Source organism: Lathyrus oleraceus, chromosome 3 (genome assembly GCF_024323335.1).
Source record: "Lathyrus oleraceus cultivar Zhongwan6 chromosome 3, CAAS_Psat_ZW6_1.0, whole genome shotgun sequence".
In the NCBI taxonomy this organism is placed as follows: domain Eukaryota; kingdom Viridiplantae; phylum Streptophyta; class Magnoliopsida; order Fabales; family Fabaceae; genus Lathyrus; species Lathyrus oleraceus.
The window spans coordinates 235,556,012-235,628,100 of record NC_066581.1 but is presented as its reverse complement, the minus strand read 5'-3'; the positions used below and the strand labels follow the sequence as shown (position 1 = coordinate 235,628,100).

The window sequence follows — 72,089 nt, the reverse complement described above, 5'->3', positions numbered from 1 at the left end:
AAGTTTGGCCTAGAAAGTGCTAGTCACAAAAGGACACCTGCAACAACTCACTTGAAATTAACTAAGGATTAAAGAGGTGTTGATGTGGATCGAAGTTTTTACATGGGTGTGATTGGTAGTCTTTTGTATCTTACAATTAGCAGTCCAGACATCACTTTTGTTGTAGGAGTATATGCTAGATATCAGGCTGAGCCTAAAATCAGTCACATTACTCAAGTGAAGATGATCTTGAAATACATCAATGGTACTAGTGAGTATGGCATGTTGTATTCTCATAGTTCTAATTCCATGCTTGTAGGGTATTGTGATGCAGACTAGGCATGTAATGCTGATGATAGAAAAATTACTTCTAGAGGATGCTTCTTCTTGGGAAATAATATTATATCTTGGTTTAACAAGAAGCAAAACTGTGTGTTCCTGTCTACAACTGATGCTAAGTATATTGCAACAGGAAGCAATTTCTCTCAATTAATTTGGATGAAACAAATGCTAAAGGAATATAATGTCAAGCAGGATGTCATGAAATTATATTGTGACAATCTGAGTGCAATAAATATATCTAAGAATCCCATTCAATATAGCAAAACAAAGCATATTGATATTTGTCATCATTTTATTAGGGATCTTATTGAGGACAAAATTGTTACTCTTGAGCATGTGGCCATTGAGAAGCAACTGGTACATATATTTACTAAAGCTTTGGATGCAAATCAATTTGAGAAGTTAAGGGTCGGGTTTGGAATTTGCATGTTTGAAGAGTTATAGCAATTACTGATGTGGAGGCATGCAAATAATACTTTATCTTCCCTCCATTTAGTAGTGCACAAACTCTAGTTGATAGTATGAAAGATGACTCTGATGATAAAAGTATGTCTGTTGAGGAGGGGAAAAATCTATCTGAAGAAGAAGAAATTACTAGTGTGAAGAAGGATAAGATTACAAATATTGTAAATGTTGATGATCTAGATTCTGATGATGAGCCTATTGGAAAGAGATTGACTTTGAGTATTGCTAAAAGATTAAGGATTAAAATAGTGAAGGATGTTGCATCTGCAAGAAAGCCATCTAAGGATCCCAAGAAAAGTGATGTTGTTGGACATGCTAAAGGTTGTAGCAAGTTTATGGCTCCTACTAAGAAAAGGAAGGAAACACCTTCAAGTTACTCTGAGTATGATGTCGAACAGAATGTTCAAGACATCATGCCTCTAAACAAAGCTATTGGGAAAAAGGTCCCTGCTAATGTGCCTGAAGTTCCCATTAATAACATCTCTTTTTACTCTGTTAGGAATGTTGAAAAATGGAAGTTTGTGTGCCAAAGGAGGTTAGCTTTGGAAAGAGAACTTGGGAAGGATGCCTTGAATGTAAGGAAGTAGTAATTCTTATTGAGAATGTAGGATTAATTAAGAGTGTTGTTGGGTTTGGTAAGTGTTATGAAATGCTAGTAAATGAGTTCATTGTGAACATTCATACGGATTGTGACAATAAAAAGAGTAAGGAGTACAAAAAGGTGTATGTGAGAGGTAGATGTGTGGATTTTTCTCCTGAGGTGATTAACAGGTTTATAGGAAGGTGTGAGGATGAGCAGGCTGAAGTAGAAGTAACTGATAACATTGTTTGCAAAGAAATCACTGCCAAACAGGTGTCACAATTTCCAAGAAACAGCAAGCTATCAACTAGCAAGTTGAGTGTGAAGTATGATGTGCTTCATAGGATAGGAGCTTCCATTTGGGTTCCTACAAATCATACATCAACCATAAATACAGGTTTGGGTAAGTTAATTTACATTGTTGGAACCAAAACCAAGTTTGATTTTGGGGTCCTATGTTTTTTACCAAGCCATGAAGCATGCCACCTCTTTTGCTATGAAGATGCCTATAGTATTTCCCTCTTAATTTGTGGTGTGATTCTTAGTCAACACCCTAGCATTTTGATCAGTTTAGATGCTGCATGCAAGAGATAATCTCCTTTTTCTTTGCATTATAGGCTATTTACAAGGAAACATGTCCCATACATTGTCATGACATTTGGCAAGAAATCTACCAGCTCTACTTCTAGGACATGAATCATTGTTGAATTAAAGGACATATGCAAAACTTTGGATGAAACCATCAAAGCTTGTACTGAAAAGAAGAGCAGGCTTGAGATCCTGATAAAATGCTTTGTCTGAAGAAGATGATGAGGGAAACTTGGATGGTGATAAGGAGGAGTATAATGAGATTGAAGAAGATGTTGATGCAAGTGGTGATGATGTTGAAGAGACAGCCAACAGTAATGATGACTGATGTGATCTATTCTCTTTGTGATTTTTCTTTATGTTTCTACTTCATTTGTGGGTTATGCCTTGGAAAATTTGTGCACCATGTGTGCCTTTTTGGAATGTAATATGATATGATACATCTGATATTTTTTCTGCTCCTAATGAATGTTTTTCCTGTTTTTGTCAATTTTTGGCTAAAAAGGGGGAGTAGTGGTATTAGTATACAAAATTTCTTTTTGCCTTAAGTACTACTTAAGGGGGAGTAATAGTTTTTGCTCCTGATCTGGTGTTTATGGGGAGCATAATGTTTTGATGTTGTCATGACTGTGATATGCTTGAGGTAATAACTGATGTCTTGACATCCAGACTGGAGATGATTATGTGCTTGATGTCATACTTGATGTCTTGACATCCTGTTTGGGAGAATTTGTTTTTCTCTGCAGAAAGTTTGTGTTGTAAGAACTTACTTCTCTCTGATGTGACATTCTATGTGAGTTTGGTTTTATCTTGTTCAGCTGCGTATGCCTCTGATGTATCTTGGAGAAGTTCCAAGTTTGTTTATTGTGTTTTTTCTTTGAAGAAGTTCTCTTGAGTTTATTGGTTTTTACAAGATATGTTTTGCAAAGGTTGTTTTAGCCAAAATTTGCCAAAGGGGGAGATTGTTAGGTTGTTTGTATTGTGATTGGTAGAATTTTGTTAAAACAAGTGAAATAGCAAGATGTTGGGACAAGATGTCTTGACATGCTTGTACGACATCGTGGCGTGCCTTGGTTTTACATTCTCAGAAGATTTGTTTTTTAGCATGAGATTAGTGAAGATTCATTGAAGATTTGACTCACGTATTTTATGGTCTAAGAAGCATTTGTTTTAGAAGCAAATGTCGGTTTAAGATTTGCCTTGTTTCCTAAGAAAGGATGTCAAAATATTTAAGGAGACATCAGATTTGATTTGATTTGGTTTGATTTTGTAGAAGATTGTGCAACAGTCTGTTTTGGATCTGCTGATTATTTAGCCCGAAGCCCATTCTATTATGGGGCTATTTAAAGGATGACTCTAAATCTAAGAAAAAAATTATGATGCGTATGTGATAGGTTATGTTAGGGTTTAGTTTGTTCAATATTATTTATGAGCCTTTCTCGTATCACTTAGATGCTTGAATTGGACTGAGTTTTTGAGTTATAATTGTGAATCACTAATGAGCTTTCAAGCAAGAGTGGATTATGTTTCATTGGAAGTGTGTCTTCTATTTACCATTGGAAGTTGTTATCATTATTGTGTGATTGAAGGGAACTGAGAAGGGTCTCATATCTAGGAGAGTCTTAGGTATAAATTCTAAGGGTAGTGATTAGGTGAGAAGTTTATAAAACCAGAGGTTGTTTTGGAAAGAGAACTTGGGAAGGATTACTTTGAATGTAAGGAGGTAGTAAGTCTTATTGAGAATGCATTATTAATGAAGATGATCTAGACTTTGATGATCATCCCATCGGTAAGAGATTGGCTCCAGGGATAACTAAGAGGTTAAAGAGTAGAAAAGGGAAAGTTATTGAGTCTACAAGCAAGCCTCCCAAGGCTCCCAAGAAAAGTACAAGTGTTGGTCCTGCTAAAGGGTGGAGCAAGGTTGTAACTCCTGCCACCAAGAAAAGATATCTGAAGAGGAAGGGAGTCCCCTTTAGTTCTGGTGATTCTGACTTTGGTGTCGAACATGATATTTTAGACATCGTACCTTCAGTAAGGAAGAAAGCTTATGGGAAGAAAATTCTAGACAGTATAGCTAAAGTTCTAATTGACAACATCTCTTTTCACTCTGAAGAAAATGTTGAGAAGTGGAATTTTGTTTACCAAAGAAGAATGGCTTTGGAAAGGGAACTTGGCAAGGATGCCTTTGAGTGCAAAACAAGTGATGGATATGATTAAAGAAGCTGGGTTGATGAAAAATGTGGCTGGGTTTGGCAAGTGTTACGAGATGCTTGTAAAAGACTTCATTGTGAATATTTCTAGGGATTGTGATAACAAGAGGAGTAAGGAGTTCAGAAAGGTGTATGCAAGAGGAAAGTGTGTGGAATTTTCTCCAGAAATCATTAGCAGGTTCATGGGCAGAAGTGAAGAGGAACAAGTTGAAGCGGAGGTATCTAATAATATCATTTTTAGGGAAATCACTGCAAAACAGGTAAATGAATGACCAAGAAAAGGGAAGTTGTCAACTAGTTGCTTGAGTGTGAAGTATGCAGTACTTCATAGAATTGGAGTTGCTAACTGGATTCCAACAAATCATTCTTCCAACATTTCTAGAGGGTTGGGTAAATTCATTTACATTATAGGGACCAAAACCAAGTTTGACTTTGGGTCCTATGTTTTTGACCAAACCATGAAGCATGCTACCTCTATTGTTGTGAAGATGCCTATAACATTTCCCTCCTTAATTTGTGGTGTGATTCTGAGTCAACACCCTGGTATTTTTATCAGTTCAGATGATTCATGCAAGAGATAATCTCCTTTTTCTTTGCATTATAGGTTGTTTACATGGAAATATGCCCCAAACATTGTCATGACATTTGGCAAGAAATCTACTAGCTCTACTTCTAGGACATGAATCATTGCTGAATTAAAGGACACATTCAAAACTTTGGATGAAACCATCAAAGCTTATACTAAAAAGAAGAGCAGGCTTGCGATCCTGATAAATGCTTTGTCTGAAGAAATGATGAGGGAAACCTGGATGGTGATAAGGAGGAGTATAATGAGGTTGAAGAATATAATGATACAAGTGGTGATGATGTTGAAGAGACATCCAACAATAATAATGACTGATATGATTTGTTCACTTTGTGATATTTATTTATGTTTTTGCTTCATTTGTGGGTGGTGCCCTAGAAAATTTATGCATCATGTGTGCCTTTTTGGATTGTAATATGATTTGCTACATCTATATTTTTTCTGCTCATAATGAATGTTTTTCCAATTTTTTGGCTAGGGGGGGGGTAGTATTAGTATATAGAATTTATTAAGTACTACTTGAGGGGGGAGTAGTAGTTTTTGCTCCTGATCAAGTGTTTAGGGGGAGCATGATGTTTTTATGTTGTCATGACCATGAGATGCTTGAGGTAATAACTAATGTCTTGACATCCTGACTGGAGATGATTATGTGCTTGATGGCATACCTGATGTCTTGACATCCTGTCTGGGAGAATTTATTTTTCTCTGCAAAATGTTTGTGTTGTGAGAGTTTAGTTCTCTCTAATGTGACATTTTATGTGAGGCTGGTTTTATCTTGTTTTGTTGCGTATGCCTCTGATGTATCTTGGAGAAGTTTCAAGTTTGTTTATTGTGCTTTTTTTGTGAAGAAGTTCTCTTGAGTTTATTGGTTTTTACAAGATATGTTTTGCAATGATTGTTTTAGCCAAAATTTGCCAAAGGGGGAGATTGTTAGGTTGTTTGTATTGTGATTGACAATATTTTGTTAAAATAAGTGAAATAGCAAGATGTTGGACAAGATGTCTTGACATGCTTGTATGACAACCTGGCATGTTGTGGTTTTAAATTCTTGGAAGATTTGTTTTTTAGCATAAGATTAGTGAAGATTCTTTGAATATTTGATTCACGTATTTTATGGGTCAATAAGCGTTTGTTTTAGAAGCAAAGGTCAGTTTAAGCTTTACATTATTTACTAAGAAAGGATGTCAAAACATTTAAGGAGACATCAAATTTGATTTGATTCTGCAGAAGATTGTGCAACAGTCTGATTTGGATCTGCTGATTATTTAGCCTGAAGCCCATGTTATTCTGGGGCTATTTAAAGGACGATTTTAAACCTAAGAAAACAACTAAGTTGCATATATGATAGTCTTTGTTAGGGTTTAGTTTGTTCATTGTTATTTGTGAGACATTCTCGTATCACTTAGATGCTTTAATTGGACTGAGTTTTTGAGTTGTAATTGTGAATCACTCATGAGCTTTTAAGCAAGAGTGAGTTATGTTTCATTGTAAGTGTGTATTCTATTTATTGTAGGAAGTTCTTATTGTTGGTGTAAGCCCTAGAGGCCAATACTGTTGGTACTTGTATCGAATTATTTATTAATAATAAAAATGCTTTTTTATTTATTATGTTTGTTTAATAAAGTCCCTAGAATAGCTAGTCCGTTTAATGTATCAAGTGTAACTTAATCATGAGATCCCATTAAACATAAGGACACTATTCTTAAAGTATCTGTAGTCAAGCTTTGTTGTGAAGTGGGATAACATTAAAGCATTAAGACTATTATGTATATAGACCGATGATCACATCTCATGGATCATGGATAAGGATTTATCAAGTCTTAAACATATGTATGAATATTAGAAGTAATATTTATACTGGATTGACCCGCTATGAGAATACTATATAGAATGTTATGCAAAATTTCATAAGTTATTCTCATGGTGATAGTGGTGTATACTACCCTTCGACCTAAAACCATTATGGATCCTAGATGTAGAGTCGAGTGTTTTATTGTTGATCAAACATTGTCCGTAACTAGATGACCATAAAGACAGTTGATGGGTACTCCACGAAGCATGATGTAGGACATGAGTGACCTAGATGGAATTAGCCCAACCTGCGTAACAGGATGAATGTCTAAGGGTCCAATATTGAACTGGACAAGGATGACACGGTTCATGCCTTGTGTTCAATATAAACATAAGGGAAAAAGGGTAATTGTACACATAAGTATTATCACAAAAGGATTTGTCAAATCATATGACATTTTCGTGTCTTGGGTAGCAGTGATGTGTTGCTAGATACCGCTTACTGTTTATCATGTTAAATACACAATTTAATATAATTGCCAATGTCACAAAAACCGACAGGGTCACATACAAATGGACGGATTGATGAGAGATATAGTAAATAAGGAACACCATAAGGTACGGTGCACTTAAGTGAATTGTAGAACATCGTAAGGTACGATGCACTTAAGTAGAATACGAAATATGATAAGGTACCACACGCTTAAGTAATTTTGGTATATCATAAGATATGGGTCACATACACTTAAGTGGGCTTTTTAGCTTGCAGCCCATACAAGTGGTTCTAAAAATAGAACCCTTGTGTAGAAGCATTTGATTAGATGAAATTTTGTTTCTCTCTCTCTCTCTCACTCAAAGCCTTCATTCGTAGCAGCTAGCACTGAGACTGGAGGAATCAATTCGTATGGACTGAGTATAGGCGTTTTCACCATTTAATGTTTGTGATCACTCCTTAGATATGCATCAAAGGTTTCAATTGCCACAAGAGGTAACGATTTCTATCACTGATCATGCCCATTCGTAAGGATCACTAAAGGAGAAAAATTTTAATTTTCGCTTCGTTTTGGATCACTATTCTTCTTCAGTTATCACTGTTGTGTGATTGAAGGGAAGTGAAAATGGGTCTCATATCTAAGAGAGTATTAGATAGAAATTCCAAGGGTAGTGATTAGGTGAGAAGATTGTAAAACCAGAGGTTGTTTAGAACTTAAAATTAATACTATTATAATGGATTTCCTTACTTGCTTGGATGCCCCCAGATGTATGTGACGTTGCACCGAACTGGGTTAACAATTGACCTGTGTTATTTACTTCCTGCTATTTACTTTAACACTGTAATTACTTATGTTATGACAATGTCAAGATCCTGATGTCATGACATTGTATACGACATTTGTTATCTGTGTACCAGAATTTCAAAACACAAAACAATGGTAATCACTAAGTAAGACTTTAAATGAAAATGGTCAAAAAAAGTCAACCTTCCATAATTGACTTCTTTTGACCAAAGTAACACTTGAGAATGTCCTTCAAATCTCAATGCCATGATGCCAACCAACATAACCAAAGACCAAAAACCAAGGATTAGTGTCCCATATAGACTTGATCCATAACTAATGAATTAACCAAAATTTGTTGTGCAAAAATAGTCAAGACATAGCATAATGAGACCCACAGGCTTGTTCCACATCTTTGTGTCATAAATAGCAAAACCCTTGAATAAATGATGCTTATATGAAAAATTAATATGAATGATCTTATGATAGATGACAAGGGTATGAGTATGCAGATGAACCATGGTCTAGATGAAAAATGGGAAAAGGTATGGCAAATTTTGGGGTATGACAGTTGCCCCTATTTAATCATCATAGACCTGAATTTATGAATGGAGACAGCCTTTCGTGCATTCAAGGTAGAAGAGGATTAAATGTTAAAATATCCAAAAATTTACACCCGGAAGAGAAGAGATATGTATAAGTGTTTATGATTTTTTTTGTTGCCTACACTAATGAGCTTTAGCAGGCATTGGTAGCTGAGACATTCCCACAAGGTTCCACAATGGTAAGAGGATTGATTGTGTACTTGCGAAAGGCGGACATAAAAGGGTGTAGAGATAATTGGTAAGAGGAGAATACATATAACCTTATCGTGAAGAATGCATAGACGGTCTTGCAAAAGGTGAATGAAGAATTTATTTCCAGACGCGATCTGACTTTGAAAGTAGACTAGCAGACAAGAAGTGCCTACTAGACGAGAACTAAGGAGAGAGATTAATTTCCATATGGAAATTGGGCCTTGACATGATTTTTCAGAAGGGAACTGGGTTTTGACATGATTTTCTAGACAGGGACTGGGCTTTGATATGATTTTCCAAACAGGAAATGGGCTTTTGGAATTTGAAATAATTTGCCAGACGGAAACTGGGCTTTGAAATGATTTTCCATACAGGAACTAGGCTTTGAAATCATTTTCCAGATTAAATTGGACTTTGAAATGATTTTCCAGACGGGAACTGAGCTTCAAAATTATTTTCCAAATAGGAACTGAGCTTCAAAATGATTTGCCATACGGAAACTAGACTTTGAAATGATTTGTCAGATGAGAACTAGGCTTTGAAATGATTTATTAGATGAGAACTAGGATTTGAAAGGTTTACCATATGGGAACTGGGCTGGAAAGGATTCCAACCAAAGTTGGATTTTGATAGTGCCAATCAAAGCTGGACTTTGACCGGGTGCCAACCGAAGTTGGACTTTTACAGGGTGCCAACCGAAGCTGGGATTTGCTTGAAGGTGAGGTTTCATGGGGAATTTGATGGGAATATCAATTGGGAATTTATGCGGGTAATATGCTCTTCAGAGGTACATTATTGTTTTAATCGGGGATTGATTTGGGTCTTTCGTGCAAGGTACCAAGTCCGACCTATGCTTTGTAGGCATGTTTGAGTCTGTATGGCGTAATGCTCCACCTTGATGGATATGCTACACTTTTTTTAAAGATGCAATGCTATGAAATGATGATTACTATGTGCGAAATGCCAACATAGTTGGGCTTTGATTTTTCTTGAAGTGCCAATAAAGATAAGGCTTTGGCTTTTCTAGTTTGCTTTACAAGGCTTCACGTTATGCCAGGTGAAGCATATCCATGAGCAAAGCGACATGATTAATGCATGGTGATTATTTGTATAATGGTTTTAAAGGTTTAGCAAGTGCCCCTGAGGTGGGTCATTATGGTCGAAATCGGGAAGTGTCTTACTTGGCTACAAGAGTTTTTGTTAAAAAGTTGTGGTATGTGCTTAGCATGACTTATATGATGCATGAGATAAGGCATATTATGCAGTGACGTGGGTTGTTAGGTGAAAGGAGTGATTGGCATTGACAGAGGTGAGCTCTAGTTCTGGTTTTTGGTATGGTGATGAACTTTGATCCTCTGACACTCGACAACTGAATTGAGGAACTCTCAAGTTGATTAAGAGAGTTTCAGAATGCCACTGTTGCTAGAGGTTTCAATATGATTCTTTATGGGAAAGAATGAAAGTATTATGAACGGACCAGAGATGCTGAAAAGATTATCAAATGAATGACCATGTTATGGTGGTGATACAACAAAAATACGATTTCCACATAGTAGCTGGGAAGTATCCTAAACGAGGATACACTGGAGAGGAACCTGCCAAGGAAAAACTTCAAAAAAAAGAAAACCCTTTAGGGATGCCAGCTAGAAGTTCCACGAGGATAATATTCTTTTCAAAGAAATACCACCGTTTTAACTGAGGATTAATCTGTCAGAAGTATACCAGTCACAAGGTAGATATTTATGGTGATAGTTTTTTTGGAAAAGATTGCTTGGGTTACAAGGATTTATGATGATGTTAGGCGAATGCAATGATATGTGAGTGAAGTGACTTGATTAATGCATGACAATAATCTGTGAGATGATGATATGCATGCTTTGTTGTTAAAATGAAGTGGCATGATTTATGCATGATAATGATTTATGCATCGTTCACCAAATGTTCATGTTGCGGGAGATGGAACATTTGAGGCTAGGATAAGTGTTATAAAGACATAATTCCTCGACGCCTGCTTCAGGCTCAACGGTTGTTGATGCACTTTTTCTCTTGACTTGAAACATGGGGAGATCTTGCACCTTCATAGCCTATCTTCGCCTCAATCTGTTGGGTATTTGGATGGGTTTCCCCAATCACAAGTTATGAAATAGTCTTGTTATAGGACGATCTTGATCTAACTTACCCCAACATCTTAAAATTGTATGCCCCTAATTAACCGTCTCCTGGAGCGGTTGACTTCTATTGCTCTTGAGGTGACCTCCCCTAGTATGAGCCTTGAAGTAATTTTTCCCCTGACTGGATGATCTTTGAGGGATTCCCCTGGTAGGACCATATGCTATAGCTCTTCATTGCAACTTCCTTGATGTTAGGTGCTAATATGCGAATTACATTTTTTTACTAAAAATTGGTAATTTTAATGCAACGCTCATGCAAGTTTTGAGATCAAAATCATTATTTAATGTGTGAAAGACGATGTTGGAATTTGATATTAATACAAATGTTTTTAGAAAATCTATAGGAGTCAGGTTTACGCAACCTTGCTGTAGAATGCCTTAAGAATACCTTTGCTTCAATTAGGTCTTTTAAAGGTTGTAACATGGTCTGGTTCACGGTTTGAGAAATAAAGGATATAAGGCTCAAAAATTGATTTTAGCCCACCCCATTCTACTTGATGTTCTTCAGTCCTACGTTCATCTAACTCGGCAGGTGCATTCAGTTTCCAAAAGATTTTTTTGTGATTTTTGGAATAAATTAGGTTTTTCTTTCACTCGCTTGAGTGGCAGTCACCCTTTTTATTAGTAGCCACTGTGTTTTGCTCTTGTCACAACATTTTTCTCTTGCTTTTCTTTCTTTGCTGAAGATTATTTTTATTCTTTTGGTATCCCTAATTTTTGTTGGTACTAATTTTTTTTCAAGTTTGCAGTCCATCGGGATGCATTATTTTTGTCTAAGTCACTTGTTTTCAAGTTATCGACTTAGCGAGGTTTTTTTTGTTTTGAATTTCTCATTTTTATTTTTTGAAATATCGTGACTACCGTGATATTGGTTATTGGGAGACAACCATTGTGAACTTTTGGATTTTCAACCTATTTGAAATCGAATAATGCATAAGATGTGATTGATCCCCTGATGTGATGTTCTTTTTTGGAAGTTGAATGCATAATCAAATTAACTAACGACTACCCTACCCCTAGTTTAGATTAAAAGGTTTTTTTTACAGAAAGAAACACCAACTTCTAGGCTCAAGAGGGTTGATGAGGGATTATCTTCCTTATATCTATGGTGTTTAGGAGGTGAAGCAATGCCTTACATTGTCATAAAAGTTTTATTCGAAAGCATATTGTCATCAATTTTGGATATTTGTTCTTCATCATTCTCCATTTGATCCTTGCTTAAGTGAAATGGAGAAGTATTGATATCGTTTTTCCATTTTTTATATGAAAAATAGAAAATGGTGAATTAAGTGTGGAATGAATACGAATGGACTGACTCAAAAAATACATGCTCATTTTATTGATATCATCATTGTGAGTAACAATGTTAAAAGCAAACAATACTTTTACAAGAAGAAAATGCAAATGAAAAAGCTAAAGATGGCCTAAGGATGAACAATCTTGAGGATGATTTGGCAAGGCTTCTCTGTAAAGCATAACAACTTCTGATCAACGAGCTCTTGAACTTTAGACTTGAAAATGTAATAAGTTTTTATAGAGTGCCCTATGTAACCTGCATGGTATCCGCAAGTGGCATTAGGATTATGCTTAGGACAATAGGGAAACCTGACAGACTTGATCTCCTTGGGCACAATTGCCCTTAGCATGAATCATGATAGGAAGTAGATGCGTATAAGACATTGGAATCAAATCATAGCGGGGACGTATCCTCTCTTGATCATTGTTCCCTTGGTTGTTTTACTTCTGCTTCTGTTCCTGGTTGCCTTAAGTGGGATTCTAATTCAGTAGGAGATATTACTCATAGGGATAAACCGGCAGACTACTTGCAGTTGCATTCTGAATTTTACCCGCCTTTAGTCCGTTCTCAATTCGTTCACCAATCAAAACTCGATTTGAGAAGTCTATTATCATATTGTCCATGAATAGTTCTAAGATCACGTCAACCTTTCCTTGGGCGTGATCCAAGCTTTCCCTGCATGTTGTGTTCTAATGCTCAACATTTTCCATGATTCTTTGGTGATTGGCTTTTAGTCAAATATCGTTGTCAGGGAATTGTCGTCTTCTGGACTGGAAAGGATAAGGTGAGCTTTTTTTGGTTTATACGCATGAAATGCAAATGCATGAATGTATAAATATTTTTTTAGTTTCTAGGGAATCCAGAAATTATCGTCAATTGTAGAGTATGGAAGTAAAGACAGAAGAGGAAAATAGTATAGGAAAAGGAGAATTCTTTTAATCTATTTATTAATTGGTATGTATCTCTTTTGTATGGTTTTGTCATTTTTGAATGTTCAATAATGGCTGGCAATTTGGGATTCCCTGGTGAAGCTAGCGAAAATATACCCGAACGCATCACACGCTCGAATATACAACAAAGTTGCCATCAAACTTTATTTATTCATGAAGAAAGGGAAAATATCGATAAAACCCGGGGAAAGAGATATATGGGTAAGGAAGTCGGTTATGCAAGGGGAAGATATTAGCACCCCTAACATCCGTTGTACTCAACGGGAATCGTTTTGATTGTTCTTTCTCGAATGAGTGTAATATCTAAAGATTACTCGCGAAAGAAATAAGGGAAAAAGAAAAGAAATAGATAAAGTGCTCAGAGAGGATTAAGGCCCTCATGCCTACGTATCCTCATAGTGCAATAAGGAATTCAGAGCTTCGTAGTTCATAAAACTAATGGTGGGAGGTGAAAGAAGTGTGATAACAAGTATGGTTTGAACTAAAGGGTAATATGATTTGAACTCCAAAAAGGGATGAAATATGAACTCAAGAGTAAAACTGGTATGAACCAACAAGTGAGGGGCCTAAGGCAGGTATCACTGTATTGGAATAACCGAAAACAAAGGGAATTAAATGTCTGGTTTCACAGCCAAACAACTCTTGGTTCACAAGAAGGCACAAGATGAAGCTCAAAGGGATAATGTATTTGGCTCAAAGATATATGTATATCACATGGAGTAAATGATTCAATGATTGAAGGTTGATGATGGTTCATGAAAGATATGAACGATGCCCTAAGGTAGGGGAATAATTATGATTGTGCTTGCCAAGGATTTGCATCCTCGTGCCTATGTATTCTCACTGTGCTATAAGAAAGTCAGAGCGCTCGTAGTTCGTGGAACCACGAAAACAAAGAGATGAGACAAAGAAGTGTTTGTCTAAGCAACAAGGAATGACAAGACAAACACAACTAAAAGGGTATGATTTAAATGATGAACAATAACTTGTACCAAAAGACAATGTTAGCATGGGAAACCATAAAGGTAGATGAACTTTGAACCAAAGAGTAAACAGATAAACCAACAAGTGAGAGACCAAAAACACGGTATCACTGTATTGGGATGACCAGAAACAAAGAGAACTAAATGTTTGGTTTTATAGCACAAACAACTCTTGATACAAAAGTGGACAATTGTTCTAAAAGGTTAAGTATGGAACCCAAAGGAAAGTGTTGATTAGTACAAAGAACAATATATCACTGTAGGGAACAAATAATTTGAAATCAAAGAAGAATGGTATATTGGATCCATGAAGGAATAAACTCTAAACTGAAGAGTAAAGGTAAACTAACGAGTGAGGGGCATAAGGCATGGTATCACTGTATTAGAATAACCAAAAACCAAGGAATTAAGTGTCTGGCCATAAGCCAAACAACTCTCGGTTCACAAGGTGGACTCCAATTAAATCGTCCCAAAAGGATGTGAATAGAATCCAAGGAAAAATGATATTTGATCTAAAAAAGATGGTATTGATTAATGAATGGAGAAATAATAAGTAAGGTATGATTAATAAATAGGGTAGCTAGCGGAGAATATGAATTGTCATGCCTACGTATTCTCACCGTGCAATGAGAAAGTCAGAGCTTTCGTAGTTCAACCCATTACGAGCGGAGAGAAGGAGATATTTGAGTGATAAAGAGTTAATAAATAAGATACCTCGTGGAGAATCTGAATCCCCATGCCTACTTATTCTCATTGTACAATGAGAAAGTCAGAGCTTTCGTAGTTCAACCTACTATGGCTGACAACAAGAGACTGAGGCAAGAGAAATGATGTATTGGTTTCCAGGGTACACAATCGTTCTAGGCAGAAAAAGGAGCGCCAAGGTTCATAACCTGCTAGGCGAGGAATCACCACTAGAGTCCATAACTTCTAATGGCAAGAAACTAAACTTCCAAGGTCTATAACCTAAAAGGAAAAAAGATCAGGATGCCAGACTCCATAACTCTCAAGGCAAAGGAAATCACTGCCAAGGTCCATAACCTGATAGGCAAGGGGATTCCCAAGAGTCCATAACTCTACAAGGATACTCAAAGGGATTGTCAAGGTCTATAACCAATGCCAAAGTTTATAACTCCATAGGCACAAAAAGAGTTTTCCAAGGTCCACCACCTCATGGGGAAAAGAAATGTTGCCAAGGTATACCACCTTGAAGGCAAGAAATAATGAATTACCTGGGTCCATAACCCTACAAGGTAAATGGAATGCTAAGGTTTATCACCTCATAGTCAAGAAAAGGTTGCAAAGGTCCACAACCTAACAAGCAGGAAAGATTGAATTGATTGAAAAATGGTGTACAACCACAAAGTGCTGACATCAATAGTGTTTCACTATTGAAGTGTTTAATGATTGATGCTCGCTTGAAGAAAACTTGTCAATTGTATGATTCAAATTGCATTAAAGTCTATGAACAAAGGCGAATACATTGAGCAACTTGATCATTCATCCTGTACCCAAGGATACCCTAGACAAGGATAGGAATTCTCCACTCTCATTATTCTTTGTTACTTAAGGCTCATGACATACAACTTGAATCAGAATTGACAAGTCGCTGATAGGAGATCCCGAGTGTTGATCTTGTGTAGAAGAAGACTTAACAATCACATAATTCGAATTATGCTAAAGTCTATGAATAGAAGTGAATACGATGAGCAACCGGGTCAATCGTCCTGTACCCAAAGAAATTCAGAATGAGTTAATGGGATTCTCCACTCTCATTCATTCTATATTTCTTAAGGCTCGTGTCACACAATTTGAATTATGATTGACAAGTTTGACCTTTGTTGTGCTTGAGAAGTAGTCCACTTTGTTAACTGTGCTTGACTTGTATTGACTTGAAGTCTGAAGTCTTGACCTTGAATTTGAACCTTGAGGTTTTGCGCTCATGAGATCCAGCATATCCAATATAGATTGAGCACAATGGACTTGCCATATCAAGTGATCAAAGGTATTTTGATCATTTGACTAGGCTTGGGGGATTACAACACGATACAAAGGATTTGGTTGACCAAAGTGACCTTTGATCAACACTAATCAGTGAGATTCATAGAAATTACCTAGGCTATGTACAATCCTAAATGAATTGATCCATTAATTGAATCAAATGGTTCTAAGTAAATCTAAGCTAAGGGGTCATGCAAAAATCAAGATTTCTAAGCCCTAAGGACAAAATAGTTAATATGTGCAAAAATAAATTAATTAGGAAAATAATTTTCTAAAAACAATTTCTAATCAATAACTAATAACCTAATTATATCTAATTATGTAAAAACCTAAGTATTCTAATTATTCTAATATAACCTAATTAAAAATTAACTAAATTCTAAAAACCTAATTAATATTTATTTTAAAAGAAAATTATAATTAAATTAATTAAGGTTCTAATTAACCTAAAAATCTTAATTAATCTCATCCTCTAATTCTCCTAATTAATCCGAATCCTTAATTAAGGTCTAATTAATCATGAGAAACAAAACCTAAAAAGAATATGGATAAAAAATAAAATGAAATAAGAGGTTGTTATGGGGGTGCAGGCCCATATAATGGTGGTAAAGAGCAAGGGCAGTTCTGTCTAATGCCTTGGGCCCAGACACTCCATTGATTGAACAAAGGGGGGGTGCAATGGCTAATAATTGAAATAATTTGTTTAACACAAAATGTATAGCTCTAGAAAGAACGAGTGGGAGAGCGCTTTATGTTTAATAAAGCAAAACAAATTAAAAACCGTGGTCGGCAGGATTCGAACCTGCGCGGGCAAAGCCCACATGATTTCTAGTCATGCCCGATAACCACTCCGGCACGACCACTTTTATGTCTCGTTAATGATATAACTCCTTAACTAGTTTATAAACATAAGACATATTTACTTCGTATTCATGTGATGTAATGTACTGCGTAAACAAAATTAATAATAATAGCATAACAGTATACAATCTTATTTTAAATATAATACTACTTGTTAAGATAATGGATAGTTATATTGATTTTAAAATATAACAAATAAAATATATTTAGGGGATAACACTAATAAATATTAATTTGATATTTAAATAAACAAACAATTTGAGACATGAAAATATTATAAAAAACTATTATAATAAAATGGAAAATTTTGTTTAAAAATAAGTGATTTTGATTTTGAAACTAAGTTGATAGGGTTTGTCATATTTCTTTATTCAATCCACTCAATTTTCAATAAATTGGATTTATCATATTTTAATATCAAAATCGATTCGAATCAACTCAATTATTCACGGATTCAATTGGATTCGGGGATTATGCATAAAATAAAATAAAAAGACTTATACCACAACTTAATATAGGGAAAAAAAGACTATGCACCGACACTGTAAATTATTTTTACACTTTCAATCAATCAGAGACGTGCATCTCGCCAAATCACACATTTAATTTTAAAATAGTGGTATGATATGACAGAATGTTATAATTCTATTTGATGATGGTGTAAAGAAAGTTTACACTGACAGTGCAGTATCTTTAATCTCTTCAATATAATGTCATTTCAAATAATTAAATGAGATGAAATCCAACAAAAATTGTGAAAGGTTCTAACATCGGTTTTTTTACAAAAATAATCCACCTTTTCAAGGAAATTCCCAAAATACCCCTGGTTTCAAAAAAAATCCCAAAATACCCCACTTTTAGGAGGAGTCTCCAATTGAATTGGCGACTCCTCTTAAAACTTGAATGGAGGCGCCAATTGGATTGGCTAGGGTAGGTGCCCTAGCCAATCCAATCGGCGCCCCTGTGTAGGTTTTAAGAGGAGTCGCCAATTCAATTGGAGACTCCTCCTAAAATGCATTTTTTGTCTTATAAATAGATGCGTTGTGTGACTAATTGTTCCACATCTCATATAATCATTTGGCTATCATGTTTGGTGTTCGTCGCCGATACGGAAAGGTGATTTACGCGAGAGACAAACCTCAGATGCTGATGCCGTTTTGGAACATCACCACGTTCGATCAACTGAAGAGGGAGCTGGTTCGTTGGTTAGATGGAAAAATACCAGAAGGGGAAAAAATCAGAAGTATTGAGAGACTTGACAGTATCTTTGGTTGGGTGCGAATGAAGACTGATAAGGATGTTAGGGAAATGATGTTCGGTCGAGGCGACACCAATTTGATTGTTGTAATCAGTTAGAAATATATATGTTTTCAGATGTTTTGTACTGATGTTTGTTGTGAACCTCGTTGTAACAAGAACTTAATGATATATAATGATTGAATGTTACAGAAATACAATGTTACAAAAAGCTTAAGACCTAGATGATGCTCCTCGATTGGGACAGCTGTTCTTGTTGTGTCCTGGTTGACGACAGATACTACATAATCTTATCATTTTATCTGTGGAATCCATCTCTGTTCTGATACGTGTGCTGTTTGGCCTTCCTTTCTTCTTTCTACGCATCTCGTCATTGTGCCAAACAATATCACCTTCATATGGAGGCCAGTAATCCTCCATTGGTAGTACTGAGAAGCTTTGAGTATATACATTCATGATGGTATTGGCCTTGTACACATCAGACAAATGGTTGTAAGCGTCTTGACGAGTATAAGCACATGCTGCTATGACATGGGAGCAAGATATGCGGAAGGCCTGAAATTTTCCACAATCGCACTAACTTCTGTTTAGTCTAACAACGTAGGCTAAATTTGGTATCCCCTCATTGTGGTCCATTGTTTCCTGGACGCTGAAATTTTGTCTATGACAGTCAAAGACTGTTACAGCGTGTGTGTTAGCTTTGATGCTCTCCTCTTTCATGACCTCCATGCAACACTCACTGAATACTTGCCCGGACATTAACACTGCACTCCATCTTTCACCTCTGGTTGCGAACATAGAAGCCAACCTATAATAGGTTGATCTTACCAAGGCGGTTATCGGTAAATTTCGAATTCCTTTGAATACCCCGTTCATGCATTCCACAATGTTTGTTGTCATGTAGCCCCATCGACAACCTCTGTCAAATGCCTTTGTCCACTTCTCTACTGGTATGTTATTTAGCCATCTCCCTGCGTCTTCATTAGACAGTCTAATTTCATCACGATAATATTGAAATGACGGCTGAGTTAAAGCATACCCAGCATTCACCACCTTCTTGCGAAGATTCTTATCTTTTATAGCACGCATGAAGTTTTGTGCAATGTGTCTGATACAGTAGACATGTGTAGAAGGAGGATCATGCCATTCGTTGTCATAGTTGTTGTAGGCACTCTCAATGGCAGCATGTCTATCAGAAATCAAACAGAGATTGACTTGTGGAGCCACATGCGTTCTGAGATGTCGAAGAAAGAAACCCCATCCACCAGCCGTTTCACCTTCAATAAGAGCAAAGGCAATGGGAAAGACATTGTTGTTGCCGTCTTGTGCAACCGCCATGAGCAAAGTACCCTTGTATTTTCCGTATAACCAAGTGCCATCAATTTGAATAATAGGTTTGCAGAATGCGAAATCTTTGATGCACTGGTCAAATGCCCAAAAGAGACGGTGAAATATTCTATTACCTGTAGCACAGGTTCCGTCTGGCATCATCGTTGACAATATCTCCATAATTGCCACAGTTCCTGGGACATATGTTTTTAGTGCCCATAAAAACCGTGGCAATTCCTTGTATGAATCCTCCCAGTTGCCGAAAACTTGTTCAACAGCCTTTGTCCTTGCAATCCAGGCTTTCTTGTAAGATGGAGTATAATTATATGTTGTTCTGATATGGGATATAATTATACTCACCTTCACTGATGAGTTTTATTAACCAACGGTAGAATGTCTTGACATATCAAAGTTGCGCTTAGTTTACGGTGATCTTGTTCAACGTTAGTTGCAATGCAACTGTGCGGTGGGTCTATTGAAGCGATCTCCCAAGAGTCATTTTTCTTCTTGTAAGACGCAGCCAAACGAAACTTACAAAGCATGTTACGACATTCAATAACATACCTTCTAGAATCAGTGCGTTTCACTGTAAAGTCAGCAGAGTTGTTCATTTGGAATTTTTTGATTGCCAGAACACATTCTTCTTTGGTACGAAACATGTCTCCCACCTTTAATTCGCCTTCTGATCTCGCATACGGATTATAGAAAACATTGTTGGATGTTTCATCGTCGTGAAGATCCATATTTGTCATATGTTGAGGCGGATTATAGACATGACTAGGAGGTATTGGTGGTGGTTGATCATCATCTTCATCGTCGTTGTTCAGCATGTGATCAACCTGTATCTCGGTCTCCTCTTCTTCTACATCAACGACGTTCATTTCTGCTTCTGCTTCTGGGTTGACGTCATCTGACCATTGTCGATCATCTTCACCAGATTCATCATGACCGGTTAGTTGAGACTGTTGAGATGGTATACATTGGTGAAGAGTAATGTACAACTCAATACATTTGTAGCCTGAATGTTCATGACTAACAAACATGTATTCAACATCTTCATCGTCTCGTACCTTAAGGAGGAAATACTTGCATTGACCATTCTCAAAAAATATTGGATTTTGATATGTGATCTTTGACACAATACCCGATCCTATAAAGGATTGTATTCTTTTTTCAAATGCAAGAAGGTTGCATTTCTCTTGATCGTGGGTCTAATGGTATCGGTGTTTTGAAAACATAAACCATGTAGCTCAGACTCGTATGTTTCACCGTTGCAGTGAACGTTGACACTGTATAATGATGAAGTTGACATTGTGCAGATGAAAACTATTTTCTTACTGCAGATGAATGTGAGTGAAGTGTCTTGGATGTTGATAGTAAGACACTTAAATAGATGAGTGAAGTGTCTCACATGCTAGCTAGTTCGGAGTGACGTGTCGCACATGCAAGCTACTCCGAAATGACGTGTCGCACATGTAAGATACTCCGAAATGATGTGTCAACCATGCAAGCTACCAAGAAGTGACATGTGCAGCATGCAAGAGACAAGACAGCCACGTGTCAGACATGCAGACACACACTCCAAATGGATTGGCGCCTCCACTTATTCCTTGCACATGGGCGCCAATTCAAGTGGAGACACCATGCATTCAAACCTCGAAACCAAGAAATCAGACCTAGGTCTTGCATGCATGTCCCTATGGAGGCACCAATTTGAATGGCGACCCCTCTTAAAGGTTGTACATGGTCGCCAATTCAAATGGAGACACCATGCAAGCACAACTTTTCATGCTCCCATCCATTTTCCTATAAATACATCCACTCCATCAACACTTCTACCACACCATCACTCTCACTACTTCTTCTACAATACTTCTTCTACAATTTCATCTGCAACAACTTCTTGTAGTTTCATCTACACCAACCCCCCGACAAAATGTTTATCCTCACAATGGGCGAAGCACATAGAGGAACGGTTGCAAACATCGCAACATATGTAAGTTTTTTCTTTTGTTAACTTTTTATCTTTCATCTTCACCAACCCCCTTTTATTTTGACATACCAACTTAGTCAAGTTTTTTATTCTTTCTTTTATAGGATGTATCAAGGTTCCGAACTCGGGTCCACGAACATGTCCATATGGACCCGATGATTCAACCTTATGTTGAAGTCGCCGGTTTTGGTCATATTAGCAAGATTTTGTCTTGGTCCATAGATAACAAATTCATTCTAGCTTTATACGAAAGATGGAGACCAGAAACGCACACATTTTGGTTCCCAACCGGTGAGTGTACCGTGACGTTAGAAGACGTCTACATGCTTTTAGGACTACCCATTAAAGGTAAGGTTGTTAATGGTAAGACCAACTATGCAAATTCAATTTGCATGGAGCTCTTAGAGACTGATTTGTTAGATGATAATGCAAGAGGTCAAGGTATACTACTCTCACGCCTTAAGTTGTACTATAATAGTTTATACTTAGATGAGCATTCTACCGAAGATGCTTGAATAATAAAAACTAGGTGTTACATTATGCTGTTAATTGGCTCATTTTTATTTCCCGAAGATAGTGGTTCTAGCATGCATATTATGTACTTACCTCTACTTAGACATGTAGATAGAATAGGAAGTTATAGTTGGGGATCTGCTTGTCTAGCCTATCTATATAGCTCCTTGTGCAAAAACTCACACAAAGACAGATCTACATTTTCTGGATGTGCTGTTTTGCTACAAGCATGGGATTGGTCAAGACTACCGTCTCTAGCACCGGTCAATAACAACCCTTTCACATTTCCGTATGCACAAAAGTAAGTTGTTTAAATTGCTATATCTTTACTTACTTCTTTAAAGTTTATTACCCCTAACTAAATTTTTTTGACTTTTTGGTGTAGATGATCTGCACGTGGTATGAGTTACAACAGATGTCCAAGACATTGTATTACTCAGTATCGCAACCTGTTGGATCACCTTCGACCGACAGACGTAAGCAAAATAACTTAATTATTTCATTATATTTTGTTAACTTTTTCTACATTGATTATAATCCTATCTTCTTTCACATTTCAGTTCATTTGGCGTCCATACCTTAATTTGGATCATGACCATGAGGCCAACGTTGAAGACGCAGCTGTATGGACTGCATGCACACCGATAATATGGTTCATAACTGTGAAGATGCACAACAGTGATCGTGTGAAGCTGCAGTTCGGTATGCTCCAGAATATCCCAGATCCCCCAGCTAGCCTAGGAAAATGGCATCTGCGTAAAGTTAACGACCAATGGAACTTCAATCCATAGCAAAGCTTCGCAAGATCGGAGTGTCGCAAATGGAAGCACCGTCATGACCATGTGTTAACTGACGCAGTCGTGCCAACTGAAGAAAAACCAAGTCGTACTTATATGGCATGGTACAAATATGTTGGTTTTCAGTTCATCGCCGAGGATATGTACCTATACGACCCACGTCAGGCAACTTACGCACCAGAAGGATCAACATCTAACCCCCAACAACATTGTCAGCCCGGTTACTCACAACCCCCTATCCGTCAAACTTTCTGTTCCACAAACACACAAACATACAACCAAAACATGCCATTCACCCAACCCCTATACCAAGAGCATACCCCATACCATCACCAACAAATTGACCATCAACCTGAGACCTAACATCGCTTCGCACCCACCCCATCACCCTACCAAAGTCGCCTTAGCCAAAACACCAACCGCCCCTCCTCCTACCGTAGCCAAGAAGCCCAAACATCACAAAACCAAAACATCCAACAACCCTATCTCTACCAAATACCCCAACAACCTTTCCAACCTTTCCTCGACGCATCGTTCACACCCATGTCTCCCTTCAACCGTCCCGGTCGCCCATCCATGAGTCAACCAAATCCCAACTTCTCTGGCATGGGTCATGAGCTCAGCTACGGCGGTACACCATCGATGCATACTGAAGACTATGCCGACTTGTCTGAATACCTCAACGGACCTTCTCTTGTAGTTGGTAGTGACGCTCTTGGCCCCTCAGATGATCAAACACCAGTGCAAAATCGTCAACGTGGGTTAGGGCCAAGGGTTAAGGTAGCTAGAGGATGTGGGACCGGAGGTCGGTTAGGTGATCTCGGTCATCACCATTAGATTTCTTTGTGTAAACGCTAAACTTTATTAATATCAAGTGGTCTTATATCAAATTTATCTTTCACTTATACCATAAAACACAAAAAAAATGCATTTTAGGAGGAGTCTCCAATTGAATTGGCGACTCCTCTTAAAAACCTACACAGGGGTGCCAATTGGATTGGCTAGTGCACCTGCCCTAGCCAATCCAATTGGCGCCTCCATTCAAGTTTTAAGAGGAGTCTCCAATTCAATTGGCGACTCCTCCTAAAAGTGGGGAATTTTGGGAATTTTTTTGAAACCAGAGGTATTTTGGGAATTTCCTTGAAAAATAGGGTTATTTTTGTAAAAAAAAACCTCTAACATCAGCCGCAATAAAAAGTTTCGAACAAGAACAACAGTTAAAGGTTCCGGCAGTAGTAGGAAAAAGTTCCACCAACAACAATAGTTAAAGAAAAACTAAGATACCTTCAGTTTTTTTCTAAAAACACATAAGATACGTTCATTATTTTTTAAAAGAAAAATATATATTTAGTTAATTATTATAAATGACTGAAAAATATAATAATAATAATAATAATAATAATAATAATAATAATAATAATAATAGGTTCTGAGGTTTAAAAATTAAAATTCAATACTCCTAATCAAATCTATGTGAGTTGTTACAAATTGGATTGAATATACATGTAAATGAACGAGTCTAGATAATTAATGAATTGATTTAATTTGAATAGACGGATTAAAATATCAACTCGTATCTATAAACATTTCTAATTATTGATCTTAAATAATTTTTAATTTGAATAATATAATTTTTAAGTATAATAATTTTGATTCGAAACAATAATGCAAACTAAAAGTGAAAACAAGTTCGCAACATATACCTTACTAATACTATTAATTATTATTATATAAATAATTAAGTTGTTATTGACAAATTTAAAATTTGTTGAAGAAGTTCAAATTCCACACAAAATTAACATTACTTGATAATTTGACAAAATCAAAAAAATTATGAATCTTCCAAAACACGGAAGACCGACAAAGATCATAAGATAATGGGATAAGATTGCCTATTAAAGTATAAGAAACCGAAAGACATTTGAATAAATTGTGTGTTTAAAAAGTACTATTATATATAAAGAGTGATTACAGCTAAATATATGTTATAGTCGATGTGAGACAATTTTATATACAAATACTTTTAACACTTCCCCTCAAACTGTATCATATATGTTGTATGAGTCGAGCTTGTTACAAATATAATCCACTCGAGAACCCCTAAGAGACTTTGTAAATATATCAACTAATTGATCTTCGGATTTTACAAAATATGTGGTGATTTCTCCTGATAGTATATTGCCATTTACATAATGACAGCCTATTTCTATGTGCTTGGTTCGTTCATGGAAAACTGGACTAAATATAATGTGGAGTGTTGTTTGATTATTGCATATGAGTTTTGTTTTATGAAGATCTCCTATCCTAAGTTCTGAGAGTAAAATTTTCAGCCATGCAAGTTCCTTTGAGGTTGTTGTCATAAACATGTTGATATTGGGATTTCTCTGGAATTTGGTTATTGCCTTGCTTATGTTGTTGCACCATTTTTCTTTGACATGGTCGCTTGCTTGCAGGTACCCATTAGTGAACAGTTTGGAAACTAGTTCGAAATGCCCGATGGATTGTTTGCTACAGGTGATAACTTGCTGCAAAATTGATGGTTTGTGACACTTCTTGACATGGTTTCTGCAGGGTCATTTGGTAGCTAGTGTTGCAGTCGCCTGGCTTGGTTATGCATTCTGCAGTTGGGTTCTCACTTGCTTATGGTTTTGACTTATGTCATACCTTGGCTAGGTTTGAACAAGCTTCTGACTTAGCTCATGTTTTGATGGTGCAACTTTGATGTGTATTCTGCAGGTATGGTTCTGACTTGTTTATGTCCATTATTATGCCTTGCTTTCTGAATTTGCTTCTAGTTCATGTAGGTCATGGTTTGATGCCTTTCTTGTAGGTCATATGCACATGGAGGGCGGTTGGACAAGGCAACATGATATCAAAATTGGAATTTTGAAGCAACATGTACAAATGGTCAACCAAAGGATCGAGGTGAATTTTGAAGATAGGATTAGAATTAAGATTGGGGATTTAGGATGAAAGAAGGTTGGGTTGACTTTGGTCAAAGTTGGCAAAAAATTCAACTATTGACCAAAGTCAACACTTCGTCAAAGTTGCCAAATTTTGTAGTTTTTCATGTAATGGACATTTTATGATTATGTAATGAATGACATTTGCTTATTTGAATGAAATTGGATTGGTATTTGAATTGATCTTGATTCTTGAAATGAATGAATTTGATGCTTGTACATGAACATTGAATCTTGTATGACCATGATACTTGTAATGGATTGAAATGGATGAATAGGTGAACTAAATGATGAACTTGAACATGTATGACTTGAACATGAATTGAATTAACCATGATCATGACTTGTAATTTGAATGGAATCAAGACTTGTAATTTGAATGGAATCAAAACAAAGATCCATGAATGAACCATGAAAGGATGACATATGACAAATCTTGAATGAATCCCTTTAGGCCAAAAATGGACAATGACATGATCTAACCAGAGATCCATGGACACAACACCAAGCAATGACAATGGAATGAAGTGAGCTTGAACAACATTGACCATATGAAATAGCAAGGCATATACTAGGACTAGGCATGAGGATGATCTAGATTAAATGATATGGAATGAATGGAAGCGGATGAAAGTTGTGGAGCCATGTACTTAGGCGTAAACCAATGGACATAAGCACAAGATGGATGGAATTAACACCACGAAACCAACATGAATGAGCCATGAACAAGAGACTATTGAATGAATCTTAACCAAGCAAATGAAATCAAGCACCATGAATGATGAAGAGTCAAATGAAATTAGGTTTAGGAGCCCATATAATGAGTGTTAGACACAATTAGGGTTTATGAGGCCATGATCAAGTGGGAACCACCAAATTAGGGTTTTTACTTCACAAAGAAGCCACATTTGAATCATCAATGATAAGCACATACACAAACCTCAAGAGCTACCTCCAATTAGGGTTTGGTTGATTGAGCCACCTCAAATTACTGAAAACCCTAATTTCCATTAGGTACAAGCACCAAGCTTTGAACCCAAGATACATGTTCTCTTGTATTGAACCATGCTTATGTTGGTGTAAGCCTTAGAGGCCAATACTTTTGGTACTTGTATCGAACTATTTATTAATAATAAAAGGCTTGTTCTTTATTATGTTTGTCTAATAAAGTCCCTAGGATAGATAGTCCGTTTAATGTATCAAGTGTGACTTAATCATGAGATCACATTAAACATAAGGACACTATTCTTAAAGTATCCATAGTCGAGCTTTATTGTGAAGTGGGATAACATTAAAGCATTAAGACTATTATGTATATAGACTGATGATCACATCTCATGGATCATGGATAAGGAGTTATCAAGTCTTAAACATAGGTATGAATATTAAGAGTAATATTTATACTGGATTGACCCGCTATGAGAATACTATATAGAATGTTATGCAAAGTGTCATAAATTATTCTCATGGTGATAATGGTGTATACCACCCTTATGTAACACCCCTTTTTCTACCCCAAATTATTTAACATATAATCAGAGTAAATAAGCACGCATATAAAGAAAAGGGCGTCACATCGACGTTTTCGAAACTTAAAACTTTCAAAAACCAACAATACACCTGGTCATTCAAAATAACACATTTCATTCAACATGAATATTCAAGCAATATGCGTTCGCAACGGAAATTAAAGAATACTCATGTATTTCATAATATGATCCATGTCCCATACCATGATCATCTCTCAATAATCACTTCAAATAAAATAAACCAATTAATGACATAAAGCATATCAAAATAAGATACAAGTTCAATACCACTAATCTACCCAGTGTTACATGACCAGAGCATTGACTCAATACCTAATTTCAAACTAAATACGGAACTCTTCAGCTAATCTTGAGCGAGCTACCGTCCACCTACTCCAGCAATACTACTCTGTAGTATCTGCACGATACCCATGTAAAGGTAACATTCAAACAGAAAGGGTGAGAATTCCAAATCATTATGAAATAGTATAATAAGGCACTATGAATCAAAACAACAATTCAAGAATTCATCACACTTTGTATTATTATATCACGGATATTAACAAACAATCATCTCACATATGTCAAACGTACATCGCATTCACATCAATACATGCATTCAATGATCACATAACTATAAACGACTCAATGCAAGACAAGGTGACTCCATGCATGCGATACCTCAATGTGAACTCAAAGTTTCACCGCTTTCCGATTCAATATCTAGAATCCAAGCCACGCTTCCGATCCGGACAAGACCAAAGCCCTACGTCTGTTTCCAATGAAGGATCACCGCTTAAATACTACGCCTAATCCCAATTAAGGATTAACGTCTGCTACGTCTGTTTCTAATGAAGGATCACCGCTTAAATATTACGCCTAATCCCACTTAAGGATTAACGTCTGCTACGTCTGTTTCCAATGAAGGATCACCGCTTAACCACTTCCACAATGAAGCCAACCATGCTATGAATGAATGCACACATACCAACACACATGCAATTAAGACCATCTATATACCGTCTTAACATCCCACATATCACCATGACTCACAATTGGTACATATACACATTCATCACAACACATCAATTACGATTACATATACACATCCATAACCATAAATCATTCACAATTCAATAATGGTATACATACACATTCATACAATATATTATTCACCAATATAGGCCAATCATCAAATATGTACACATAGATTTCATTCCAAAACGCACACAACATTTAAATATCAATTTTTCACTTTTCAAACAGTGTTAACCGGTTAACGCAAAACAGAATGCGCTTCTTGGCAATTTTTAACAGTGTTAACCGGTTAACGCCCTGGGTTAACCGGTTAACGCAAGACAGAATGTAATTTTTTTAATATCGTAACAGTGTTAACCGGTTAACACCCTGGGTTAACCGGTTAACGCAAAACAGAATGCTGTTCCTGCGCTAACAACGAACAGAATGCAGATTTCTCCGCATTTTTCATCGTTGGAGGACTTCCGGACCTCCGATTTTGATTCCGTAAAAAGCTACACGTTCAGAAAATTATGACTCATCCAATTATATATTCATTCACAATTTTAGCATAATTTAATCATCACAATTCAAGAGTATTTATCAATACTTAATAATTCCAAAACCATGCCAATTAAGGATTTCAACCTAAATCATGTTCCTACCCATTGACCCAATTATACCAACCCATAATAATAAGGAGTCCCCCCCTTACCTTGTCAATTTGATGGAAACATTGACTCCTCTCGTTTTTCCTCTCCTCTTTCTCTATTGCTTTCAGTGCTCAAGTGAATTATCATTCTCACTTCCTTCACTCTTACTATTTATAATAGTATTCTAGTTGGGCTTAAATCATCTGATTTAATCACTAGGCCCAATAATACCTAATATTTAAATACCTCTATTTAACTTCAAATAATTAACCACTCACTATACAATTAGGTTAATAATTAATTATTTAATTATATCTCATATCAACTAAATAATTAATTACCACACTAATTAAATTAATTAAATCCATTATTATACTACCTCACAACCACTTAATTACTTAACACTCCAAATAATTAAATATAATATAATAAAAATAATATAATAATTAATTCCTAAAAATTGGGCTGTTACACCTTCGACCTGAAACCACTATGGACCCTAGATGTAGAATCGAGAGCCTTATTGCTGATCAAATATTGTCCGTAACTGGATGACCATAAAGACAGTTGATGGGTACTCCACGAAGCATGCTAAGGGACATGAGTGACCTAGATGGAATTTGTCCATCCTGCGTAACAAGATAAATGTCTATGGCCCAATATTGAACTAGACAAGGATGACACGGTTTATGCCTTGTGTTCAATATAGACATAAGGGCAAAAGGGTAATTGTACACATAAGTATTATCACAAAAGGATTTGTCAAATCACATGACATTTTCGTGTCTTGAGTAGCAGTGATGTGTTGCTAGATACCTCTCACTGTTTATTATGTTAAATACGTGATTTGATATAATTGCCAATGCCGCGAAAACCTACAAGGTCACACACAAAAGGACGGATTGATGAAAGATAGAGTAACTAAGGAATACCGTAATGTACGGTGCCCTTAAGTGAATTGTAAAACATCGTAAGGTACGGTGTACTTAAGTAGAATACGAAATATGGTAAGGTACCACGCGCTTAAGTGATTTTGGCATATTATAAGATATGGGTCACATACATTTGAGTGGGTCTTTTAGCTTGCAGCCCACACAAGTGGTTCTATAAATAGAACCCTTGTGTAGAAGCATTAGTGCAGTTGCAATTTCGTGTCTCTCTCTCTCTCACTCAAAGCCTTCATTCGTAGCAGCTAGCATTGAGATTGAAGGAATCCGTTCGTGTGGACTGAGTAGAGGCGTTGTCATTGCTCAACGTTCGTGATTGCTCCGTAGATCTGCATCAAAGGTTACAATCGCCATAAGAGGTAACGATTCTATCACTGATCATGCCCATTCGTAAGGATCACTAAAGGAGAAATTTTAAATTTTGTTGCGTTTTGAATCGCTCTTCTCCTTCAGCTTATGCAAATGGAATGAATGATCATAAGGATATGCAGATGATTAGAGTTAGTAGACCTAGATGAACATTGTGAAGGATATGGTGAATTTTGGTGTATGACAATGAGAACAAATATGCATTTTAAACCAAAACATTAAAATACTTTAATACAATGGTCATTTTTTAATTTCATCATTTTGATACGCCTTTCTACTTTTCCTCTCTAACAAGACACCGTTTTTTTTAACTTTCTATCCTTTGTGCTTCTTTTCCTTTGTCTTTCAACTATAACAAACAAATTGTTAAGGTGATGTGCCTTGTTATTCTTATTTTTCTGTCTGTCTTCAATAATTTGACTTCTCTACATAAATATTTAAAAGAAATTGTCATTAGTTACCGAAATGCTTGGAACCATAGTTGGGATACTGATCGAATAGGGTATGTGTGGTTCTTAAACCAATCTAAATTAATTCATATATTATATATTTGTGGTTCTTAAAATCATTTTTATAAAATTGATTTATTATTGTAAAACCGAATTTATATCGGTTCAGTTTAAAACCAATTCTTAACAAAAACTGATTTCCTATATAAACCAAATTTAAAATCGTTTTTTTTCAAAACCAATAATATAAAAGTATTTTTTTTTCTTTAATCATTTATTATTGCTTTAATCAATTTTTTTAATAAGTGTGCATGGTTAACCACAGATTTGGTATGATAACCTAGACCTTTTACACTAGTTACAATGTAATACTCAGGCATATAGTACGTCATTCAGCTCCGTCATATTTCACATGAATTTAATGGAAAAAGATACATGGAAAAAATATAACAGTGATGCTCAATATTTAAATAATTTAATATTTTCTTTTTTGAAAACAAATCTAAATTTTATAACTTTCAAATTTTTAAAATGTTAAACATTTTAAACACTTTTTATTCCGTATTTATCACATTTAAAAAAAATGTTACATACTAATTTTATTTTTAATTATTTATTTTTAAATTGTACTATTTAAATATTGTTATATTTATTAATTTTAAATTTTGATTTTTTATTTCACATTTATGACAATAAATGGATACCAAAAAAATTATTTATTGCAATTTAGACTGCAATATAAAATTTACTATGTTAAGTTAGATTGAGATTGGACTGTGGTTGAATGAGTTATAAATCATAATTATTTTTTTATTTATATAGGAATAATAATGCACAAGATTCCTCTAAACCTATGTTTTTTTTAACCGATTTTTCGATTTAAATTTTGATTTTTCTACAATCTAGTTTTCAGATCCAAACATATCAACTAGAATTTCAGTTCCTATCCAACCAATTGAATTGTACAGAATCTTTAATATTATTATGACTATGAGTATTATTTAAAATTGTTATAATTAATAAATAATTAAATAAAATTTAACTATTTTTTATTTTATTTTTTATTACTATATATATGAGATAATTAAATATAATAAATATTATGAGATAGAGTCTCATTTATGTTAACCAAATACCTAAAGAAGAGAATTTATATAGTATATATTAAGATGGCTTGTGATCATATTTGGTGGCTCATATTTGGTGGCCAACCTAAGAGAAGAGTGAAAAGAAGAAAGAGTGAGAAGGACCAATGGTTCAACCATGAATCAAATGATACAAATGTCATAGTTTTCTTCATGATATTAAAGCGACTATCTCAACTTCAAAGGGCAGTATGAAAATGTTGCTCCCAATCTCAACCTTGAAAATGTAAGAGTTAAATATAAAAATGCCTAGTTTTCCTTCTGTTTCTTAGAGTTGTACCAGCTGGCATGGCTGTTTAGTAAGGGTGTATGTTAACTCTTGGTGAGTGTAGGTTAAAAAACTCTATATAACTCTTGTATCAAAACAGAATTTCAAAACTAGTCTAGAATGCAATGCAATTCTGCAACACATTTATCAGCAAAACAACCATTATCAGGAATTTGATAGTTATGAATTATACTATCTTCCTTAGTTACAGGCACAACATTCACATATATTTCCACAATTACATGAACATTAACAACAGCACTGTTGGTGTTTGGTGTTCTCTCTACACTTATTTTCTTTTCTTGATTTTCCCATTTATAGAGGTAACCTTGTGGAACATGAATTCCTCCCCATTTAAGACAATTTCAAATGAACAATTTCTATCCCATTTTGTCGGTTTGGTTGCTTCAACAATGAAGTTGTGAGATTCAAAGAGAATTCCAAGTGCTCAAATCCATGTATAATCTCTTGGTCTACCTAAGGGAAGGGAGGCTTGACTTAGAAAAGTGAGCCAAAGGTCAACAATTTATTTGTACTTAGTGTTTTCTTTCAATGACATCATTTTGGTGGTGAGTTTGGAGACAATTAAGTCTATGAGTGATTCCTAGGTTTTTCTTAAGGTACTAAGGAGATCTTATAGGGAATGTATTGGGTTTGCCTATAAAAGCTAAATCTGATGCCTTCCTTATTTTTAAACAATTTAAAGTTTTGACTGAGTTGTAACTAGGTCACCCGCTCAGGACATGTCCAGGTAGGTGTTGGAGTGACCATAACTAAAGGGATAACCACTAGCATTTGGACCATTGTTGGGAGTTCCATGTGAGAATGGAATATAAGAGTTGGTGTAATTTGCAGAAAAACTCCTGATAATTCAAAGGAATTGTGGCCCAGAAAATCTGAATAAAACAATTCCAGCAAGAAAAGGCTAGATGACCAAATTTAAAACAAATCTTACATTGAATATAAGAGAAATAATCCCCCTTATCATGTCATGACCTCTTCCATTTCTTCCTCCACGGCCACAATTAGAGCCAATTTGAGACGTATCGGGACTAGTGGATGGTGGTGCAGAGGATTGAGGTGCAAGTTGATCGCTACTAGGTTGGGAAGGAGATGCATGAACAAGGTTTAAGAGATGCAACCTCTTCAACAATTATGTTCTTGAACTTGTCAAGACGAATTTCATGAACAAGTAAAAGTGCCACAAAATCATCAATATCAATAGTTTCAAACTCACGACAACATAAATAACAGAAATAACAGAAACAACTTGTTGATTAATAGGTTCAGGATCTCCAATTGATACTCTAGGTTATCAATGAGAAGATGAATATGTAGTAGGTATTCTTGAACAATACGATTTTCAAGAAACGTGAACCGTAATTCAACATGTAATTGTTGTGCCATAGCACGCATTTGTTTTTGAAAAAAGTCAAGAAGTTTACCGCATAGTTCATAAGAATGAGCACATACAAGAACACGGCCAAAAATCTAACTAGAATGCATTGGATTGAAGCCACAAGAAGCGTTTGATCAAAAATCTCACTAGAGAGCATGGGTTGAAGCCACAAAATAAACATTTGAGCACTTTTCCATTCCTATGGAAACTTGCAGGTCTGGAATATTCCATCCATTGATATGCAAGTTTCCCTAAGGAATTTACACCTAAGGGTAAGAACATAGGCCGTTCAAATGTTCTAATGCCTAGGAAAGGGCATATCGAGCAGTTGAACGAAATTCTTAATCACTTATGTCTTGGCAGAGAGAAGCATACACGCATGTCTAGATACAATTATTTACATGTAATGTATGCCATGAGTCAATCCAAATTTTCAAATCAAGTGTTAAACAAATAATAACAAAAGGAACAAAAGGGGACAGGGTGCAACAAGAGTTATACTAGAAAATTTTATATCCAATTACAAAATTGCAAGGAAACGTCATCAGAATGTAACGTAGGGATCAACAAACAAATGAATTATTCGTTTAACAAGCCAGAATCAATTGGAAAGAATATATGGAAAAAAAAAATAAAACAATCATATGAACAATTTTAAACACCATTTATTAAAACTAAAATTCATTACATTTCATCAACAATCTCCAGATAAACCCTAATTTAACAAAAAAAAAAACAAATTAAACCTAACAGGGAGGTACCATATCACATAATTCAAGAACTGGTGAATTTGGTGACGGCCTTTGTACCCTCGGAAACGGCGTGTTTGGCCAATTCACCAGGAAGTACCAATCTAACAGCGGTTTGAATCTCCCTTGAAGTAATAGTTGGCTTCTTGTTATACCTAGCCAAACGAGAGGATTCTTGAGCTAGTTTCTCGAAGATGTCGTTGATGAAACTATTCATGATTCCCATAGCCTTGCTGGAGACTCCGATATCAGGATGAACCTGTTTCAAAACCTTGAAGATGTAGATCTTGTAGGTCTCAACGCTCTTCTTGGATTTCTTCTTCTTCTTGTCGCTTCCTCCTTCCTTCGAGATCTTCTTCTCAGCCTTAGGTTTCTTCTCTGCAGGGGATTTCTCTGCTGCGGGTTTCTTCTCGGCTGGCTTCTTCTCGGCCTTTGTTGGAGCCATTGGTGATGTTGGTTGAATTGATGGGTTGGTCGTAGGAAGAAAAGAGAGGTTGATACAGAGATGGAGTGTTGAATGATTTGTGAGGAATGAAGAGAATATATATATAGGATTATGAGAAGAGTTCTGATTGGAATAAACTGCACTGTGCGGATCGATGACGTGTCGTATTTATATTTCGTTGATTGATATTGCTCTTACTGACCGTGGAGATTGCATTTTATTCGTTGATAAAATACTACGAGATTGCCACTTATTTGAGAATTTTACCTTCTGCTGCAACGTCTACTACACCTTCGCCCCTACATATTTTCGATAATTCAAGTTTACTCTTCTCATAATTTATATTTTTGAAATTTTTGCAGTTTTTTTAAAAAAATATTATTAATTAATCATTATCAACTTATCATTCAAGAGAAAAAAAAGTAAATATGGAGTGCATTATAAATAATACATCAAATATTTATATTAAATGTGGTATATATTGTGTATATATAAATTATGGTATTTTATATATGGTCTTATTCTATTAAATGAGATATATTATACAAAATGAAATACGTTGTCTATTGGATTGACATGCCTTTTCACCCCTTAAAAATTAGTAGGTTAAAAATGTTTTGTTAGTAGAAAAAAAAACTAATGTAGATGGAAATAAAAGGATGAAAGATCCTTTTAAGCTTAAATATGTTCCTAGTGGTCGTAGTTGGCATTAGGGTTATATTTGGTATTCATTATCATGATCTAACAACAAAATTAGGTGGTTCTGATATTGTTGGTCACTTAATCATGTGAAAGATTGATTGTGAATGATATGACGAAACACCACATGGCACCGAGGTTTATAATTGGTGTATTGAAATATCATAATCCATAATGCAGAAGAATGTCACGCAAGCGTACAGAGCACAAGATACACATCATTTTACTACGAGAGATCCATACACCAAAATGCAACCCCCTTGAGTTTAATTCACAGTGGGAAACATGTGTATTGGACAAGAATTACGGAAGGTTCTGATGTTCAGGGGGATGTATTTTGGACACGTCGTGATTCAGTGAAACTTTTGAATATGTTTCATTTGATGCTAATGTTCGACTCCATGAACAAAACCAATAGATATCAACTCCCACTACTTGAAATTTTAGGTGTTACATCAACAAAGTTGACCTTATGTGTTAGGTTTGCTTAGTCGGAACCTGAATGGGAAACTATGTTGACCTTCTGTGCTACATCAACTAGAGATTCTTATGGAGTTATTTAGCTCGAAGATGTTGATTTTCAAGGTTACGATAATTGATTGACAACTTACTTTGATGAATGCAATTGAAATTCTTTTTCCAACATCATTTAACATGTTATGTATACTTCACATTGTTTAAAATGTTTGGGCAAAATGCAAGTTGCTCGATGAGGATAAGAGACAAGAGTCAATGACAGGTTTATGGAGTAAGATTATGTATTCTAAGCGGGTGGTGGAATATGAGCAACACTTGCAACATTTTAAGCTAGTATGCGTTGACATCCCATATTATGTCGATTATATTAATCAAGCATGGTTGTTTATCTACAAGAAAATTTTAACTTTTCGAAACAAAATTTAGAACTAGAATATTATTTTAATATTAAAAATAAGTGATATTTTATTTTACCGAGTTCTGTCAGAACAACGGTCCTCACATCCCGAAATCTAAGAGTTTAGCCGAACATAATTATTAGAATTGACATACTACTACTGAATTGTAAATAAACCAATCTGAACATAAAATTTATTTGATTTTAGAATAAAAACAGTGGTTTTATATATATATATATATATATATATATATAATATATATATATAATATATATATATATATATATATATATATATATATATATATATATATGGTATTGAGCAGTACGAAGAACAAAAATAAAAAGTAGTAACAATATTAATAATAATAATAGTGCAGAATGAAGACAAATATTAAAAATTGATAAATAAATTGGAACCTGCAAATAAAATCTGGAAGCAATAAAATTCTGTAATTGAATTTTGAAAATAATTCCGACAAAATTATCTTACTATCGATCCAAGTGCGTACCAAAACTTCCTAGATTAAGATGCTAAAGTGTAGTAATTCCTCAATGTGAGAAAAAACTACTTTACAATGGTGGATTTTCTGCTTAAAATTAATTATCTAATCATGAAAAACTAAATCCTAAGGCTATTTATAGAGCTAGAAACTGGTGAAATCGTCTCAAAATCGTGTTGGAATTGTGGGAGAAAAATGTGATGAAGTGGGAGAGAGCTTGGTCTTTATGTTGTTATTTTTCTGGCCTCAAAGTCCATGGTGAATGTCGTGAGTTCAAAATGGAAATAACATGACTTTTGAAGTCTATGACGAACACCATGGTCTTATGGCGAACGCCATGCCTTTTAACTTTTGTTTTATGCTTAAGTCGCTCCATGACTGCCACGTCATGGTAAACGCCATGAGCGCCGAAGTGAGCCCCTTTTAACTTTTGTTTTATGCTTAAGTCGCTCCATCACTGTCACGTCATGGCAAACGCCATGAGTGCAGAAATTTGGTCTTTTCTCAATTTTTCGTCATTTTCGTCCTGATTTCTCGCACGAATGTCCCTCATTGGAAAATACCTGAAACAGGCATAATATACCAGTATAACACCATAAAAAGGAGACAAAATAAGATAAAATATCACGTGAATCGAGTCGAAAATACGATGTGTTTTGTGGTTATCAAACTCCCTCATATTTGAATCTTTGTTTGTCCTCAAGTACGATGCTAGCAAATATGAAAATTGTGTAAATGCATCAAATTTAATATAAAGACTTAAAGAATCCATAGCACTTAAATACTCATATGTGACTACAAAATCCGTTTCGGCCAAAATTGACTTGATAGATACTAGACGTACACCAAGGATATTGTGAAAATATAATTCTACATTTTACGGTCAAAAATCTCCCTCCAATACAAACCAATCTGAATCATGTTGTCGCCACCGAGGTTTTAATCAGAGTGAGGGAAACTGGGACTAAAGAGTTGTCTATCGAAGGCAATATCAGAAGCGTCGTCACCGAATTTTATTTGGTTTACCTCTATCAAAGAGGAGAAATAGTCAATAAAATCCTCGAGAAAGAGATGCGCACGGGAAGCACAAAAAGGAATAAGGAATCAGTCTCACAACCGAGACTTGGGTTCGGAAGTCGATTACGCAAGGGGAAAATATTAGCACCCTCACGTCCATGGTACTCCATGAAAACCATTTTGGTTGTTTACGTATGCGGGTATTTATCTGATTTATTGTTTTATTTTCAAAAAGTGTGATGGGACTCTAAATTTTTTTGGTTATTGTGCTCGCCAAAAAAATTGGTTTTATGGATTGTATTATTTTTATTTTGAACAAGGGTTTATGAAAAATGGTTTCACGATTCATTTCAGTTCTCACTGAACAAACATAACGGTTCTGTTATTTTAATGATATTTTAACTTCAGTTCAGTTTTGGTTTGACGATTCGGTTTGGAAGACACCTAGTAGAATGGAATTTATGAGAGAAAGATGGTTAGTTTGAAATATAATAGGAAAAAAATGGTTATTTCAGGAAAAAAAATCAAGATTTTCTCCTTTGTATTATACTCACTATTCTATTCACAATTGCTTACAATGATCAATAATATAATCAACTCTACACTGCATTTTCTTGACTATTCAAATAGCCTTGTAAGATTCTCAACTAACTAATTTCTATAACAACTTTTATAGTCTTGATCAGTACTATGTAACAGAAGAAAACTGACACAAAAGTTCACTTAACAACTCCTGCAGTATCATGTTTAACACATAAGTTCTCCAACCACTAGTAAAGCATAAAAATTAAGGTTCTCAATAAACAGCACAAACGTACATACAAGTAGCAGCAGAGTTTGTACAATATGATATTTACTAGTGTTCATCATATAAGTAGCAGCAGAGCATAGAATACAGTGTTGCATCAATGACATCAAATTCTTAAATTTAGAGCAATATAGCATTCTTCTTGGCATCATGTTGCAAAATGTACATCGACTCATTGTGTTTTGTATTGTTTTTCACGCACTGCACAATCAAAGAAGGTAGCTTAGTGTTTGCAACCAAACTAAACAATGAGACAAATGACCGATAAGAGCATGCACTTCCAACATAAGCAGTAATCAAAACAATAACTAACGATGCCAGACTCACAGCTATTGCAGTTTTTCAACTTCTTTTGCTTGACGATCCGTTCATTCTCCCCTCCACTCACGCGCTTCTTCTCCTGGAGAGGATGATACTTCATAGATTCCAACTCTTTTTTTGCAGCATCAAGCCTGCGTTTTTCGTCTCTCTGGGTACAATTTCGTATAAGTAACACTAACAACTACTCTCGCCCCTTCATAGATAACATGTCATATACTAACATCAATACTTACATGAGACTTCTCCAACCCCATAATCTGCTGCTTACAAAGCTTAAGTTCCATCTCCAGCGTACGGATCCGAGATTCGGCGGGCACACCACATTGTTCCACCATCTGCTTTTGCCGACCCCGGACAACCTCGGGTTGCCATACATTCAAAGCTACAGAAGCTTCTCTACAAGAACAAACCCCAAAACTCATATCAACAAAACACACACAAAAGATACCAAGGCAAATTAATAAATGCAACAGGCCTATAATGCTATAACAATCACAACAAGAACAATTGGCCAAATCCTATATGGTACCTGACCCTAAGCAAATGTGAGAACTCATGAGAAGTTTGAATAGCTTTGATTTTTTCTTGAGACACGAGTTTCTGAATATCATGGAGCCTTCTAGAATGTTCGGAAATCTGGCTTTCTTTTCTCAGTATAGCCCTCTTATGAGCTGCTATTTTCCTCTCCTTGTCTATCTCAAACCTAATCACCAAAATGAAGTATAAATTAATTGAATTAAAAATGAACTTTACATCGATCCAGATGTAAAAATCAAAGAATAAAGACTCATAAACCCAGAATTTCAAAATTACCTGAGTTTATAAAGGGATTTGGAAGAAGACGATGAAGAAGAAGGAAAATAAGAAGGTGAAAGAGGGAAGTCGGAGGAGAGAAGGCGGTTCCAAAGAGAGTGTTCGGAGGAGAGGCGTCGAAGGAGACGGGATGTGATGGAGACGCAGCAGAGGTCCTTGTAGGTCAAAGTGCTGTTTCCGATACCGATTTCGAGAATTCTGCTCCAAAGTTCGTCAGGGAGAGAAACCATTTTCGAAAATCAACAAAGTTGCCGATTGTTGTGTGGCCTTTTCCGCACCGGTACCGGCAATCTCTAATGTGAAATTTACAGACTTTTGCTAGTTACACCCGTGCATACTATGTGCACCGTTTGACCCAAATTGTTCTTTTGTTTTTGTTTAAGTGCTTTTTAGTCTTATATTTTTTATCTTTTTAAACCTTCAAGCAAGCAAACATGCATTATCAAAAATAAATGACTTATCTTTATTCAATCAGTTGTTTAAAGGCTTGATGATCTTTGAGAAATCTTGATAAATTATCGATAGAATTTTGCACGGTCTAAGAAGCTTTTGGTTCCTTTGATATTTAATGGTAGTGGGAGTTTCTCAATTACTTTCATTTTTACTCTATCCACTTCAATGCCTTTTAATTATTTTGTGTGGCCGAGTATTATGTCTTCGGTCGCCATAAAGGTGTACTTCTCTTAGTTAAGAATCAAATTTGTTTCCACACACCGCTTCAGTATGGTGCTCAATTTTTCCAAACATAGATCAAAAGAAGGGCCGAAAACTGAGAAGTCGTCCATGAATACCTCAATGCACTTTTCAATCAAGCTAGAAAAGATGGCCAGCATACACCGTTGAAATGTTGTTGGTGCATTATGAAACACCATAAACCTCGAAACTTATTTTAAAAGGTTTACGCGATAATTTAAGATGTCACCAACGACAATCCTTCAAAAACATATCAAATCATTTGAAAACTACGCAGTGGAAAAACATTTCATAACAACTTTATAAATAAAGTGATGATTTCCAAAACAACGAAAGCAACAACAACATAAAACATAACAAACTCCCGTCCTCAATCTTACACGATCAAAGCACTACAAACCACTAATGTATAATAAGGTGTCTCACACCCATTCATAACAACATGCATATTCATCAGGTACACACACTATTCACACTAACTTATTAACTACGTCAGATATTCTCAACTAGTCAAAAACACCAAGAACAATCAATTACATATGTAAACATGTATGCGATGAACGTCACAACTGACTCATTTTGCATGCGGTACCATTCATGGACAACACATGTCCATCTCGCTCCTGAATCCCTAACATAGGACCAAAGCACACCAATACCGTTACTATCACCATAAGTAATGCTTCACCCATTTCTATTTAGAACCAACTACTCACTCCTGAATCCCCACCATAGGACCAAAGCACACCAAAATCGCTACTAGTCACCATATAATAACGATTTATTAATTCCTCATTGAAATTAGCTACTCGCTCCTGAATCCACACCATAAAACCAGAGCATGCCAAATCGATACTATCACCATAAGTAACGTTTCACTGATTCCCATATGGAACCAGCTACTCGCTCCTGAAACCACACCATCAAACCATAGCACACCAAAATTCTACTATCACCATAAGTAACGCTTCACTGATTCACATATGGAATCAGCTACTCGCTCCTGAATCCATACCACTTGATCAAAGCACACCAAAATTGGACTGAAGCTTTTACACCATGATGCATGACTCTCAACAACATGTATTATCACCAAAATTACCACCCAAATAATCATCAAAATTATCACCATACAATCACCACGATGATGCATAGCATTATACTCACTACACAATAATTGATTAACGTCACGATAATTAATAAACAACACCAAATATAAGCACCACATCAAATGCATATTCACACAACATTCAATCATGTTAAATCATTATAACATCAACTCATCGTTAAGTAAGCACAATGACTCACTAATTCATCATACATGTCATTATATACATTCCTATAATGAACACATGACTACAAATTAAATATCCCACCAAGCACTATCATGGGGTAGTTTTGCGCGTTAGCTTTCCAACGCTTCAAACTGCATCTCCATTGGAGTCATGTAGCTAGAGTTATGGATAAAATAACAAGTGAATCAATCAATTGATGCAATGAACTAATCAATTGACACAGAGGACCAATCGATTGACACAAGGGACCAATCAATTATCCTCATCTCACTGACTTCATTTTTCTCAAATTTTCAAGGGGACCAATCAATTGCTCCAAAGCTATTGTCTAATTTTTTTGTGTTTTCAAAAGGAATCAATCAATTGCTTCTCCCCTGTCAATCGATTGGTCACTGTAAGTTTTCCAAAATTTCATGTTTCAGCAGTTTTAATCACTTTTAAACCCCATCAAAACATGCCCTAACACGCCTAAATAACTTATTTTAGATATCTAACTTCATACACCAACTACCTACAATTACCATAACGTATACAACAATTAACATGCAATTTGTCATACAATTCAATCATCACATTCACTAGCATTTACACTCATATTCAAAGTTTCATATATTCATCAATGACAAAAAAAAACATATGCATAACTAATCAATTAATCAACAAAATCAATCACAAATTCATATTTGAACATCACAACAACACATCCAAAACATAATCATACAACCCTAATGAGAGCAAGGATATTAGGTCCGCTAGGAGGAAATCATGGTTCCTTAGCCACACCAACATGTTCATAAAATAAGACGAGAAAATGATAAGATATAACACACCCTTTATTTTTCCGAGCACAACACGTTAAAACCCCTTTAATAAGTTTTTCAAAATTGAAAGAACTACTAAAGGGATGATAATGTGATACAAAGAGGCATCGCCATCATAAGGAGGAATCACCACCATAAAAAGACAATGTGTCGCCATTTAACAAGATCAAGAAGGCACTATTAAAAACTCAAAAATATAAAATACAAACTTACTAGTAAAAGAGATCCTGAAACGTATCAAGAAGAGTAAAAGAAATTATGGAAAGTTATAAGAAGATGGAAGCTTGATAATGATGGTTTCCTAGAAAATTACATAGTAATGGAAGCAACAAAGAACTCAATGAATAAGAAACAAATGGATGATGAAATAGAAATATAAGAAGAATCATTTAGGAATATACATAGTTTCAAAGTTTCAATGTTTAGACCGAAAGAGAAAGAAAAAATCAAGAAAGATATACTCCTTTTTTATTGAAGTTTTTTGGACTACAAAACCCAAAATATAACTCAATGAACAAAGTCTAACCCAAAGACACTAGGACTAGTAACCAAGAGCCGCATGACAATGCCAAGAACAAAATTCCCAATTTTGTAAATCATTACACATCAACTCTATATGCCTTAATCACCACACATTGACTTTGAAGAATAACATTAAATGTGCCCGTACACAAAGAATTCATATTCCCAAGACTATTAGTTACAAGGGGGCAAAGAAGATCAACATAATTCAGAAGCAAATTGACAAAGATTTATTATTATTGAAAAGAATACAGAGCACCAAAGGAAAATGATTCCTTAAATCCTAAAGAATAAATATGGCGTTAGCCAATAGAAAACGTTCATGAGGCCATTCTAGCAAGGCACTCAAACCCTTTGATCATCCATAAAAAAGACCAAAAAAATAAAAGCACACACATACTTGAAGAAAGGTTCACACAAAGTAAGAAAAGACATTCACCTACTTGCAACTCCCTGATAGGACCGCCCCTAAACGACTCAGGGTTTTTAAGAACCATAAAATGATATCACCCTTATGATTTACATAACTACGAAGGTTCTAAAGGTCATCAAATTAGACAATTAAGGACTATTGACGTCATTCCACTAAGAAAGATATCCACAAATAAGATTCTAGTACCACATAATCATAAAATGAACTTGCTATAGAAAAACACTAAGCATTCAGAATGTGGAAGAGTGTCATATCATACTTCTAGATATCTTTAAACACATGTCATCTGGTACAACTGTAATAAACATAAGGTTCTAGGTTCTTGAAAGATCCTAGAACCTCACTACAAAAGTGTTAGAACATAAAAGTGAAATTTGAAGGTTTGACAATGGTGGAAGAAAAGAAAATTGGGGAAGATGAAGTTGAGAAAGAATTAGAGAAAAGAGTAATATTGGATTAGTATAGATTTTTGCATTAATTTTGAATTGGAATATTACACAAGTATTTATACATTGAGAATAAAATGATACAACTAAAGTGAGTCTAAAGAAATAAATTCTGTTAATTATTTGGAAGGGTAAAAACAAAATTTTATTTCAATTAACACACCACCTAACTTTAGTTGCTCCAAGTCCACCATGCTCAAGCACTTCTTTAGCCTCTTGAACACATCATTTGCCACACCCTTTATTAACAAATCCGCGACTTGGTCTTCGCTTCGGCAATAGCTCAATCTAAGCTTTCCATCACCAACCAATTCTCTCAAATAATGAAACCGCATCTCAATATGCTTGCTCCTTCCGTGTGCAATCGGATTCTTCGCAAGATTTATTGCGGAAACATTGTCTACAAACAGTGTGGTGGCAACATCATTACCACATCCCAATTCCTTCAATAGATTCATAAGCCACACAGCTTGGCACGCACCTAACGACGCCACAATATACTCGGCCTCACAAGAAGAGAGTTCTACAACCGGTTCCTTTTTTGAACACCAAGAGATTGGTGTACTACCAAACATAAAGATGTACCCCGCCGTCGATTTTCGGTCATCTTTATCTCCGTACCAATTAGAATCGGTGTAGCCAAGTAAATTGCACTTACGCCCCGTGTTCGATGCGGGAAAGAGAATTCCGCAACCAAGAGTACCTTTCACATATCTAAGGATCCTCTTGACCGCCTCCGAGTGAGACACCTTCGGTCTCTCCATGAATCTACTCGTAATACCGACACTAAAAGCCAAATTCGGTCGTGTATTGCACAAATACCGTAACGATCCAATCAAGCTCCAGTAAAGCGTTGGATCGACATCATCATCCTCATCACTTTTGGACAGCTGCACTCTAGCCTCACAAGGTGTAATAGAAGCATTAAAATGCTCCATATCACACTTTTTCAAAATATCTAGAGCATACCTCCTTTGGTGCATAAGCAACCCCACTTTTGACTTGTGAAACTCTATGCCAAGGAAGTAATTCATGACACCAAGGTCCGTCATCTCAAACTCTCTAATGAGCTCACTTTTGAACCTTGAAACACTCTTGTCATGGCTGCCCGTAATCAAGAGATCATCAACATACAAGCAAAGTATAATCACACCATCATTCGTATCCGATCTCACATAAACTCCATGTTCGGATACACATCGTTTGAAACCAATGTCAATAAGAAAGTCGTCAATACATTTGTTCCAAGCTCTTGGAGCTTGTTTCAAACCATACAATGCCTTGTGTAGCTTGTAATACTTCATCTCTTGATCTTTTATCACGAAACCGGGTGGCTGCTCCACATAGACTTCCTCAACAAGAGGACTATTCAAAAACGCAGATTTGACATCCATTTGGTAAACCATCCAATTGTTGCTATGCGCAATACCAACAACCAAACAAATAGTCTATAATCTAGCCACTGGTGTGAATACCTCCTCATAGTCTATACCTTCTCGTTGCAAGAACCCATTCGCCACTAGTCGAGCTTTGTGCTTGATTACTTCACCTTTGGGATTTGCTTTAACCTTATAGACCCATCGTACACCTATCGGTTTCTTTCCAAGTGGTAAATCGACCAACTCCCAAGTACAGTTTTTCTCAATAGATTCCAGTTCCTCTTTCATTGCACATATCCACTTAGGATCACTTAAGGCTTCTTCCTCATTTACCGGTTCGGATTCGGCCATAAGTGCGAAATGAACAAAATCACCATCGTTATTCACTTCGTTATCTTGGAATCTTTCGTAATCTCGAAGTCTATGAGGCAATGCTCTTTGCCTCACTAGTCTACCATTATTAACAACACCATTTTGCGTTACTGTAGGTGCTGGTACAGCGGTGTCGGAAGCCTTCGGATCAGAGATCTCAAAAAACTGCTGCTGCTATTTTTCTGTGAGTAATCGATTACTCCCAGTAGGGTAATCTGTTACTGCAACATTTTCTGCATTTTTTACTTCATCAAAAGTCACATCCCAGGTTATGACGATCTTCCGATTTTTTCCATCAAACAACTTGTACCCTCCAGTAGAGTGATATCCTACAAATATCAACTTCTCACCCTTATCATCCAATTTCTTTCGAAGTTGGTCCGGTACATGACGATATGCAATCGATCCAAAAACGCGCAAATGATTCAAATTCGGTTTGAAGCCACTCCAAGCCTCTTCTGGTGTGAGTTTCTCCAGCTTCTTAGTGGGACACCTATTCAACAAGTAGGTGGCTGTAGACACGACCTCACCCCACAATTCCTTAGGCAGATTTTTCCCATAAAGCATACTACGCACCATGTTCATTATTGTACGATTTTTGCTCTCGGCAGCCCCGTTTTGTTGAGGCGTATACGGAGGCACCACCTCACGTACAATTCCCTCAAGATCACAAAACTTCCCAAACTCACTAGAGGTATACTCACCTCCACCATCCGTTTTGAGAATTTTAAGCTTCCGACCGCTTTGGCGCTCCACCATGGATTTGAAATTCTTGAAAACTCCAAATACCTCATCTTTTCTCTTGATAAGATATGTCTAAAGCTTCCTACTAAAATCGTCAATGAACGTAACAAAATATCGATTGCCACCATAAGTCTCTACTTGCATCGGTCCGCAAACGTCGGAACATACCACCTCAAGTAAGCCTTTGGTTCTTCGACCCGCATCTTTGCTAAACACATTCTTATGTTGTTTAGCCTTCACACATTCCTCACACAATTGAGTTGGAATACTAATGTGTGGCATCCCCGTTACCATTTCACTTTGTTGCAACTTTCTTAGATCCCTAAAATCAAGGTGACCAAGACGGTAATGCCATAACCACTCATCTCTACTTGCCGCGGTAGCTAGACAACGATGCTCCATAACCTTTAACTCAACCTTAAAGGTTCTATTGGCAGCCATCGGCACTTTTAGAATCAACACACCATTTGAATCCAAAACGCATAAAATCTTGTCCTCCAACCGAATTTTGTATCCTCTTTCAAGTAATTGGACAATGCTTAAAAGATTACACTTAATTCCCGGTATATACAAGACATCTTTGATCCTTGAATGCCCACCATTCCTCTTTTCGATCAAAACATCTCCTACCCCTTCGGCGCTTAAAGTTGTGTCGTCGGCAAATTTGACTTTACTTTTTGCTGCTTGATTGATTTGCACAAACCAATCTTTTCGACCCATCATATGTGTTGATCAACCGGAATCCAAGTACCACTCATCTCTCCCTTGGACTCCATCACGAACGGTAACCAATGCATTTTGATCCGAATGCATTTTCTCGCTATTTTCCGGAACGGTACAATTGTTGTCCCGCAGACTGTCACTACTGTAGCTGTTGCCCGGAACATCTGTAATGCCATAACTCCCCTCCGTGATCATTACTAGAAGTGTGTCGGCGCCTCTCTCATCCATCCTTTGTTTATGTGCCTCTAACGAACTTTGCAATTCATCCTTGCTCAAAGTTGTTAGATCCTTTGATTCTTCAATAGCCACAACTATGTTGTCGAAACATGACGTTAACGAACGCAATACTTTCGATACAACATTCTGCTCAAGAATCGTTTCCCCACAAGATTTGATTTGATTAACTAACCGGGTAGTGCGCGTAATGTAGTCGTTGATCGTTTCTTTGTCTTCCATTTGTGTTAACTCGAATTGTCGCTTGTAAGTTTGTAACCTTACAACCTTCGCTTTGACGGCACCGACATATGCTTTCTCCAAGATTTCCCATGCTTGCTTCGCCGATTCACAATCGCTAACCTTCTCAAAATTGTCGTTATCAACACACAAATGAATAAGAATAGGGCTTTGTAATCCTTCTTCTTCTCTTCTTTGTGTGTAGCTCTTTGAATGTCGGTAGCCTCTGCCCCTAATTGTGTAACTCCATTGACGACGATCTCAAGCACCTCTTGATAACCAAACAAAACCCTCATTTGTTTTGCCCATTTATCATAGTTCTTCGAATCAAGAATTGGGAGATTGGTGGGAATTCGATCATTGGAAACGGTTGCCATTGTTGCAGCGGATTAGGATCGATAACCAAGGCTCTTGATGTCAAATGTTAGAACATAAAACTGAAATTTGAAGGTTTGACAATGGTGGAAGAAAAGAAAATTGAGGAAGATGAAGTTGAGAGAAAATTAAAGAAAAGAGTAATATTGGATGAGTATAGATTTTTGCATTAATTTTGAATTGGAATATTACACAAGTATTTATACATTGAGAATAAAATGATACAACTAAAGTGACTCTAAAGAAATAAATTCTGTTAATTATTTGGAAAGGTAAAAACAAAATTTTATTTCAATTAACAAAAAGTATAATGAATGCATCAGAACACATTATTTTTACTTTTACTCTAAAATCTCTTACATACGATTGTCACTTCCTTGAACGGTAGAGTGTTTGCAAATTCTCTTCTCCTAAAACTAGAGCAGTAGGGCCACTAAAATCCTCAATTGATCTCAATTCACTTCTATTGTGTGAATTAGAAACGCATGTCTTAGATTAAAAGCCATAGATAATTCATTCATGACATTGGAGATAAGTTGATTTCGTGCATAAAATTAAGCTTTTTTATGTGGTGAAATTATTTGGTAAACTTTACATTAATGCTACAACTATAGAGCGGTTAGATCTACAAGTTAAATCCAACTGCCCCTTTTACATTTAGATCCAGCTCTGCAACCACAACACCTATGCAGCCACTGCAAGGACCCGACCCTATGTATGAACAAATAAACCATATTTATTGCTCTAATTTTTATTGATGTTTTAGTTTAAATGTTGTTAATGTTATAGAAATGTAATGTCTGTCTAATTAATTTTCTTTTCTAACTATACTTGTAATCAAATTATGCCATAATATATTATTCAAAACTATATTTCTATCTCATTCATTCACAACTCAATTGTTCAGTAAGGAAAAAAAGGAAGCAACCATCAATTCTATCCAAAATCAATTGTTCAAAAGAGAAAAGGAAGAAACAAACATCAGTAAACATTCTATTAAACTCAGAATCCTTAGTTCTCAATTTTCCTGCTCCAATAAAATCCTATCAAACTAAGAAACAAGTTTTCTCGTGTAACATGTTTTTGGTAAATCCATTAATCAAAGGTGTTTGTGACAAGCCATGTTCAAAGGAATAGGAGGATCAGAAAAAGAACCATCAACAATTTGGTCAAACACCCATTTATTAGCCGCCTGAGTTAAATGAACACCATCCCAATTCACCACAACAGATGGATCTTTGCATGGTTTTGCAATCAAAATCTCTTTTCCATCAATCTTAACCTTTCCTCCACATCCAATCTTCTTATTATAGTTGTACTTCCCACCATGTCCACAACAAGCTCTCAAATGTTCCTTAAAACCTGTTATAATCAGTAATAACAAAACCATAAAAAAAACATTTCGTGAACCAAACCCGCCCAATAATACATAACAGTTCAAAATTTACCATGTTTCTTTGCTTGACTAATCAAAGAGTACTTGACTGAGTAAACATCAACATAGGTTATAGCAGCCAAGTGAAGTTCTTTTCTGAGTTGAACGACAGCCGATTTCAATTCATGATTGAAGAACTTAGCCACTTCATTATACGGGATCGCACATCCCGCTTTGTCGAATTCATCTGGTTTTACTTTGTGAAGTTCTATGATATATGGCAAACATCCAACAGGACCAGTATTGTGAATCCAAAATGATCTTCCTCCATTTTCATATATATTCTATATATACACATCAATGCAAGCATTTACACAAACATAACATATGCACTATTATAATTCCTTTATAAGTTTACACCAACTGCATCAAAAATCAAAATGGACCATTACCTTTACTACGTACTTGAATTGATCCAAAACATCGGGAACATAAGCTTTAACTTGATCTATCGACATGTTTTGAAAATAACCGGATGCCAAATCATTTTGACCGATATCAAATGTGTATAACGCCCTAGAAAAATCTTCTGCTTTTGGTAACAATGTTTTGTATATTCCACCTAAGAGGGAAAAAAATTGTTCAGGACGACGAATAATAAGACATGTATGCATTCATTATTACCTTTCTTGCGAAAAATTTGGGTCCTGCGGTGAAAATCATTGAACTGATAGAATTGAACATTCAAAGAGAAAGGACTGAAACCACCAACTTGATGAAGGGTTGTATTCTGAGGTCTGATGGTGGATCCAGCAGTTGCGAAATTTGCTCCATGGCTAAAATTTGATCCAACAGCATCAAGGAATGCATTCAAATATGGAAGGTCTAGGTTTTCAGCTTTCAATCCACAATATGAAAAATAAAAGTTTGAATCAGTATAGTTACATTCTTGTGAAACCATTTTGAGGTTGAAAATAAAAATATTATCTTATCCTAAGTTTTAGAAAGCAGTAGCGAGAGAAAGAAAAAAAGTAGTACCAATGAAATCAAGAAGAAGACGGCCATCACAGTAACGACCAGCAGCATGATGGAAGAAGGATTCTCCGTAAGGATAGCCAGGTTGACCGAAGGCTGCCGAGAGTCCTCCTGTGTCTGAATTCGAATCACCAAAGTTGTATATTGCTGGAAATTCACACTTCTTTGAATCATCGCCTGCTACTGCTACTGCTACTACTGAATAATTTGTAATAATTGAACAATATAATAGCAATATCCAGAGAGTACTAATCATAACCCTCATGTTATTACTGTAACAAGAACAACGAAAAGGGCTAGGGAAATTTAGATAGGGAAGGTGAAGTCACATCCAGTCACTGGGTCACATCACGTGCTACCAGTATTATTACATATAGAAGGACTTAAATGTGTGGATTATTGTTAACGGTGTTTTTTAGTTAATTGACAAAACTCCTTTTATACTATCCATAAAAAGAAATGCTATTACGACCAATTGTAATCCATTTAAAGACATTACATGCTTCAAATATTTTCTTTTATTGTTAGCCTATTAGAGTTAATAAGAGATATTTTAGGTAAAAAAAATGTGTATTTTGTTTTTATTTATTGCCATCCTTTCATAGTCATATTGTAAGATTTTGGAATATAGAACTTCTTGTACAAAAAAGTTTTTTAATTGAGTATTAGTATATTATTTAGAGAGATGTTAGGCGTGTCTCAAGGATACTTAAAAGATTAAAAAGATAAGTTGATTAGTCATTTTGTCTCATTATAAGTGTTCTCTTTCTTATTTTTATTTGTCTAAAATTATTTGTTCCTTTAAAATACTAATGAGATATTTATCATTTTTTTATTAATTTATTCTTATTTATTTTATTTTAAATCATGTAAATAACCTACTATTTATTATTAATAAGATTATTTTAGTAAATGACGTTCGTTTTATCATTGTTATCAACATAATTAATTATTATTTAATCAAAGTGTGAAAATCTCGAAGAGAACAACTATTGTGAGGAGGAAGTATTCTTTAAGAGATTAACAAGACAAGTTTTTTTAAAAATATTTAATTCAGTGCATTGAAAATAAAAATGGTTATTATTTTTAAAGAATATTGTATGTATTCAATATACTTAGCATGACCTATTGTTTATTCTATAATATGATGGTTCTCATTCAATCATTCATATTTATTAAATATTTTTCTAAAATAGGATTACACGTGTACTGATGTCAACGAGACACAGAATGTGCGGATGATGCTTTCTCGTCCTCCCGTCTCCAATATTTCTCCATCCCCGTCTCCGATCTCGGTCATGAGGGAATATTATTCCCCATCCCCATCTCCACAGATTTTCATAGAAAATTGGAAATCCACGGAGATCAAGTCTTAAAAAAATCTTTCATTTTTTATCAAAACTATGACACTAATATTTTATTATTATTATTATTTTAAAAAAATCACTTTTCTTTATTTGAAAATAAAGATACATCTTACACCAATAACAAAAAAAAATGCAAAAGCATTTGCATTTACGAAAATATAACCACTAATTTATTAATTGAATGAAAAATATGTTATTAATTGAAGTATAGTGAAATTAAATAGTAATTACCATAAGTACAATAAACAAAAAAAAAAAGAGTGTTGGTGTGATGATGATGAGAATAGAATACCCGAGGAATGGAGGAGATAAAAGAGATTTGAGAAAAGAAGAAGAGGACACATTGTGTACTATGTATGTAATTAGTGCATTTTTTTAGGATTTGGTACTTTGGTAGTGAAATAATACATTATACAATGAAACAAAATAATAAAATTATCATTAATGACTCTTTATTTCCTAATATATTAATTATTTTTTATAAAAAAATATGAAAAATTATATAATTATATATTATATATAAAAGTTAAATAATATGGTCGAAGTCGGTGAATCTACCGTCGGAGGGTACTTCCCCGATCCCCGTCTCGAAATGTAATCGGGGAAACTTTTACCTCATCCCCGTTCCCACAAAAGAAAAAATTTCCGACTTTAGGGTTTTATATATAGGGATGGCAATGGACAATGTTTGGGCAGGGTACTATAGTATTCATCCCCATACCCGCAATTTGAAAAAATCCTCGTGCCCGAGCCCATACCCGCTTGGATGCCAAAGTTAGCACCCGTACCCGTGCCCTATGGTATGTAGGTACCCATGCCCGTACCCGTGACCCGCATTCCTATTAAAAATAAATAGATCAATTATAAAACATCATATAATTTTAAGTTTTTAAAAACATTTTAAAAAAATTCAAATAATTTATTATTGAAATAAGCGAACACTTAATTAAATATTTAATGGTTTAACATTGATATATGTTTTATAATTGATAGACATACATTTTTATATAATAATATAAACTAAAATATGTAAATCAAAATAAAAATACATAAATATATAGTGTGCGGGTATGGGGCGGGTTGGGTACCAAGGTGCTCATACCCACACCCGTACCCGCTTATTTTTATGGCTAATTACCCGAGCTCATGCCCGTACCCATTTTTGCGGGTTTTTACCCTACCCGTTGTGGATAAATTTGCGGGTGCCCATTGGGGATGGGTCAAATTGCCATCCCTATTTATATAGATAATCCCCACAGGAATCCTCGTTAACATATGCATATTGATATCCCTACACACATGTTCTCGAAGTCTTAGGATTTTTTTCTTCAAGACATCTCATATATCTTTATGTTCGTTGATTTTTTTACTTTGGTTCAATAGTAAGGATCAAATCATTATGGGAAAATCCTTTTATTAAACCTTTTAAATATTCTCGTCGTCCTACGCAGGAATAGTAGCTTATCAAATTCGGTCTGTTAGAGTCGAGGCATGACTTGTAATTTAGGTCGTTCTCCGTAGCGTTCTCTCAGTCTCCATACTTAGATATTTCATTCATCCTTATGACAATCTTAATCTTTACTATTCTCACTTTCTCTCATCATGGCCTAATGGGACTACTTGAGATTTGTCGTCTTTATTCGCTACCACGTGTCGTTTAAGGTGTGTGGAGTGATAGTCTATTGATTTGGGTGGTATGATTATTGCATGAAATTTAAATTGCCATTGTTTTTTTATGATGCCATATGTATTGGAATGATAGGCCTTGCCTTTCTATTGATTTTCAATGATATATATACAATCAGTTTTTCTCTCTGTCTGTTTGCTATACAATCAAGACTATTTAATAATAATAATATTCTAATAATAACAATGATATCCTAATAATAACAATGATATTCTAATACACCCCCGTAGTCGAAACGGGAGGCTGACAAATGTTGAGACTATCACGAAAATCATCAAAGAGTTGCAGCGGAAGTCCTTTGGCGAAGATGTCAGCGATTTGGTAACGTGAAGGGACATGTAAGACTCGTACTTGGCCGCGGGCGACTTTTTCACGCACAAAATGTATATCCATCTCGACGTGTTTGGTACGTTGATGTTGAACTGGGTTGCCAGATAGATAGACAACACTCACATTGTCACAATAGACTATAGTGGCTGTTGTGACTGGGCAATATAGTTCCAACAGTAAGTTTCTAATCCAACAAGATTCAGATACTACATTGGCGACTCCACGGTACTTGGCTTCGGCACTGGACCGAGAGAGGGTGTGCTGGCGTTTGGCAGACCATGATATTAAATTGTCACCAAGATAGACACAGTAACCAGAGGTGGATCGCCTGGTGTCTGGGCAACCAGCCCAATTTGCATCAGTGTAAGAAACCAATTTGCTGACAGAGGAGGGATGCAAGTGAAGGCCGAAATCAATAGTGCCGTGAATATACCGAATTATACCCTTCAGTGCTGACATATGTTGTGTTTTTGGGTCATGCATGAATAGGCATACCTGTTGTACTGCATAAGAGATATCGGGTCTTGTGAAGGTTAAATACTGCAATGCTCCTGCAAGACTCCAATATTCAGTTGGGTCATGATATGGATTCCCAGAAGAGCCACTGAGTTTTGCCTTGGTGTCGACTGGAGTGGGTGATGGTTTGCAAGAGGACATGCCTGCTCGTTCTATAATTTCCTCTGCATATTTTCTTTGAGACAAGAAAAGACTACCTGTATGTTTGGTGACAGATATTCCCAGAAAATAACTTAGAGGACCCAAATCCTTCATGGCGAATTCAGAACTAAGTTTAGACATAATAGAGTCACGAAGAGCATCAGACGAAGCAGTGAGAATTATGTCATCCACATATAGAAGGATATAAGCAATATCAATACCGCGATGAAAAACGAATAAGGAATGATCAGAGATGCTGTGAGAGAAACTCAATGTGGCAACATAATCAGTGAATCTTTGGTACCAGGCACGAGGTGCTTGTTTTAGACCATAGAGAGACTTTTTGAGTAGACAAACGTGCTCAGGATATTGTGGATCGCGGAATCCAGGAGGCTGGTGCATATACACTGTTTCATCCAGATTTCCGTGCAAAAAGGCATTTTTGACATCTAGTTGGTGGAGACACCATGATTTGGATATTGCAATGCTAAGTACCATGCAAATAGTGGCCGGTTTGACGACAGGGCTGAAGGTTTCACCACAATCGACACCTGATTGTTGATTAGCACCATTACCTACAATACGAGCTTTGTATCGCTCAAAAGACCCATCAGATTTCTTCTTGTGCCTGAAAATCCACAAACTTCGAATAACATTAACATTAGAGGGACGAGGAACTAATTCCCACGTCTTATTTTCAATAAGAGCATAATATTCGTCTTACATGGCCATTTTCCAATTAGGATCTCTTAATGCATCAATTGGATTTGTAGGAAAAGGAGAGATTGATTGGTGGGTTGATGTGTGTAGGTTGAAAAGCTTACGGGGTTTGACAATTCTGTGTTGTGATCGGGTTGTCATTTGAGGTGAATGAGGTGCAGGAGGGGAAATGGGTGTCGGAATAGGTGCAGAGGAGGTGGTAGGTGTTGTTTTTTTAGATGAAGTTGTTGTTTGGGAGGGAGAAGGTGTTTGAGCTGTGGGTGTAGTTTGTTGGGCCGAGGGAGAGGTTGTTTGATTCGTGGTTAGAGGGGGAGGAGTTTGTGGTGCTGCTGGTGATGGTGGTTGGGTGACAGTTACGTTGGGAGAGGGGGCTGCTGGAGATGTGGTGTACAAGTGTGAGGGAAGAAGGGGGATTATGTCGTCATCTAAGAAGTTATAGTTAGTCGTTGTAGGCACATTCATGGTGGAAAAGGGAAACGTATTTTCCTCAAAAATGACATGCCGAGAAATAATGATTTTATGACTTGGCAATTCGTAACACTTATAACCTCTATGATTAGACGGATATCCTAGAAAGACACATGGTGTAGACCGAGGTTGGAGTTTATTCCTAGTGGTGGACGGAATTAAGGGATAACAAAGACATCCAAAAACTCGGAGGTGTGAATAAGACGGATCTTTTTGGTAGAGAATTTTGGTGGGTGATTGGAGAGTGAGTTTCTTATTTGGAAGTATGTTGTGTAGGTAAGTGGCCATTTGAAGAGCATGGTGCCAGAAAACCGGTGGAATAGAAGCATGAGCAAGGAGGGTTCGGATTATATTATTGATTGTACGAATTTTTCTTTCGGCTTTTCCATTTTGTGGAGAGGTATGAGGACAAGAGAATCGAAAAGACATTCCATTTTGTTCACAAAACTTATGAAAGAGAGCATTATCGTATTCCTTTCCATTGTCACATTGAAAACATTTTATTTCACGTTCAAATTGTGTTTTAATGTGAGCACGGAATTGTAAAAAAATGGAATGTACTTGTGATTTGTTAGAAACTGGAAAAGTCCACAAAAAATTAGTAAAATCATCAAGAAATAAAACATAGTAACGATGCCCTCCGGAGCTTAATACCGGAGATGTCCAAAGATCGCTATGAACAATGTCAAAAGGCATACAAGTAAATGACAAGGACCTTTGCCTTTTCGTTTTCTAAGAATATATATATATATATATATATATATATATATATATATATATATATATATATATATATATATATATATATATATATATATATATATTCAAATGAGTTGTTTTTTTAATTTGTTTTTCGTTTCGTTTGTGTTCTCCTTAAAGTGTTCATGTTCTTAGATGTTGGATTCTTTTCCTTCGAGGCATTTCCATTCTCCACTCTTATAAGTTTATATATTAGTAAGTTTTTCTAGTGCCTCCAAATTTATCATTTGTTTTGCTTTCTTTTTTTAGCGAGTTATTTCTTTTTGTTGGGAGCAATAATGGTTAGCTAATAATATGATTTTTTTTCTTCCTCGAATCTTCGCCCATACTCTTGATGTTGATATTGTTTAGGGAGATTGATTTTATTTTTGTGTGATCACTCGTATAATAATGTTTTTAGCTTTATTCTTTTCATGCAAATGGGAGGTGTGAACAAGTGGTGCTACCTTTCTAAAACCCAATCTTCTCTGTGTGTGAACATATATTATGGTGCATGTCATTAGGTATCCTTTTTATATGCCTATAATCGACGGAGAAACGTGTCACTCATATCATTGGGTATATGGAGCCTATTGTGTTATATTTGTAAAAATACCTTATGGGTGCCTTCGACCTCTGTCCCATCATCTAAGTCGAAGGTAAGCACAAACTCAACCATGGACCTCACCTCATTATTCGCCTCTATATGGCCAGGGTTCGCGGATGGCGCAACTTCTTGGGCCGTCGAACATTGCCTCTCTTCAGACAGTGTAGGGTGCAATTCCCTAGGGATCCCAGACTTAGGGGGAAAGGGTCGAGGAGGAGTAGAGACATCATCTTCATCAAAAATCTCAAATCACTACTATAAAAAATATTTTTTTACCTCGGATACAAAATGCATAATACCTCGACTAAAGAAGCGAGGTAACGAATGACGACATGAAAACTCGCCACTTATCACTTCGATGGAAATAAAACCGAGAGGTAAATTTATATGGACATAGATTCGAGCCTGAGCAGCTGCACTTTTATTATTTTCAAAATTAGCTTATCTTACCTTTCGTTTTACAAATAAAACTGAGGGGTAAGATTATTTCTTTCTTTTTTTAAAGAAAAACGTTATATGGTTTACCTAGAATGTTACTTTGTTTACCCATAATATTATATTATTTACCCCGAATATTACATTGTTTACACAAAATATTAAAATAAAAATTAAATTTTTTATAGATCTAGATAAAAATTAAATTCCCTAGGTGGGTGAAGATCAAATGTTGGTGCAAATATTTATACACAAACCTTAAACTGAAGCAAAATAAAATAAGGGTTAGATCAATAAAATCAATATTAAAATATACGATTTTGTGCTCAACTAAATATTTATGAAAACAAACCTTAAACCCAAGTAATTTTTTGCTCTTGCAATCCATCTTAGAGAACTTTTTCAAACGTCTTTATGTTTCAAGCGCTTCATGTTTCATATAGGTTAGATTTTCAATATTCAGCATGCTTTTATAATGGATCTCCTGCAGGTTTCACGCGGATCACTAATAGCATATTCTTGAACATTGATAAATATTAAATTGACGACAAAGATTTGTTTAGGAGCATTGAATAAAGTAAAAAAAACGTTTAACTATCCCCTCGGTCACGAAGAAATTGAGGTGAATAAACTATTTTTTTTAAATTACATTGTTTACACATAATATTAAAAAAACATTGTAAAATTTGTTTTCTAATGATAATTTTTATTTTCTGCACTTGCAATTCATCCCAGAGATCTGTAATAGCAACTCATGATCAAATGGACGATGGTGAGTATTTCCTCTCTTTAGGGAGGCTACATATAAGTTAGTTTTATGATAAAATCAGTTTAACGAGTGTTTTTATAGTAAAATATGATTATTAAACACTTCGGTTGTATTATAAAACCAAGGTTTTTTATCTTTTCCTTTTAACTATCGCCTCAGTGATGACGAAAACCGAGGTGAATAATTCTTTTTTTTAATTAAATTGTTTACACAGAATATTAACATAAATTGTTTATAACAAATCTTTACTCTTATTACTGAATATCTTTGATGATATATAGATTCAGTTGTATTCCCTTATTTGTTCAAAGGTTAAGTTCCCTTCTCATTGGTTAAACTCCCTTATTTGTGTAACTTGAAGCAAGAATGATTTTCTTAACTTGCAAACTATCAACTGAGTACTCTTCAAAGGTTGAGCTGCCTTCTTTACCTGAGGGTTATTCCAAAAATACAACAACGACAACATCAACACCATTATGTGAGATAGATTGCAAGGGCAGATTTTTTTTTTTGTTCAAGATAGAGGAACGTTGAAGATTTTTTTGTCTTGCAATCCATCCTAAAGAATGATGCTTGCGAGTTTGAGGTGGTTTTATATAAGTAAGGATTAGAGTAAAATCAGTTTAAAAAGTGCTTTTATAGTAAAATCTTATTATTTCATGCCTCAGTTAAATAGAAAACCAAAGGGTAAGAACATTTTGTTTACACTTATAAACAAATAAAATCATAAACTGCAATAGTTGAGAATCGAAGTTTGTACTAAGTTATTTTTTCACCTCGGTGTTATGAAAAATCGAGAGAATGTATGGTTTTTTATTTTTTAAAATAATAAAAATTAGTGCACCTTAACTTTATACCTCAGTTTTCTATTATTTGAGGTGAAAACTTCATCATGAAAAGCATTATTTATTGTAGTGAATTCCCCTTGATCATAATGACCTGCTGCAAAAAAATAGTGGAATTTAGAAACTTACCAATATCAAAGAGAGAGGCCGACAGTGTATGCCGGTGAACCATATACTTGTGTTACGAAGGAAAGTAAAAGCGTGTGAGATGTGTTATGCCATAAGTGTTAAATCTGCCACCGGCTGATAGTAGGATCGCCATTGGTCCTCGAATTCTTTCGTACCATGAAAGGAGAGTAAAAACTTAAAAGAGGGAAGATACAACGACTTATCCTTGAAAATGGCAAGGCATTTGGCTAAGTTCTCCTCATAAGTATTGTCCGTGGAAATAAACATGCAGTCTTCTGAAGGGATGAGAGACTTAGGTAGAAGTTGACTTAAGCTAAACTGTATGGCTACCAGGTTGGGATGGTATATGACCATTCTTATACCGCTTCCCTCAATAGTGAGTCTCATCCACAAAGGAGCAGGCTGAAAGCATTTCATCAAGGCATCAAAAATGTCTTTTTCTCTCTCAACATTATGATTGGGAAATGGTTCGTGAAATCACACTAGGCCACATCATTGATCAACAAATAAGGCCATGGTGGAGACGAATGTTTTTCTTTTGTAAAACATACGTACTTCTCGAATGTCTCCTACAACACGGTCTCTCCATCCTCGGGAATAATGCTAGAAAGTCGGACACCTTCAACGCCTATTGTGGTCCTTGAAAGATTTTCGGAGTACAAGTTGGGTACGAAAATGGCGTTAAGCCACAACTCTAGTAACCAAATTAGGCTTCCTATTTGAAGACTATTAAAATAGGGGTGATTGAGGATCTGTTGGGAAGATATCCCCAGTGACTCGTAGAGGTCTCACAAAATCAGCTTGCTAAGACAAACTTTATGTTGTTTGTGAAGTTAAGTGGCTTGAGATATGAACATCTTCATAATTTGGTCACCGGGTGAGCAAAAGACATAGTGATTCAACCAGTAGGTTAAGAACGTTATATGCTCGCGAGCGTCGACATCTTCGACCGAACCGCGGTGAGCTTGAATAAAAATGTCAGAATTTTCGTCAAAGAAATCAAAAGCGGGTTTGGTTTGTGTAGGCTAGAAGGGTTCGTAAGTTTCCGCAGTAGGTAGAAGGCCAGCAGTGGAAACAAAATCAAATAGTGCGGGAATTAGCATCCTATAAAGGAGGTGGAAAGTATTAGTAGTCGACTCCCAAACACAAGTAGCTGCAAGTAACATGGTTGGGTTGTATTTGAGCTGAACCCGCGAAAGTTGAACGAGGTCGAAAATGCCCAAATATTTCCATATGGCCTTTTTCTTCTTTTATACCCTATTTAACCAGTTTATATATCGTGAGTCAGGAGCCTCAAGTGGAGGAGGGAAATATACCTGATTTTCCAAGAAGTGAACATAAAAAAGGTTGATCATTGGGGACTACATAGCTGGTGAAAAATCTGTCTGAGGGGCTGGATTTCCTAACAACCCCAGGGAGAGGACCCATGAATGTAAATTTATCACCATAAATGGAATAAGAAATCAAATAATCAGAATACCACAATCTTCTGATGTTTTCCACCAGAGGAGGCTCCAGGACGTATGATCGATCATCAACTAAGACTGATTCATCAATCTGAGCAGCAAAAGGTGGGCGGTGAGAACTAAAGAATTTAGACGCCATTAATCATGAAAGGAAAAAGGAGCAACAAAAAAATTCCATAAGGAAAACTGGAAATAATGTTCGCTTAAGATTGTTGAGATTGCCGTAAGGAAAAAGTAGTAGAGAGAATAAGTGTTTAAATAGAAAGGTGGCGAGGGTTTCTCTCAAGAATATGGGCAGATGGCATATTTAGAGACAACAAGCAACCTCAAAGCAAGGAAAAATGATGATTAAATCAAAGTAAAGCCTCAACTCCCAATTTAGTGGCTAGTTAATTACCTTGGAAATCGGGGTAATGATGTGCTGATGTTGCACGTTTCAAGGATGTAACATTTGGAAAGAAAGTTAGTCATAATGACCGACAACAACCATGATTGAAGTGATGCGGCGCATAATATGAATAGTGATGAAGTAGTTACAAACAATGCCATTTTTCTCCCTTCAGATGTAGGTCGACAGTGACATTTGGGGGGGGGGGGGGCATCTATTACACTTGGATTTTCAGCTATTAGAAAGTCAACCAAGAATGTCAATGAAAAGACATTTATTGAATAAACATTAATGCAGTTCCATTAAGAGAAACATTAATGAGGAGTTGTCGACAAACCAACGAAGAAGGCTCGACCGAGCCATCAACACAACGAGATATGGTTTGGAAGACTCTTAAGGGTAAACCCCTTAAAAACCCAGATTCTTGGGAAATACGTCCAAAATCGCGAAAAGGACAGTCGACAGAAACACGTCCAGAATCTCGAGAGGGACAATCAACATGAGTCCTCATTCCACCAAAGGTATCGGTCAACCAAACAACATGGTATGAAAGACTTTGTAGTTTTATAAGTCTCATAGCTTTGATGGATGTCGTCGACAACATGTTGGAACAGTTATTGTCGATAGGTTGTAAAGATGTCGAAGAAGTGGAAAAGCAGTTATCACTCAAGGTGGGTTACAAGAAGATAACATTTTAGAAGACACGTAAGTGCATTAGTGGGAACCTGAAGAGATAAACGTGGGGAAAACACAATGAACCCCTAGTGGTCATAACCGTTGTCGACAATTATCTTGTAAATAGAATAAATAACATACTCATATATTGGATTAGAGGTCGGAAAATTTCATACATACGCTCCATACCACTGGAATATCCGAGTCATAGAGCGAAAAACATGTATGCATCTGCGTCCACCCTTTTTTAATCTCTTGTCTCCTTAAACGAAACATGTACCTTTTCCTTTGCTTATTTAATGTTATTTACTATATTTCTACCTTTCATTTATTACAACTTGACTTCATTTAAATTTTTTTGTCTCACTACATTCAGTTCGCACGCACGTGTGTTCACACAAGTTATTTGCACAAATTACTTTGGATATTTTTCTAGTTAATCTCATAGACTTTCAAACTCATGATTGTTTATCAAAAACACCGGTAAACATTTACATGAGATACTTTATTTACTTGGAGCGGATCCATGAGTACAATTGAGGGTCACTTATTTGGTCTACCTATACTCCAAGTGAGCTTATAATTTTAAGTGGAAGACCAAACAGATGACAAACATCATCACACTGTTGACGACAATATTTATACATCTTTTAGTACTTGTGTATCATTTTCATAACACTTTTGCTACGTCATTACTAATTATTTATATGTACCATTTTCAGGCTTGGATCCTCCAGCACTTCCCACGTATATCCAGTTGGTCATGTGCTCTGACCTACACTGAGGATATGTCCCATGCTTTTGCATTCATCCCGCTCAAAGGGAATCAGACAACAAATCCTTATAAAGTGTATATTGATCTCATGGTAGCAGAGGATTTACATTTTCATACTTACGTCGATCACCGTAAGATGTGTCTCTTTGATTAGATAGCCTTCTACTTCAGATGGTTGGCTTGTAATTCATGTTTGATGTACTCTCATCTGTCTGAGTGCGTCGTGTGATAATTTGGCTATATGTAGTTTATTCCTAGAGACCCATCTGATTTTGCTCCTCCCATTATGGCATTGAGATATTTAGATGTCATGTTTGATAATGACCTTAATCATCTGGTATCAGATGAGGCGCGAAGTATCATAGCTCATAGCGACTGGAGTATTGCACAAAGCTACATCCAGTGATATTTCAGGGTGTCGCATCTTTATATGATATTGGATGCTCCAATAGATCCACTTATGTCAGCTCATCAGGAGATATTATAGGAGAAGAAGGCTAGGGTAGATAATGGTGTTGATGTGTTGTCAATATGTCGTCTTATCATGGAGATTGGGAAGAAGGGTATAGACATATGACTCTTTACGAATGGATATAAGAGAGGGACATTCTAGATGTCATCATGAGGGAGATACGAGAGGCACTACAGTACATGAGACAACCTAGGAACAAGGGGGCCCGAGTCCGTCATACGCAATAGTATATATTATTTATATCAGGAACACTATTATCAGTTGTATTTTATTTTGACTTCATTATGTATTATGGAGCACTATTGATTTATATATGTCATTTTCATATTATTTCGAAAGTGCATACCTAAAACAAAGTCAAAATTTATTGTCTGATGTGAATACATAAATGCATCTCCAGATTATGTATGGTGTAAATATAAAGATGCGTCTTCGGTTTACTTATGTTAAAAAGAACGTGTTTCATTGAGGAGTGCATAGGGGTGTATATGAGGTGAGTTCAAAAGTACATCTCCTGACTAAATTTTAGGGTGAAACTTAGTTGAATATGTTTTTGTGAGAGTTAGAGTGCTTCCGAAAATACATTTACAAAATCCGATGATTTTTTCTCCACTTAGGTGTGATAAGCAATTTCCCACTAAAATAAAAATGCTATTAATATTTATAATCCATTTAATATGACATTAAATGCTCCAAATATTACACGAGAAACTTGTTTCAAAGCATATATTAATCCGATTTTGTCTATTTCAAGAATTTTTTATAAAATTGTCTTTTATGTTGTGTGGGAAAAAAAGAAATAATAAATATTTAAGAATATAATAAAAATAGCATTGATAGACGTAATTTTTTTTACAAGATGATTTATAATAAAATCAGAAAAAATAGCTTTTTAGAATTTGTTGGAGAAGACATCCCTATGGAATGAGAAAGAGATTGGATAACTTTTAACTATAGTAACTTTTTGACTTATATCTCTCTAAAATATCATTCTTCTTATAAAATAAAAATATCATTCTCTTTATAAAAATAATATATTTTAATTATTCAATGTTTTATCTTAATCTCTTTAAAACAATCGTTCTCTAAAAAAATATATTTCAATTATTTATGGTTATATTAAAGTCTAAAATTACAAAGTTACGAAATAGTAAAGTCATTGGATTCATCCATTGAAAAAGACTAGTTAACCTTTTTTAAGTCAGAGATTATGTTTAGTTTCAATTTTAAATTGATTTTAAATTAATTGATTTTGAATATATATTAATATAATTGATTTTAATATATTTGATTATTTTCAAATAGAGTTGATAATATTTTTTAAAATTAATTTTATTTAAAATTAAAATTTATAACTTTTGAGTCTAAACAAAAATATAAAAAATTTATGTTGTCAACTCGCTTTGTTAAAAATTTAATCAAAAATAAATACTTACCTCCGATCACTTTCCTTTTCTAATCAATTTTATAAAATTAATTCATTTAAAATCAATTATTTTTTAAAATAGAACAACGCGAGTTGAGTTGGATTGTATTTGATCTAAGCCGTTAGTCAATCCATTCAAACTTCAATTGATTGAGTCCGTCATCAAATCCGTAATTTCATTATCAAAATCGACCTGAACCGACCCATACATTAATAAGTTGGGTTGGATTCGCGGGTTATATTTCAAAATAAAAATATATATGTTTTATGATTCTTTTTGTTAGTTTTAAAAAAATATAACACAATTCAATACAATCATAATCATTATAACACTCAAATTAACGAAATACATCATATAATGTCTAATAAAATTTATCAACACAATATAACATTTTATAATAGTATAAAATTCAAGAAGACACGTTATTTACATAAAATACATAAATTAAAAATGATACAAAAGAAAATAAGAAATAACATTTAATCTTATAATTATATAAACTCATAGCTCTAATAGTATTATTGATGGATAATAATTGCTCTAGTAATATCAAAGTCACATCAATGAATTGGGTCAACGGGTCCGCGTATTGCAAAACTCAAATTCGATACCCGAATCAAAATTATACGGATTGTTGTGGATTGGATATACCCGTAAATAAATGGATTTGGATAATTTAAAGATTGCGTTGGTTTGATTCAACGGGTTCATGGGCCGACCCACACCCATAAACACCCTTATTAGTATGGCAGAATCTCTGATATCCAAAAATTGATCATCAGCATATGGAAGATTATGTGCTTGTAATCCTTGATTAAAGGCATCCAAAATAGCAGTGCAGGTACACCATTTTATAGTTTTTTTCAAACACCAAGCATGGCTAAAAGTAAAAGAGAAGTCAAATTTATAGAGAAAATATTTATACTGTTAAATTTTCCCGGTGCATAAACATGTAAATACATACATTTACTTATTTATCTGTATCACATAATTTATACACTTAAAAGCAAATAAATCCATATAAGACGAATATAAGTATGCAGGAAAACATGCATGTATGCATAAATAAACAAGCAGCAGCAACAAAACATGCATGTATGCAGGAAACTTACTTTCCTTTGGGATTCTGAGCTATAGTACACATAATAGACAGATAAAACATGCATGTATGCAGGAAACTTACTTTCCTTTGGGGTTCTGAGTTATAGTACACATAACAGACAGATAAAACAACTACTTGTATGAAGAAGAAAAAACACTAAATAAAGGGAACATGGGTATAATTTGTGAACTGGTAGGCAAATGACTGTCAGAGTATCATATCAGTCTCAAATGTCTTAAATCCTAAACCTTAATCATATTTGATCCATCTCTTGATTAATAACCATACATGAAATTCATATTTTACCAATGGAAATTGAAGACAGAAAAAATATTCTGGTTCTACTGAACTGGACAAAGATTTGTTCAATCAACAAAATGTAAAGTGATATGTAAATCAAGTTTAGACATTTCTTCACCTCACCAAGCACCAACAACAAGGTAAAAGTTCTAACCCTGAATATTAAGCTACGCTTTCGTAAAGTTACAAACAATAGGAGACTGTCCCATTACCTACTTCTAGATGTTACCTAAAATCCCAGAGAATTCCATAACCAATTTCCCTACAAATCTCAACTAAAATCGCATCTCAAGAAACTTAATCTAAGCCTTAGATAGATAGATACTTTTAAACCCAGCCATCTCAGTTCTGCAAACAGGAACCAAAAGGTGAATATCTTGGATTGCAAAGCCTAAAGGAAGGAAAAACAAAGAAAAACATATAATTTTAGGACCTACAAAGATGATTAAGTTTATATTTCTATACTGCCATTCATTATGGTTCAATCCTTAGGAGGAACAGATCCAAGTAGCATAGTAAACCCTAAATAGCACTTGGAATTCAACTAATTGTAAGGACAACCACTTCTCTGAAAAAGGCTATATTGAAGAAAATTTAAGAGGAGGGAAAAGGAATTAAAAATTATTCTTACCAATTAAAACCATTCTGTACTATAAAATTGGCAAAACTAACTAACAAATGGACTAATAGATTGGAAAGCATGTGTGCAATCTGCATGCAATGTTGCATACACTTATAACCTCTTATGATGTGTTGTTCTATTCAGGAAACAAAAGTACAAGCATAATATGAAAATCAGTCTAATTATGCACATCTAAACGTACATATGATCCGTAAACCTACATCACCCAGTAGCACTACCCTCAGAGTTCAAATTAACAACACAGAAAATACATGAAGCAGTCCAGTAAATTGTGTTCCGGTTTGTGGGAGATGTGTGAATAACAAAATTGGATAATGTCCACTATTATGTGGTTTATCAGGGCATAATTCAATATTTGTAAAACAAAAAAAGATACTCAGATAGAAGTGATATACTCAACAAATGCTTAGCCACCTTTAATTTCTCCACACAACTCATGCTTGTAAAAAAAACAGGAACACTTGTGGACCAATATAATACTAGTAATATTCAATTTAGCTTTTAAATTTACAGGATCTGCAGCATTAGGCATGGGTGACCATTCTACACTATCAGCTCAAAATAATAAGACGATGTGAATAAGTATTGTTACTACAAAAGAGATAAGACTCGTGGAGCACTATCTCTTAACTCCATTCACAAATTTCCTTGCCAACAAAAGCACTATTACATACATATCTAAAGCCTAACCTCATATCATAAAATTCCTTGTCAATGTCAGTTCATAAGAATCAAAACATCATCAAGTTTGTGGCAGTCCCAACAATAAACGGTTCCATTAGCAATCTAGTCAAGAAATAGAAAAGCACACCCAATGCAATCGAAATGGGGAGCGCAGGCAGAGCATGACGACAGACAGACAACAAAATAAGAGTGCAGCCAAGTCCAGATATAATTGCAAGATAACAAGCATAGACAGTCATGAGATCATACATTGCAGCTCTACCCACAAGAACACTGTAGAAAACAAAGTCACCAAGTCCAAGCTTAATACCTCTCTCAGAAACTTCTTCTGCTTCTCTCGTCGCCATTTCTCTCTCAGTCCTATTCACCTCAACAAGTGGAGACCTTTCCTCCTCACGATCAACATTACCAACCAATGGAGATCTTTCCCCTTCGTCGTTACGAAGATCCTCAACCCTAACAACAGCAACAGAATCACCAGCACTATGAGTGTTCCTATTACCCTCATTCCCAGTAGGGACCACCTGAAGCTCAATTGACGACGATCCCAATCCCGATTCGGTAGCACCAGCTACCAAAAACCCTAATGTAGCAGCCCTACCGGTCGGGGCAACAGTAGGGCGAGCTTCATAGATTAAAGCAGGAAGCTCCTCGTTCCGGCTAGAGGCCAAATCAACAAGAAGCTTCAACGGACCACCGGGAGCCAAAACAGCGACAAGATCGTAAACAGCGAGAGCCACAAGTAAAGTCCAAGTCGTCCATTCAGGAAGCTTGGTAAACCACGCGGCAACGATGATACCGAGGCAAACCATATAACACTGCCGGAGAATGATCGGAATAGCGGAAGAGAAAATGGAGAGAACACCGACGATAGTGAAATTGAAGAGAAAAACAAAGCATGTGATGGAATCTAAGGGGATAGAGAAACGCTGAATCAGCGAAAGGAAGATGGATCCGCCCATGGAAGCGAGAACAAAGAAAGCGGAGAAGCGGACGTAATGACGGAGGAAGGATGTGCAGTTGTAATAGTAGAGCAGAACGAGAAGGAAAGTGACGATGGCGATTAGGATAACGAAAACGACAGCGTTTAGGAGAGCACCTTCGAGTTTTTGCGCCGTCGTGTCGGAGGGATTCTCGGCGTATACGAGATTTGCGGCGGTGCGGATAGTGAGGTCAGGTGAGGATGAGGTGGAAACGGAGTAGACGAGGAGGACGACGAGGAACATGCAGATTGATACCGGTGACATTACGCCGATTATTTCAACGCCGATACATTCCAAAACGCTTGACTCCATTTTTTTGTTTCGATTCAGTGATTCAAAATCTCATTGTTGTTTTGATTTCTTTCATAGTGTCTAGCTTTTTTTTTCTTCAACCACTATAGTGTTGTGTAGTGCTTGAGTTTTTTCTTTACTTCTTCTGGATGAGTTTTTGCGCTTGTTATTAACTTAACTTATTATCTCATTTGGGTCTTGAAAACTGCATATAACTTTGATTTTACCTTTTTACTTTTATTTTTACCTTTTACTTTTATTTTTACCTTTTACTTTAATAATCTATTTGTTAAAATAAAATAAAAATTCAAAATAATCCACATTTTATATAATTTTTCAAAATTATCACTTTGAAGAATTAATGTCAGATGAATTTATTGGAAATCCACCACAAGCGATAGAGAATTTAAATCAATCTTAATGAACAAAATTGTTATCATCCACACAATGATAATAAAAAAAGAAGAACAATCAAGAAAGAAAGAAAGTAAAGAACGATGAAGGAGAAGAAGAATTAAATTCTGCAGAGTTTCTCTCTGCCCACAAACTGTGAAAAACTTTTTATTCACTTTGCAACGGTAAAATACTGTGAATACAATGTTATGAATACTCTATTCACTTCATTACAAAAATAAGGGTTACTCTCTCTATTTATAGATTTAGGTAACTTGGACCTCAAGTCAAAGTCCAAAACTATAAAATCCCAAAATAGCTCACACTACTAAAATATGCTTAAGTCGAAATTCTGTGTGAAGCAACATGCTTCGACACTTCGACATTAATACAACTCAAGACACTAGGTGATTCGACACTTCCTTACTTATGTCGAGCAACCTGCTTCAACACAAGAAATTACAATTCAACACACCACCTAATTCATTGTGTCTAAGCTATCTATATTCATCATAGCTCTTAGTCTTCTGAACACTTTGACCTGCACTCCCTTCGTCATGATGTCTGCAATCTGATTCTCAGTTCTGCAGTGTTCCACATTCATCTTCCCATCAGCTACCTCCTCTCGAAGACTATGGAACCTCATTTCGATGTGTTTTCTTCGACCTTATGTTATTGGATTCTTCGCCAGATTGATAGCTATCATGCTGTCAATCTTCATGGTAATGGCTCTATGACTCTTCGTTGTTATCTCTTCGACCAGATTCACCATCCATGTTGCTTGATATGCACAAAGAGAAGCAATTATATATTCTGCTTTACACGACGATAATGCCACTACTAGCTCTTTTCTCGAACTCCAAGCAACTGGTGCACCACCTAGCATAAACGCATAGCCAACTGTGGATTTTCGATCTTCAACATCACTACACCAACTTGAGTCGGTGTATCCCACTAATTTGCATTCTTTTCCTTCATCAACTGCAGGAAATAAAATGCCATAGTCGAGAGTTCCTTTCAGATACCTTAGTATCCTCTTCGCCGCTGCTCGATGTGATACCTTTCGCTTTTGCATGAATCTACTCAACATATCTACACTATGTGCTAAGTCAGACCTTGTGTGACAAAGGTATCGAAGTGACCCAATAAGTCTTCTATATTGGGTTGGGTCGACATCATCTTCATCTGAATCTTTCGATAGTTGTAATCTGGGCTCAGCTGGAGTCGAAGTTGGGTTGTGTCATACGGTGAACTGACTTGGGGTATTTTGCTTTTTATCGCAATGTCGCGGATAGCAAGAGTCGCCACCGACTTTTCTTTTATCCAATAAGGAAAGGTGGAAAAGAACAGGAAAGACCTTAATTTAGATTCTTAGGTTCGGGAGGTACATTATACAAAGGGAAGGTATTAGCACCCTTTGTATCCATGGTTATCCATGGGCTCTTAATTGCGGGATCACTTATATTTTTGTCTGAAAAGTGTTGGTGAATTGTTTAAAAATGTTTCGAAAAGAGAGTTTAACTTTGTAATGATTCTCGTATGAATGTATACAAAGTATTTATCTCGTTTGTTTTAGAAAAAAACAGTTTAGAAAAATGTAACTTGGTAATGATTCTAGTATGAATGTATACCAAGTGGTGATTTTCTAGGATTTGCGAAGTGTGAGGGGTGGGGAATGTTTTAGGTTATGATCCAGCAATTGAGAGTTATACCTTCCTAAGGTCGTTATGAACGTTTCCTATCCTTATGAGGGTAAAACTGTCCTTACTATTGAGAAGTAAGTAATTTTATCCTTTGGATGTAAAAGGGTCATCGTAGGGTCATCGATAGGTCATTGAAGGCAACAGTTGTAGGGATACCTTAGCATTCGGAGGGACGATCATCATTTAACCGTAGGCTACACCGAAGGGTCATCGAGGGACAAAATCATATATTCGAAGGCAACATCCGAGGGACTATGATTTATTTTATGATGATTTAATCGAAGGGCCATTGCTAAGTGTATCCCCACATTCGCGGGACATGACCGTAATACCGTAATACTGTAAGGCAACAAAGAGAGGTCCAAGGTCACATATTCAAAGGCCATGTTTTACAATTAAGTATTTAAGATGAATTTCCACATTAAAATTAATTAGGCAATTAGGATGAATCTCCCCATTAAAATTAATTAGTTCGGAATCCATCTCCATAAGGGTATCCCTCAAATAAAGTGGAATACCTAGCAAGCCACCTTCTTCGGGAGTATGTGAGCCCTTACAAAATTCCGCAAACAGGTCAGAATACCAAATGGGGTGCAATCAAGAGTTGCACCAAAGCAGTAATAGTATCAGGTAAACAAAGCATGGTCATAATAAAACAGGTCAGATGGGCAAAGATCAAAACAGAGCGAAAAACAGCGGCATCCATTACAACAATTCAAGGTATCCAGGCATACTTAAGTCCACATGCGAAACCTCAAATATATTTATGAATTCAATTATGGTATCACATGTGACTTCGGAACATAAAGCGGCGATAGTAACGCAAACCTGTTTGCAATTGAATTGCAACCTTGAATTGGCCTATCGGATCGAATTGAGCGGTGCCGCCGGCTTTTCCTTCAGGGTTTCCTTTAGGGTTACTCGGAATAAGTTAAACAGTAGTCCTGAACACTCCACCACAAGCCGGTAGGATTTGTTCTTGGATTCTTCAACTAAGCTGTTGGAAAAGAAAATATGCAAAAGCGAAAACGGCAAAGGAAAAAATGTGGAAAAGCTTCGGGGCCGTGAGCGTGGAAAAACCGAGGAGCCCTTTAGGTTTTTGAAGTAGCTATTTATATTGGTGTTGGTAACTGCTTTTCGTTTCCCCAGGGTCTTCAACGTGGCTAAATGCATGGCGTGGATATAGGACACAAACTCCTCAACGTCTCTTCAAGTCTTCTGAGGGCGTTACTTGCGCCAAAAAGATAGTGGAATGGTGTGACGCTCGTTACACCATGTGTGACGTCCGTCACAAGGCTGTTTTGTGTGACGCTCGTCACGCCCCCTGTGACGTCCGTCACAGGCACAGCATTGGTTTCTTGTGCGCTTTGGGCTGGGCTTTGGCCTTTGGTTCTTTTTCTCTCCTTTTTGCACCTCTTTTCCTCCATTTTTACTTGTGCTTCCAAATAAGCCACTTCATGTTATCACTAGGCGAGCGTGTAGCGAACAGGCCAGTTTGGGTCATTCGTGAGCTGGGCCTTCGTTCCTTTAAGATCAGTGTCATAAAAATGAGTCGGAGTGCCCTGAAAAATGTCTTGAAACATTAATGGGCAAATTTTGGGGTATGACAGCTGCCCCTGTTCAATATTCTTGAA

The 72,089-nt window shown here is 35.8% G+C and overlaps 4 protein-coding genes and 1 non-coding gene across 5 annotated transcripts; all 5 read right to left on the bottom strand.

Moving 5' to 3' along the window:
* Nucleotides 1–16,798: 16,798 nt before the first annotated feature.
* On the bottom strand, nt 16,799–16,880 carry TRNAS-AGA (transfer RNA serine (anticodon AGA)). The gene has a single exon. It is a non-coding gene; the product is annotated as a tRNA-Ser (tRNA).
* A 17,271-nt stretch (nt 16,881–34,151) lies between these two features.
* On the bottom strand, nt 34,152–34,793 carry LOC127126562 (probable histone H2B.3). The gene has a single exon (XM_051055509.1). The coding sequence runs from the start codon at nt 34,698–34,700 to the stop codon at nt 34,281–34,283; it is 420 nt and encodes a 139-aa protein (XP_050911466.1). The 5' UTR covers nt 34,701–34,793; the 3' UTR covers nt 34,152–34,280.
* Nucleotides 34,794–38,567: 3,774 nt separating this feature from the next.
* Nucleotides 38,568–40,265, bottom strand: LOC127126561 (F-box protein SKIP24). Its single transcript, XM_051055508.1, has 5 exons — nt 39,736–40,265; nt 39,452–39,625; nt 39,156–39,318; nt 38,929–39,070; nt 38,568–38,802 (listed from the first exon to the last, which is right to left on the bottom strand). Exons 1-5 carry the CDS (start codon nt 39,963–39,965, stop codon nt 38,774–38,776), a joined length of 738 nt encoding a protein of 245 aa, XP_050911465.1. The 5' UTR covers nt 39,966–40,265; the 3' UTR covers nt 38,568–38,773.
* An 8,697-nt stretch (nt 40,266–48,962) lies between these two features.
* LOC127126560 (GDSL esterase/lipase At3g26430) lies at nt 48,963–50,806 on the bottom strand. Its single transcript, XM_051055507.1, has 5 exons — nt 50,405–50,806; nt 50,051–50,263; nt 49,819–49,988; nt 49,440–49,710; nt 48,963–49,353 (listed from the first exon to the last, which is right to left on the bottom strand). Exons 1-5 carry the CDS (start codon nt 50,664–50,666, stop codon nt 49,091–49,093), a joined length of 1,179 nt encoding a protein of 392 aa, XP_050911464.1. The 5' UTR covers nt 50,667–50,806; the 3' UTR covers nt 48,963–49,090.
* Nucleotides 50,807–66,862: 16,056 nt separating this feature from the next.
* LOC127126559 (presenilin-like protein At1g08700) lies at nt 66,863–68,527 on the bottom strand. Its single transcript, XM_051055506.1, has one exon. The coding sequence runs from the start codon at nt 68,378–68,380 to the stop codon at nt 67,133–67,135; it is 1,248 nt and encodes a 415-aa protein (XP_050911463.1). The 5' UTR covers nt 68,381–68,527; the 3' UTR covers nt 66,863–67,132.
* Nucleotides 68,528–72,089: the final 3,562 nt, after the last annotated feature.

Bases quoted from the DNA above. Each gene is read 5' to 3' on its own strand.
- LOC127126562 (XM_051055509.1), bottom strand. From the start codon at position 34,700: ATGGCTCCAACAAAGGCCGAGAAGAAGCCAGCCGAGAAGAAACCCGCA.
- LOC127126561 (XM_051055508.1), bottom strand. From the start codon at position 39,965: ATGGTTTCTCTCCCTGACGAACTTTGGAGCAGAATTCTCGAAATCGGT. The intron at 39,071-39,155 runs GTAAGTATTGAT...AATTGTACCCAG, and splicing joins TGGGGTTGGAGAAGTCTCAT to AGAGACGAAAAACGCAGGCT. The intron at 38,803-38,928 runs GTGAGTCTGGCA...TTGATTGTGCAG, and splicing joins GTTGAAAAACTGCAATAGCT to TGCGTGAAAAACAATACAAA.
- LOC127126560 (XM_051055507.1), bottom strand. From the start codon at position 50,666: ATGAGGGTTATGATTAGTACTCTCTGGATATTGCTATTATATTGTTCA. The intron at 50,264-50,404 runs GTACTACTTTTT...GTGGATTGAAAG, and splicing joins TCTTCTTCTTGATTTCATTG to CTGAAAACCTAGACCTTCCA. The intron at 49,354-49,439 runs GTAAATTTTGAA...TGATTATAACAG, and splicing joins TAGTCAAGCAAAGAAACATG to GTTTTAAGGAACATTTGAGA.
- LOC127126559 (XM_051055506.1), bottom strand. From the start codon at position 68,380: ATGGAGTCAAGCGTTTTGGAATGTATCGGCGTTGAAATAATCGGCGTA.